General features: G+C 41.6%; 2 long non-coding RNA genes across 2 annotated transcripts; one reads left to right on the top strand and one right to left on the bottom strand.

The window, feature by feature from the left end:
- Positions 1-39526: 39526 nt before the first annotated feature.
- Positions 39527-60864, bottom strand: LOC139357225 (uncharacterized). The gene is made up of 3 exons (XR_011610149.1): positions 60753-60864; positions 57663-57805; positions 39527-41601 (listed from the first exon to the last, which is right to left on the bottom strand). It is a non-coding gene; the product is annotated as an uncharacterized lncRNA (long non-coding RNA).
- A 26-nt stretch (positions 60865-60890) lies between these two features.
- On the top strand, positions 60891-70060 carry LOC105479139 (uncharacterized). The gene is made up of 3 exons (XR_011610281.1): positions 60891-61092; positions 65744-65843; positions 67622-70060. It is a non-coding gene; the product is annotated as an uncharacterized lncRNA (long non-coding RNA).
- The last annotated feature ends 2029 nt before the right edge of the window (positions 70061-72089 follow it).

Here is a 72089-nt window from a genome sequence, read left to right as displayed (position 1 = left end):
TCTTCGTGGTTGCCCTAGGGTGTAATTCCCCAAGATGTTATTTCTAGAGAGTTTAGGACAGTCATAGTGAAGACTACCTCCTATGGGATCACTATATTTATGCTAAATCTGGCGCTGCTGCTCAGAGATGTGAAGAGACTTGCCTGGCATGGCTCCCTGTAGTCCCGCGGCTGAGTCAAGGGAGCGTAACTGCTGTGTGCCAAGTGGCTTGACCTGGAGAAGCTTGAGCCTGTTCCTGGGATGAGAGGCAGTGGTGACTGATCATGTAACTGAGTGTGCTTAGAGCTCCTTCAGATAAAAACAATCCTTGCAGAAGGCAGTGGGGGTCATGTAGATTCTTGTAAACAAAGTAAGAAAGGTCACTTTATGGTTTCTGAGTCTTGAAAAGAGGCACAAACTCAGCAGCAGCTGATTATGCTCTACATTATTCTGTATACTTTCTCTGTGTGCCCAGACCCTTCAGTTTGTTTTACTATTAAGTGGAGGAAGATGCAGGTTGTTTTTAAGAGCCTGCAGCTTATACAGTTTGAGGGGTATATTTTATTAAAAAGTACAAAATTGCCAATATACAATTAAAGTCTTGGTAAAACTGCCTCTGCTTTGGTGATGTTGTGAGGGAGAAGGAGGGGAAGGGGTATCTGTGAAGGTATTGCCAAGGCGCCCAGGCAGTGAGGAATATGGAGGACAGAAGTGAAGAAGCAGTTATTAGTCACACGTCAGGCCTGCACTAAGCTTAGGAGGTGACATGTTGGGAGGGTGCGTGTGTGTGGATGCACAAGAGAGAGAAAGGACGGTGGAGGAAAATCTGGCAGAGAGTGGTGTAAATGATAAGAAAAAATTAAACATTAAAGGCAAAGTCCTATGTGAGATGAAAGAAGGAGGGATGTTGGCACCTGTGAGTATCCTGTGATATCCACTCATTGGCTCCACTACTCCCTAGAACCAATACGACCAGTGGTATACAAAGACAGGCCGACGGTATACTAAAGTGCAGGGAGGAAATACAAAGGAGCGTAAGGACCCACTCTCCGACACCATTTCCATATGGGAGAATAAAGTCTACAATGACTGGAACAAGACACCATTTGGGTTCTCACCAGTGGTTCACGTATCTCTGTGGTTTATGGACAGTCTTGAAAAACTAGGTATTTGCACTAAAGAGATAGGCACATGTCAATATACAGACAACATTTCGTATAAAGAGTCAGGGGGAGCAATGATTGCCCCTCATTCCCAAGGAAAGAAACCCAAATCCATAAACTAGTTTGTGGGTGCTGGGAAGGGGAAGCGTAGGGTCTTTGTGGAAATCCTCAGTGCAGGGTAGGAGATGGTGTAGACATGTGCCAGAGGTTTTCTTTCTCTAGAAAGTATGCAACTTTGAGTAAAGGAGGGTCATATTTTCTAAATCAAAAGTGAGGAACATAGTCCAGTGAAGGAACAGAATATTTGAAACCCCGATTTTCCAGGTGCATTCTGGTCCCAGGAAAATACTTTTGGATGCCTGAACTTCCTTGGAGAACATTGGAGAGGGACAGAAGATGTTAGGTTTATAAAGAAGCTACACTGGGATGGGCACTTTCATAAAATCATCCCATTTAGTTTCCTCATTGAATCCATGCAATGACCCTAGGAAGTAATATAATTATTCTGAGGCCTGGAAAGTTTTAATAATTTTTCCAAAGTTACCCTTGTTTATACATGGTAGAACCTGGACTCTTCAGTAAGATCTGGTCTCCAGCTCTTAGAAAGGGGGGATGATCACAAGAGTCTACCCTTAGTCTGAGTCTGGGGTAGCAATGAAGAACTGCTTCTGGGTCCCTTCTATTACCTGTAACTTTGGAGGGAGAGGGAGAGGGGGAGGGGGAGGGGGAGGGGGAGGGGGAGGGGGAGGGGAGGGGAGGGGAGGGGGGAGAGGGAGGGGAGGGGGAGGGGGAGGGGGAGGGAGAACGCTTTTGCCTGTGATAGCTTGTAGTTTCCTTGGAGAGCCCTCTGGGAGAAGAAAGTCTGTTCTGTGTGCTCAGGGGTAAGAGCAGTGCTGAGAGAATAACAGTGGGAACTTTATTCTGAGTGCTTGTGGCATGCCAGGCACTATTTAATTAATTTATTTATTTTTAACTTTTTAAAAGAAGTTTAATACACACATAGAAAAAATATATATCACAGAAAATAAATGTGCTCAATAAATTAAAACAAGTATCTGCACAATCTCCACTAAGGTGAAGAAAGAAAACAGTCACCACCCCAGAAACCTCTCTCATGCCCAGTCCTCTATCTTCACACTAGAACTTTCCTCAGTGTCAACCATTACTTGACTTTTAATGCTACAGTTTAGTTTTGCCTGTTTTGAACTTCAACCAGAACCATACAGAATTTTTTTCTTTTGTGTCTGTTTTCAAGTCATTCATTCATGTTGTTAAATGTACTTGTAGTTTACACATTTTCATTGCTATATAATATCCCATCGTAGATATACATCATAATTTATACATTTTACTGTTGATGGGCACTTAGGTTGTTTTCAGTTTTTGCTATTACAAATGAAGCCACTATTGAATATTCTTGACCCTGTCTCTTGATACTCCTATGCATGCATTTCTGTTGGGTATGTGGCTTGGTTATAGGATATGAGTACTTTCATCTTTAACACTTAATGCCAAAGTATTTTCCAAAGTGGCTGTACCAATTTATGCAACAGTGTATGAGAAATTCTGTTGCTCCAAATCCTTGTCATTGCTAACTATGTGTAGTCTTTTTAATTTTGGCCATGCTGGTAGAAATGTAGAGCTACTATCTCATTGTGGCTTTATTTTGCATTTCCATAATGACTAATGAGGTTGAACAACTTTTCCTTTTTATTAGTCATTTGGGTATTATCCTTTGTGTCTTAATTCATTCTTGCTGCTATAACAGGAATATCTTAGACTGAATGATTTATAAATAATAGGAATTCATTTCTCATAATTGTGGAGGCCAGAAAGTCTAAGATCAAGACACTGGCAGATTTCATGTCTGGTAAAGGCTCATTCTTTGCTTCCAAAAATGGTGCCTTGTTGCTGTGTCCTCATATGGTGGAAGGCAGAGATGGGCAAAAGAGTCTAACTAGTTCCTTTGAATCTTCTGAGGGTACTAATCCCATTCATGAGGGCAGAGCCCTCATGATTTAATCACCTTCTAAGGTCCTGTCTCTTAGTACTATCACATTGTGCTTAGGTTCCGATATATGAATTTTAAGTGGGGGACATACCCTCAAACCATAAAAGTTTGTAAAGTGCCTGTTCAAATTTCATGCGCACTTTTCTATTGGGCTGTTTTTTAAATTATTGATTTGTAGGAGTTCTTTGTATATATTCTGAATGTAAGCCCTTTATCAGTTACATAAATTGCTAATATTTTCTTTTACTTTAAGTTTTTGATTTTAGTGGATTTTATTAATCTTTTTCTTTACAGTTGATGCTTGTTTTCCTCCTGTTCAAGAAATACATTCTTCCTCACAGTCATGAAAATATTATTATATTAATATTTAGGGTTTTTATTTTGTTATTCACGTTTAAAGTTATGTTCTTCTTGGAATTGATTTCTTTATATGGTGTGAGATAAGAGTTAAGTTTATTTTTTTCCATATGGGTATCCAGTCAACTCAGTACCAGTTATTAAAAATATCGTATTTTTTTCCAGTACATTGCACTGCCATCTTTGTCACAAATCAAGTGTTCCTAGATGTAGGGGTTTTGGAAGTGCCATTTATTCCATTTGTCTTGTTTGTTTATACTTGCACAAATACTACTCTTAATTTTTGTGGTTTTATAGTACATTTGATATTTGGGGAAAATATTTCCTCATTTGTTTGTCTTTGTCAAGCGTCTCTGTTATCCTTGGTTTTTGTATTTCCATACATGTTTTAAAATTAGCTTGTTAAATTCCACCAAAAAAATTCCTGCTGAGGCTGGGCGTGGTGGCTCATGCCTGTAATCCCAGCACTTTGGGAGGCTGAGGCCGGTGGATCACGAGGTCAGGAATTTAAGACCAGCCTGGCCAACATGGCGAAACCCCATCTCTACTAAAAATACAAAAATTAGCTGGGTGTGGTGAAAGGTGTCTGTAATCCCAGCTACTCGGGAGGCTGAGGCAGGAGAATCACTTGAACTCAGGAGACAGAGGTTGCAGTGAGCCGAGACTATGCCATTGCACTTCCGCCTGGGCGACAAGAGCAAGACTCCGTCTCACAAAAAAAAAAAAAACAAAAAACCAAAAAAAAACCCAAAACAACAACAACAACAACAAATTCCTACTGAAATTTTTATTGGAGCTATGTTGAATTTACAGATCAGTTGCAGAGATTGATAACTTTACAATATTTGTTTTTCCAAGCCATGAACATGGATGATTATTCCATTTGTTTAGGTCTTCTTCAATTGATCTCATTGATGATTTATATCTTTCTCTGTGAAAGGCTTGCTCATTTTTTATTAGAATAATTTCTGGGTGCCTAATATTTTAATGGTTTCATAAATGGCACCCCCTTTTAAATTGAGGTTTAATTTGTAAACAGTAAACTGCATAGATCATAAGTATACAGTTCGATGGGATTTTGACAATAGTATACATTTGTGCATACTAGATATGTATAAGATACATGAATTTTCATGACCTCTGAAAGATTTCTTTTCTTTCTTTGAGTCAATCCCTCCTCCCTCCCTCCTCAGATGTAACCACTGTTCTATGTTCTTATTTCTTTCACCATAGATTAGTTTTGCCATTCGAAATGTCATATAAGTGAAATCATGCAGTATGGACTCTGTTGTGTCTGGCTTCTTCAATTCAGCATATATCTTGAGGTTCACCTATATTATTGTGTGTATCAATAGTTCTATCTTGTATTTTGCTTAACAGTGTTCAATTGCATAGATGTTCTACAATTTGTTTTTACATTCTCCTATTGATGAAAATATGGATTGTTTCTAGTTTTTGGCTATTACAAATAAAGCTTCGCTGAACATTCTCATATAAGACTTTGTGTGGCCACATGTTTTCATTTCTTGTGGGAAGATACCTAGAAATGGAATAGCTCAGTCATAGGTAGGTGTATATGTAACTTTATCAGAAACTACCATATGTATTTCCAAAGTGAATATACAATTTGACATTCCCACCAGCAATATTTGAAGTTTTACTTGTTACATATCCTCACTAATATTTGGCATTGTAATTGTTTTCCATTTTAGTCATTCCAGTGGACGTGTTGATATCTTATTGTGGTTCTGATTTTGTTTCTCTGATGGCTAATGATCTTGAGTATCTTTTCATGTACTTACTAATCATTTACAGATCATCATTTGTCAAGTATATATTCAAATATTTTGTCCATTTAAAGAAAAATGGATTGCTTATATTTTTATTGTTGAGTTGCAAGTGTATCAAAAATATATTCTTAATATGTCCTTTGTCAGAAGTTGTGAATATTTTCTTTCAGTCTGTCTTGCATTTCATTTTTTTCATAGTGCCTTTTGATGAGCAGAAGTTTTTAAATTTTGCTACAATAATTTATCAAGTTTTGTCTTTTATAATTACTACTTTCTGAGTCCTATCTAAAAATCTGTTATCTAACCAAAGATTGCAAAGCTTTTCTCCTATGTTGTCTTCCAAAAGCTTTATAGTTTTCGCTTTTGCATTTAGTTATGCAATCCATCTATAATTCATTTTATGTACGGGTTGAGGTTCTTTTTTTCAGATATGGTAGGTGATTTTTCTAGCACCATTTGTTAAAAAGATTTCCCTTTCCTTATTCATCTGTTTTGGCACATTGGTAAAATATTAATTGGTCATATAGTGTGGGTCTATTTTTGGACTCTGCTTATTCTATTGATCTAGTTGACTATCTGTTTATCTTTATACTATAACACTGTCTTAATCACCGTGGGTTTATAATAAGTCTTGAAATAAGGTAGAGTAAGTTCTCAGAGTTTGTTTTTTTGAAGATTGTTTTGATTATTAATGTTTCCATATAGATTTTAGAATGAGCTTGTCAATTTCTACAAAAAGTGTCTGAGGATTTTCACTGAGATTGTGTTAAATATACAGGTCAATCTAAGGGAAACTGACAAAATACTGAGTCTTTTAAACCATGAACATGATATACTTTTGTATTTATTTAAAACTTCATTACTTTCTTTCAGCAATGTACAATAGTTTTTTATATGGAACTCTTCCACATGTGGCTTCAAATTTATCTTTGAATGTGTTATGTTTTTGATGCCATTATCAATAATACTTATAATTTCATTTTCCATTTGTTTTGCTAAAAATAAAAATACAACATATTTTAAAAATATTTGAGTTCATTTATTAATTTGTTATCTACTGCTGTGTAGCAAATTACCTCAAAACTTAGCAGCTTAAAAAAATACAGGTATTTATAATCTCACAGTTTCTGTGGGTCAGAAATCCAGGAATGACTTAGCTGGCTCAAAGTCTCTCATGAGTGGCAGTCAACTGTTGGCCAAGGCTGCAGTTGAATCACAGATTCAATAGGGGCTACAGAATATTCTTTCAAGGTCACTCACATGGCTGTTGGCAGAAGGCTGTAGTTCCTTATCATGTAGTCATCTGCATAAGACTACATGTGACATGGCAGCTGGACTTTCCTGGGGTAAATGATCTGAGAAAGAGAGAGTAAGATAGAGTACCCAAGGCAGAAGTTGCATAACCTAATCTCAGAAATGATATACTATCATATCTACCCTACATTTAGCCAGACAAACTTTGGTACAATATGGAAGAGGGCTACAAAAGGATGTGAATGCCTGGAAGTAGGAATCATCCTGGAGTATCTTGGAGTCTGGCTACCATAGTCTCTTCTCCAGCCCCCAATAACTCATATCTCTCCCACACGCAAAATGTACTCGTCCCATCCCCAGATGTACAAAAATTTTATCCCATTACAAAATCAGCTCAGAGTTCAGAATTTCATCTTCTAAGTCAGGTCCAGGTCCTCAGGTCCTCAGACATAGTTCCCTAAGCACAGCTCCATGAGTACAGTTCTTCTCAGTTTGTAGACCAATCAACTTAGGAAACAAGTTATCTGTCCCCTGCACACCCAACATACAATGGTGCCATAGGTAGAGGACAGCCAACATAGACACTCCTGTTTAAAAAGGGTGAAACTGAGGCACAAAAGAATCACTGGTTCATATCAATTCTGAAATCCAGTCAGATAAATGGTGTAAATTCTATTAGGACTCAATCCTACTTCTGCCTGAAAATTACTTTATAGTTTTTGAATTTGTTCTCTAGGTTCTTGGTTCACCTTTTGAATCATCCTTCCTTTCTCATGGAAAGTAGAATGTATTTGCAGCTGAGTGATTTTTTTTTTCAGACTATTTCTCGCTTATAGAAGTTTGAGGGTTCAAAGGTTTCTTTTCATTTTATACCATCTCTGTCACTTTCAGTCTGTGTCATAAGTATATCCGGTGATATAAATCTCTCAAAATCTCTGTGGTTCTCCTGTGAATCTCACTGGGGTTTGCTTCATTAAACAAATTTACACCTACAGATATCTTTGAGATAAATCCCTCCATGTAAATCTTCTGTTGAGAAGGGTGAGGAACTTAAGCTTTTTAGAACCCTTATTTTATATATAGGTGCCATGAAGCAAAACTTTAAACTCTTTGGTGGGTCTTTTCTCTGGCTTAACATATTCTGAAAAACCACCTTTTAACTTAAAAAAGCTTCTAAAAAAAGGATTTTGTATTTACACCCTTGGCTTCATCTCTAGAACATTGTTTCTAGAGGGTGTCCTGGATTTGACCTTTGCTTGGGAGCAATTTCTTAATTTTAGTATTGTCTGCCATCTGGAGTGCCTTTGAATCTTCACAACCAGCCAGATCCCATCTTCTTTTGGTTTAATAGTGCTTTCCTTAGCTTCTCTCTCTCCTCTCACATATTAATATAAGCAGCCACAAGAAACCAGATGGCACCCTCAACACTCTGGCTGGAAATCTTAGCTAAATTTTCTACCTTTCACATTACTGCAGGAGACAGTGCTGCTAAACTTTCTGCCATGGCATAACAAGGAGCTCCTGTCTTCAAATTTCCAACAAGATTTTCCTTTTTTTTAAGACCTCACAAACAACCTCTTTAAAGTCTAATCTTGCTAACCGCCTGTTTGAGGCAATTTAGGATTTCATTAACGTTTTCCTTAAAGTCCGTATAGCCATTCCATCTTCTGCTCACTGTCTGGTTCAAATGTCACTCCTGCATTTTAGATTTTTGTTATGCTAGCACCCCATTTCCAGGCACCGAAATTTGTATCGGTAGATATAGTAGAAATTAGACATTTTTAAGTTATAAAATGGTGAGTCACTTGACCCACCAAGAGAAAACAAATAAAGGAGAGGTGCCTTGGCATATACTGCTTCTTTCAATGAATGGTCATCTGGTTCCATCTAGAGTCCCTAAGGTAGTGTGAACCAGACCTGCAAAACTCTAGCGGCCTTGGGAGGAGTTGATGATAAACACATATGGAAAAATGTAGGTCAGTGCTAAGTGTTTAAGAACACACACATGCATACACACACACAGAAAAAGAGAGAGAGAGAAACCTAGACTGGTCTCATATTACAGATGAGGAAGCTGTGATTCAGAAGGGTAAAGTGACTTGTCCAAGGTCACCATGACCAATTAATAGTTGAGACAGGAATAAAACCAGTTCTTTAAATTTTCTCCAGTGTTCTTTCCAGGTACCATATGGCCTCAGGCTCCCATCATGTTGCATGCCTTCAACAAAACATCTCTGCCTGAGAGCTCTCAGTGGCAATGCATGGGAAGAAAACAAAGGGAAGAATGTTGGAGTTTCCTATTAGAATGTTTTACACTCTGAAGTAAGTCAGCTTACTAATGCTTGGACAACCAATTGTGCTTATGGGAACCTTTCCATTGAGAGTCTGAAGATCTGAGAAATTCACTATGACATCTTCAGATACAAAAGGGCAGAGGATGATCCCTGGCTCCTTCTCTTGTCTTTGTTTTGGTTTCAGCAGTGATGAAGCAGGAATCTTTAAAAACAGTTTTAATTTTCTTGTTTACTTTTTTCTTTGGAAATAAACTCTTCAGCCCTTGTTAACAACAGCAGCAACAACAACAACAACAACAACAACAAACTGGATTCTCAACAATTTGGTTCAACTGCCTCAATGAATGGTTGCAAGTGAAAATCAGCCAGTGAACTCTTAGCAGCTCCTGACTTAGAGTTCCAGCTGCCCACTAGACTTTAGGCCCCTGGCTAATGGACACCTCAAACTCAACATCTTCCTAACTCAACTCTTTATCTTCCTTTCTCTACCTGCTCCCACTCTTGCATTTTTAAATGCAAGAAAAAAGTGTTGAAAACTTTATTTTCAAAGAAAAAGTAATCAAGAAAATTAAAACTGTTTTTGAAGATCCATGCTTGCATTTTAGTTGCCCAATATAGAAACTTTGGAATTTTCCCTCTTACTTAGACCAAATTCTTTAGAATCTAATTCAGAAAATATTTCTTGAATCTACCCTTTCTTTGTATCCCTACTTCTACTCCCCCTTTTTATGTCTCAATTTGTGCACTCACCTATGAATGGTGTTTATTGCATGCCTATACTATGTAGCACAGGCAACCTGCTCTGTGCTAGGATACAGAGGTGAACAGGACATGATACTTGGTCACTGGAAACTTATCTCTGTGTGAGGGGTAAGGAAGGAGACAAAAACAAATAGTGATGGTAAAATATGATCTTTTTTACATATGCCATTTTTCTCTTGAGCCATTGCAATAGATCTTGACCTCTTTCTGCCTTCCTTCTCTCCCTCTTGATCCATTCTCTTCATTGCTATCAGCATTACCTTCCTAAAATACAGACTGGATCATGATCACAGTCATCTTTGCCTCCCTGTTGCCTAAAGAATGAAAGCTCTAGTCCTCAGTATGTTGGTTAAGGCCTTTACAAGCAGACCCAAATCTACCCGTCCACCTCTCAACTCCTCTCCCCTCTAGCATTGAACACTATGCTTTAGCCACACATAGACTGTTAGTAGGTCTCCAGTATACCTCATAAACTCTCACATATCTGCCTTTTATTTTCCTGTCCCTTTAGCCTTGAATGCCCTTCAAATCTCATTCACCCTTTGGCTAGTTCTTACTCGTCTTCCAACTCTTACTCATCATTTAAGACTCACCGTCCTCAACTTCCCTACCTTGAGGCAGAATTAATTACATCCTCCTTTGATATACCATAATTATATAATTTATTTCATATGTTATAGATAATTTATAGAGGCTGAATACCCTCTTACCACCTACCATAGTTCTCAATATATGTTGAATGATTTAAAAAATGTAAAATATTGAAAATATACAGTGCACCACTGTAGGAGGTGTTCTTATTTTTACTGGTAATGCCATTGTGAAAAAATAAAAATACTCAGAGTCCCCAAGTGCCTTTCCAGGGTAATAAAAATTCCTGCATTTGGAAATAAAAGGAAGTTTCCATGTGTTTTTTTATTCCGTCTCTTTCATGTAAAGTTTGGGGATACAGGTTGAGACATCTCTGTTAGGTTATATTGAGTTTACGAAGTATGAGATGAGACTAAATGACCTCAAGGATTCCCATCAGAGAAATACGCAGTGGTGAGAGAGGATTCCTCAGAGATGTGGGAGGTCAGGAGAAAGTCCCACTTTCACTTTATGGATGTGGTTGAAGTTCTTTCACAATCTATTTCATGGTGCTGGTGGTGAGGTATATGTGAATGTGTGTGTGGCAATACTTGGAGATAGTTTGAAACTTAGACATGACATGACCTCGACATGACTCACTAGTTGCTGTCAGCGCATCTTCCCTAATAACCTGATGAGTAAGTGGCAAAAATATCTGGCCTAAGCTCTTTTTCCTACCAAACCCTGCTTTGAGAATGCAAACAGGATGCTTCAGAAAAGAATATGCTCCACATTCAATTAGATAAAGATTTCTCATACATTTGGGAAAAATCACTCAGAAAATTTTCAACCCTCATTGTGGATTAATCCCCAGAATTTCGTTTCATAGACAATCCACTATTTCAAAACATTTCCCATAGGAAATTCTATCAATGGGTAGGAAGTCTCCAGAAGGTTACAGATAGTAGCTGGAATTCTCTCCTTTTTTGTTTTTTTCTTTAACAAAAAACTACATTTCCAAGAACTAGACCAGATGATCCCTAGACGTGGTTTAGTGTTTTGTGTTTTCAGGCTTTTAGAATGTTGGTGCTGGAAGAGACTTATGGGAACATCTGGTTCAGGCCCCTCGCTTTACAAACGGTATCAGGAAAGTTAATGGCTTTTTAAGGTCATCTAGTGTGTCAGGAGTGGAGCTGGGACTAGGACTCTCAGGCGCTCTAACCCTTAGCCAGTGGATCATCTTTCCTCCATGCCAAGTTAGACACAAGACAAATTACAAGATGAAGAGAAATTTTAAAGAAATGTAGGCCTTTAAACACCCCGAATATGGTGTGTACCACTGTTTTCCTGAGACCTGAACTTCACTGTAGGACCACCTCTCAAACGGAGACTTCTAAGAGACTTCTGCTGCCAGCCCTTGCCTTGCACATCACCTTAGAGGACCTGGAGATGTTGATGTGATAATGGATCAATATTTAACTTATTTAACTTAGATTTTAGGGGCTGGTTAATTCAACGAACTTAATTCGTATTTGCTCTGTCCTCCCATAACAGACAAGAATCTCTAGCGCATCTCCAACTTAGAGCCTCCTTTATCCCTTAATCATTAAAAACTGCTTCCTATTCCCCTGTGAGTGAGTCCCACTTCTCTCTCTTTCTATCCTGTTCAGGCCCACTCCCACCCTTGCTGCTCCTCAATGGGACGCTTCACCTGAACCCATGGAGTCCTGGTTCTATTAAGAACAAACTCCCCTTAACCTTTCCCTCAAGCCCTTTTTCTGCTTCCTTATCACAACAGCCTTGCCTTTTCCCTGGATGCTGTTTTTGCAATTTTCTTCCACGGAGATTTTCTTTCTTACATTCCCGGTGGAATAGGAGGGTGAGGAGAGTGGGTTTCTTCATTTCTTTCAAATTGTGCCCATCAGTCATCCGCAGGCAATCTCAATACCTCTACTTTTATTTTAAAGTTTATTAGTGGCTCACTAAGTCACCTCCAGGAGTCTATTTTTTCCTCTCTCTTTAAACCTTGAACAATACTTCCACTTCCTCAGGCTTTGTAGATAGCCTAAGTCCTTCTTTTGGAGAACACTGAAGCTTTTCCTTCTATTTCAAAGTTTCGATGTATTTTCACCCTTTAAAAATGTCTTTCCTCTTGTTTCAGACAAAAAAGTCAAAACTTTAAGGCCAACTTCCCCATGGTTCCTGGATTCTTGCCCCTTCCTGCTCTTGGACATCAAGACCCACATCTCTGAATTGCATATCTTTGTATTTTCTTTTCACTGCATGCAAACTTCCCACCCCCATGTGCAACGGAACTATCTAAGGTATTTCAAAATGCAGTATCTTTAGTCTCTTCCAAAAGAGTGCTGTCCAGCTAGTGCTGTATCCCCAGTGGCTAAATAAAATTCTTTGGATCTGGTTCCTTTATCCAGATTCAAAGATTTGGATTATACGTTTCAGGTTCCAAGGTAATTCTTAAGCACAATAAATGTGAGCCTACAATCATGTGCAGACTTCTCTTACAAAAAATACCCATTCCGTATTAGCTACCTATTGCTGTGTCATGAATTATCCCAAGATTTGGTGGCTTAAAACAACATTCATTATCTCAGTTTTCTATAGGTCAGGAGTCAGCATGTGGCTAAGCCAAGTCCTCTGCTCCCAGGTGTCTCACAGCAGCAGAGTGCTGGTTGGGGTGGCTGTCCTTGTCAAGGCTCAATGAGGGAAGGATCCGCTTCCAAGCACATTCATGTGGTTGTTGGCAGCACTCAGTTCCTTGTGGGCTGCTGGTCTGAGAGCCTTATTTCTTTGATGGTTGTTGGCTAAAGGTCATTCTCAATTCCTTGCCACATGGGCCTCTCCTTAGGGAGCTCATAACATGGCAGCTTGCTTCATCTGAGTGAGTAAAACTGAGAAAAACTAGAGAAATGGGGAAAGGAGAGTGCAATCAGACAAAAGTCATGGTCTTTCATAACCCAGTCTCCGACATGTCATCTCACTCCTTTTGCCATGTTCTATTTATTAGAAGTGAATCACTAGGTCTGGCCCATACACAAGGGGAGACGTGAGCACTGGGAGGAGGATTATTGGGATCCTTTTAGATGCTGACTGCCGTATACCTCAACCCCAAAATCTTTTCCTTAAATGCTGCCCATTTAAGGCATCAATCTAGTTTTCTCCTTATATTTAGCACTCAGCTTTCTCTGGAGAAGAATATGAACTGGTAGCCTTCACTCCTAACCACATGCTGCCTCCTTAACCTATCCCGTTGTGGCTTCCGTTCTCACCACTTTGCATCACTATTTTCTTGATTCCAAGTGAACTCCTGACTGCCAAGTTCTTCTTTCCTCCTCCTCTAGCTGGTCTCTTTCAGCATTGGATTGCCTCTTTCTTCTTAAGATTCTCTCCGCTTTGGCCTCCATGATATTCCCCTTTGTCTACTCCTCTCTTGATTCCTGCCCCACAATTTTGACCAGTTATTACACTATTCTGTACATATTATTTGTATCTGAATAGGACATATTATCTGAGGGACATCCAAAAAGTTTGGGACCAGCTCAATATTTCATGGCGACAGAGAAATGACAGGTCTACTAAGCCTGTTTGCAAAGATGGTATGAGAAAAATAAGATTGCTTTAAAAATGCGCACCTGTCAAGGAGACTTGATCAAATTCAGTGTGGTACTCTGGATGGGATTCTGGAAGAGGAAAAAGACACTAGGTAAAAACTAATGAAATATGAACAAAGTAGGCACTTAATAATTAATCAATATTGTTTCATTAATAACAAACGTACCATACTCATGTAAAATGTTAAAAATTGGAGAACTTGAGTGTGAGGTATACAAGAACTCTGTACTCCGTTCATAGTTTTTCTGTTAATCTAAAGCTGTTATAAAATTAAAAGTTTATTTTTTTAAAATGTGTCTTATCAGGTTCCCCTCTTTGTGTGGAAAGGTCACACTAATATTATGGGCATTTACATATATGTCTCATGTCTCTACAAGATCCTGCCTTCAGGTTTGTGGTCACCTTTGTAATCCTTAGAACCAAGCCCAGGGCATTGCATGGTCTGCAAGTAATTGTTGAATGAATGAGTGAAGGAGTGAATGATTGTGAAATACCAAAGTAAACTGTTGGACAGGACATTCTGTAAGGACATAATTAACCTGATTGAAGCCAAGGGTAATGGGAATGATTTACTGGCCTTTGTCTTCAGTTCATTCGGTTCAACCAAACCTCTAAAGTGGCCTGTTTCCACTTTCTTCTTCAAATTACATGTTCCTGCTCTGTTTTTATCTCTGTCACTTCCTTTTCTTTCTTTCCTTTTTTTTCTCTCTATTATTGTTTCTTTTACTGTGGTGCACTTTCCACCCATTTTGACCCAAACAGTAGCTATCCTTCCTAATGTGTTGTGGTCTAGTGGAAAGCTTCTTGAGCGTCAGTGATGAGCTCAGATTGAAGGACATGGAGAACAAAGACATTTGGCTGTGGATGCATGCCACCCAGGTAATCAAGATCCTGGATCCAGCTCCGTGCCACTTCCCATGGAATTACTCAAAATTTACTTGTCTTTACTAGCATTAGACAATTAGACTTAATCCCCAAATTTCATCATTTTGGAACAATTGTTTTGACTTCCGTTAGCTACAGTTTTAGTGTTTGCTCACGGATATTGTTGTCAAATAGAGAGGAAAGTCTCCTTTTTAATGATCACTCATGGAGCTCCCATTTCCACATGATACCTAACATTTGTGTATTTAGAAATATCTGTATGATTGGCCACATTTTTCTGCTTCTTTCTCCTCCTCTCTCTCCAAGCATATTCTCTTCTCTTTCTCTTCCATCCTCTCCTCCTCCTTCTCTCCTCCTCCTTCTCCTCTTTCTTTACCTCTAGATAAATGGCTTGCTTATTCATGGATTTGGGTTTTCCTGGACCTTGCTAAGTGTCCTCTTTCTGTTTCTTTCTTCATGTGTTAAACAAACAAACAAAACATACCGTCCTCTGTAAAGGAAGCTAGTGCTATTGGCTGATGCTCAAAAGGATGGATGGGGGTCAGCTGGTTTCCAGTGGCTTTAATCAGCTGTCCGGGGTTTAAGTCCAGTCTGTTAAATGAGAACAAATGCAGTTAATTGGACCACAAGGTTTTGACTTTGTCCATACTATTTTCTGATCCTCTGACTTAATTGGTTATGGATTAAAATTTTAAAATGCTTGTATTTTTATAGTGCTTCATGCTCTTCAAGAACTTTATCTGGGTTTCACAGTCTTTAGACATCATTCTTGTAGGAATTCTAGTTCTCAGGTTTTCAGTCCAGCATGGTGCTGGGTGGAAAGTGTCACTGTAGCATACTGGCTATTGGGAGGGAAGTAAGCTTGGAGTGGGCTTCCTTGGACTGTGTTTCAGAGTGATGAAGGCTCACTGTAAGGCCCAGGAAGGAATTTATGACCCTTCATGGAAGCAGGGACTGCATCTGCCCTTTGAATGCTCTATCCTGGTACCCAGAACAGTCCATGGCAGCAAGTATGCAACCAGAGAAAGTTGGCACAATATCTCTTATTCTTGTGGAAGTGAGAACAGGAAGCACAATATCTCTTATTCTTATGGAGGTGAGAACAGGAAGCTAAAATGAGCAAAAGGTATAGTTTACTGTCATCATCCATGTCCCAAAATAGAGGCTTTGATCAACAGTCTTGGGGAAATTGTTGTTCCCAAATTGCTCCTATTTGTGGGAGAGGGATGGGCTTGGCTCCATTCCCACATCCCTTCTTATGTTGACAAGGTGATGAGTTGTTAATTAGATTAGCCACAATCCTGGACATAGAGCCACATTTACCAGTGGACTATATATATATATATTTTTTTTTTTTTTGAGACGGAGTCTCGCTCTGTTGCCCAGGTTGGAGTGCAGTGGCCTGATCTTGGTTCACTGCAAGCTCTGCCTCCTGGGTTTACGCCATTCTCCTGCCTCAGCCTCCCAAATAGCTGGAACTACAGGTGCCCTCCACCACGCCTGGCTAATTTTTTGTATTTTTAATAGAGATGGGGTTTCACTGTGTTAGACAGGATGGTCTCGATCTCCTGACCTCATAATCCGCCTGTCTCGGCCTCCCAAAGTGCTGGGATTACAGGCATGAGCCACTGCGCCCGGCCCAGTGGACAGGATTTGAAGGACAACAGGCTGGTGTGTTTGCCAACCCACACATGTTTGTGGGGACTCAGCTTGTGGTTGTCCATGACTGGCCAGAAGGTGGTAAGACCCTTAATCCATTGGACTGGACCAGGAAGCTCTGCAGTGGAGTTTCAGGCCCAAACCCATTTAGATGGTTATGTAGTGGTCCGTTGGTTTTCCCTTTGCCATTTTTCCTCATGTTCACATCTTTCCTGGGAACTCACAAAAAGGAGGGGTGGCCAAGTCAAAGCAGGTCTTGGATACTCCTTGGACAGGACCCCCACAACTAAGAACTCTCAACCTCACCCAGGTTTCAAATGGAATCACTACTGAGGTGCTATTCTCCCACTGCTCTGTAGTATCGCTTTAATCTGAATGTGTGCTGAACAGATGCAAACATCAGTCACCAATGCATAGAAGATCTCACAGACTATTCGTCCACTTGATCTCTCCTTTTCCTCCCATCTCCAGGCTTGTCTACAGTAGCTTCTGGAAATAAGCAGTCTATTAGTTTCCTGTGGCTCCCGTAGGAAATTGCCACAAACTTGGTGACTTAAAAATAGCTTTTATTTCACAGTTCTGGAACCTGGAGGTCCAAAATCAAGGTGTTGGTAGGATTGTGCTCCCTCCAGAGGCTCTGAGGGGAACATCCCTGCATGCCTCCTGAGCTTCTGGTGGCTGCCAGCATTTCTTGGCTTGTGTTTGCATCACTCCAATCTTTGTCTCTGTCTTCACATGCCATCCCCTCTCCTGTGGGTGTCAAATCTTCTGTCTCCCTCTCAAATATATATATGTCACATCTTCAAAGATTAGTTTTCCAAATAAGGTGTGTATGTATATATATATATATATATATATATATATATGTATGTATATTTATAACCTATATAAATATTATAGGTTCTAGGGACCAGGACCTGATAACTTTGGGGCCCCCAATTCAGCCCACTACAGGAAGACTCTAGAATTTTGCTATCACTTCTTTTTCTGAATAAATGCCCTTATAAAAACAGAGCAGCATGTCCACAACTAAATTTATTCGAGCAGGCTAAACCCCCAGGTTTTTTCTTGGGTATGGTGCTGGAAATGCCTTGCTAAAGGACAAGTGGCCTCTCACTTCTTCCAGTTGTTGCAACTTATTCCGAATTGTAATAGAAAACACAACTTTTAGCTGTGACCGCAGGACTTCCATGCAGGGTCTGCATTACACCAACATCTGGATGAAAAGCAAAAAACAAACAAACAGAAAAACCCCAGCCAATTAACCAGATGCTTCTTTCCAAGCATCTAGATGTTTGGCTCTTGTATTTGGGGTGCGGGAAACTTCACAGGCAGTCCTGAGTAAAGAAGAGGCAAGTTTCCCTTCACCCAGATGGGACAGGACTGAGGGAGATGATGAGGCCAGTCTGCTGGGCAGGGGGCAGGGCTGTTGGTGGTCTGGAGTTTAGGGCCCACCTTCAGCAGTGGGTGAGATGAAAGAGAAGAAAGTGAAAGTCCTAAACTGTGTCCAGGAACTTGGAGTGGAGGTGGACTCTGTGGAGTATGAAGACAGAACCAGCTGCAAATGTGAGCTCCTGGCCCTGCTGAGCAGCCATATTGAAGAGCAAAGGGACAAGGCTGTGCATTCCAGATGGAATCAGGCAGCAAAGCACAACTATAAAAGCATTCTTGGCTGTCATACCCTCGAGTGCCATGAGCGGGCTCTTTGCTCAGCACTCTGTATTCTGCCTACTGAGTCAAGAAAGCTCCTGCACAGAGTCAGAGCTGTGGCAGGGAAGATTTTCAGTGCAATCAAAACAAGATGCTTCAGTGCAGTGGCTCCTCTCTGCTTCCGTGGGGACAATTGGGGGGCTTTGGGAATAGGAGAATGGGGTGGGGGAACTCGATCTCCTTGGTTTCTGGCCTTTTGAGAGCAATTTCACCAATTCATATTTAGGTCAAGTCTTTTTGAACAGTCACCTGGTTGACAGCCCACTTTCTCTTTCAGGCCTTTCTGAGCACTCAAGATTCCAGATTCCTGGTCAGAGTGTGCTTGACCAAAGGCGGAAAGAGAAGTTGCTTGGGTCTGAGCCTCTAGGCCTTTGTTTCTGGGATGATGGTGTGATTTCTCCTTGTCTCAAATGACAGCAACTTCTATTACCCGCCTCCCCTCCCATAGTGGCTAGCTTGGATGTTAGATTGGCTAGCATATGCAGGCCATGTCAACTTGGTAATAGCTCAGCCGAAACTAACATCCAGGTGGGCCACTGGCATCAGTGTAACTGGGTATTAAGAGATAAGCTCTGAACTTAGTGGCTCTGCCATTTACTAGCTGTGTGACCTTGGACCTTGGCTTCTTCCTCTGAAATGTGTGCTAATAATGCCCACATGTTAAACTGTTTGTGAGGACTACATGAGATAAATTTTGTAAATCACTAGCTCTGTGGCTGGACTATAAATATGATGCTCAATAAATGCTATTTTTATTGGTTGTAAAAGTACTTCTCAGAGAAAGCCCATTTTTTCCTCTTTTTTGTGCTTCCCTCCACTTGCTTTCCTTATAGGATTCTACATCTAGGAACCAAAAATTAGAGGAAGAGAAAAAGAGAGAGAGAGAGAGAGAGAGAGAGAGAGAGAGAGACCATGGATTCTTCCAGGGGCCTTCTCACCCCGGCTGGGAGCTTATTTGTAAAGCAGTTTTGGGTCACCCATGCTCTGAGGCAATTAATTATTTTTAGAAATTTCTAAATTCCAGCTAAAGAAAAAATTATGAACCACCATTATGGTTCCCAGGTAAAGTTAAATCCAATTGGTGCGTTAATATGTCTTTCCTACAAAAAGTCATGGTGCCAGATCTTTGGACCAAACTGCTGCGTATTCTCTTCGCTCTCCACCTTTATCTTACCCCATCTCCTTCCTGAGGCTCAAGTTTCCAGTTTTTCTGATATTTCAAACTTATTCTTCACATGTGGGTCATGCCTATCTGATTTTGGAAATCCTACTGAAGCAGAACCCCTTGTTCATAGTAGGTGTTCAGTGAAATTACGTTGAATAGTTGAGCTTGCTTTCAAGGCAGCCTATAAGTTTTGTTAGCAAGCTTCTTTCTTCATGAAAGGAAGGCTGTGCTCATGACTATCTGTAAAGTTAGTGCGTGATTGCCCAGGTGGGGTGGTTTAGAGGTGCAAGTAAAGGCCCCCCACATATATAGAGAGCCCACCTTCACCTGCCAGCTAGAATAGATGGTGTATGATCTTTAGAGTCCGCATCCTGGCTTCCAAAACCAGCTCCACCGTGCACTGTGTGGCCTTGAGCAGGCTTATACCCTGAGAACCTTGGTTACCCCATCTATAAAATAAAGATAGTAATATATATCTCAAGGGTGCTGATAAAGCTTAAATGGGACAAAGTAATGTATATGCCTGAACATAAGTGAGAATTTATCCAAACGATTCCAAGGAAGAAACCTTATATTTGAGACTGCACAAAGGCTGGACTATGATGGGGAACTCTCTCAAATAGGTTATTTTGAACAATAGGTTAGTGTTTGGGTAAGGCCCAGCCTGAAACAATCTTAATGCCCATTTGAGGGGCTTTGGAGGTTTTTAGATAGAATCTATGGGGAAAAAAGGGACAGTAATTATGACTGGAAATGAGGCTTCTCACTTGCAAGTGACAGATGTAATGGTAAATAAGCCCTTTGAAGATCATTCTTAGATCATAAATACCTACCGATGAGAAAATGAGGCCAGGTGTGGTAGCTCATGCCTGTAATCCCAGAATTTGGAAGGATTGTTTGAGGCTAGGAGTTAAAGATCAGTTACAGACCCTGCTTTTAAAAAAAAGTTAGCTGAGCCTGGTGGGGCATGCCGGTAGTCCCAGCTACTCAGGCAGGAGGATCACTTGCACTCAGGGGTCCGAGGCTGCAGTGAGCTATGACCTCTGGACTGCACTCCAGCCTGGGTGACAGAGCGAGACCTGGTCTCTAAGAAAGCAAACAAACAAAAAAAAGAAAAAAGTATGTATATAGTCGTTCTGATGTTATAAATTGTAAGTTGCTGATGTTATAAATTGTAAATTACTTTTCTCCTTCCTTCCTTCCTTCCTTCCTTCCTTCCTTCCTTCCTTCCTTCCTTCCTTCCTTCCTTCCTCCCTCCCTCCCTCCCTCCCTCCCTCCCTCCCTCCATCCCTCCATCCCTCCCTCCCTCCCTCTCTTCCTTCCTTCCTTCCTTCCTTCCTTCCTTCCTTCCTTCCTTCCTTCCTTCCTTCCTTCTTTCCTTCTTTCCTTCCTTTTTTCATTCTGTGGCTTGGGGTAAAATTTCCAGTGGCAGGCTTATGTATAATCTTGAAAAACATACATGGAAGAAGTTGAAATGCTCTAGAAAACAAAGTCTGATAATTCAGAAGGTGGCTTCAGGGAGGTCAGAACACTGGTATTAGAAATGAATATGAGAAGTTTGAATACAACTGTTTCATGAACTGTGGGTGTGGAAAATAGCATTTTAAAATATTGTATCAAGTTATATACTCTGTGATTTCAAATATTTTTCTAATTAAATGTTCGATTGTAAGTGGACATTTAGCTATTTCATCTACTGCCCTATATGTCTGTATATTAAAATTGGGGAAAGTTCTTTTGGGTCGTATGGGTCCCTGGGGACTGTAAGGGACTGGGGGATATTTTTTCTTCTGCATCCACTTCGCTGCACATGTCAGCTTCCTTCCTCCCTCACTGCGACTTGCCTTCTGAGCTTTCCTGGTCATGTCAAGGGAAAAATAGCTCCCACCATTCCTCAGTTTTTACATCTTACTTGTTGAAGGCTTTGGTCCACACCGAGACTGGAATTCCTGAGCCTCTATTCCCAGGTGAGATTCAGGCTGTCCTGGGTCAGGTCGGGGGCTCAGCCCTGGACCACTGAGCTGTGGCCAGGGCCACTTTGTACAGACATGGCTTCGGGAGCTTTCCCTCCCACCCTATGTTCAGCTGGCAACAAAGTGTCCAGTGTCGGGGACAAGACATTTCTAGGGGTCCTGAAGACATTTACAGGGACTGAATTTGGTATGAGATGGAAGTTTTTGAGCAGTGAACTACATCTGAGGAAGGCTGATCTGGTAATAATGTAAGGAATGATTTCAGGGGTGAATAACAATTTACTAGGAATTATTTTATGGGATTGGGGGAGGGGAATTGGGAAGGCTTTGGGGCATTCAAGAGTTTTCTAATAATAAATTGCAAAAGGTAGGGAGGGAAATGCCTTTTTTGCAGTTATCCCCTATGAGTTGATAAAAACATGGTGTCTGTGAGGGGAAAAAAGCCAGAGGAGGGAGGCTTTGTGAGGAGGACCTGTGGTAGGGCTTGGGGTAGGGCGTCCCGCTCAGCCTTGGTCCCGGGCCCCATCTCACCAGGGTGCTCCCGGTGAGGCGGAAGTGCAGTTGCTGATACCTGACAGGCCTGGCTAGCAAGCGGAGCTCTTGGCCTGACACACCAGGGGCAGGCTGGGTTTCACCTCTGTGGGCAAGGTGGCAAGCAGTGAGTCAGGGCAGCGTGACAGGACAGTGTGGTGATAGAGCATAGTGAAACGTGAGGGAAGCCCTGAGTCACCGCAGCTGGTGGAGTCCGCTGAGTGTGTGGTGTAGATAAAGACACCCACGAGCACACCCCACAGCCCTCACCCAGGAGAGCAGGTCCACCGGGGCCAGGCGGTGACTCAGAAAGCAGCCGTGTAGATAAACGCTGACTCAGTTATAAATTCCTCAACTCCCTCGGCAGGACTGGGTTTGAAGGATAGGTGACTCACAGACTGACCCTCTCTTTGCTCTGGTATTTCCAAGGGTTATCTTTAGATCTCCAGGTCATCCCAACCTCTGGGACACCCCTGGTCTGGAGGCCAAGCCAGCCATGTTGATGTTCTCAGCCTACACTTGGTTTACTCACTGGGATTTCTGTTCCAGCAGCCTCTGTTCTAGTTGTGTATCCACTACACACATTTTCAGTTGGCATCTACAATGCCTCGGCTCCATGCTGGGCACTGAAGACATAGCAATGCATCAGAAATGATCCCTGCCCTGGAGGAGCTGCAATCGCCTTTTGGTGACTGTTTCTGACTCACTTTATGTGGAAGTTGGTTCAATCAGGAAAGAGACACCTCTTTGGAACCCCATCTCTCACCCAGGGGTCCACACTCTGGTGGTGACTGGTTGGCTCCCTAGTTCCCTGGTCTGGCCTCAGCAGCCGGATCTTCTTCTATGTACCTGCTTCATTTTTCCTGTTGCTTGAAGAGAGTGAGTCTGCTTCCTTCCACTAATGGGTGGTAATGTGGGAGTGTTTTGATAGCTAAAGGGCTGCTTGTGTGTTAGTGCTGAGTTTCACACACATGCAGAGGCACCCAGCCCTGCACCGAGACTCCTGGAGATTGTCCATGGACTCACCCTGGAACAAGAGTCACCCCATTTAGTGAGCCTGTGTTTTATGTGCAATTTGATGATCATAGTAGCTGTGAGATAGAGTTTCATCAGATATTTAACATCAGACTGTATTAACATCATTATTACTTTACAGGTCAGGAAACTTAAGCTCAGAAAAGTTGCCTAAGATCCCACAGCTTTTAAGAGACAGTTCTGTTTCACCCTAAAACCTGTTGCTCTTAATGACTTGTACCTATTGTTCCAATCCTAGGGTGAGTTCTCTGCCCTCTTGGGAGCATCCTCATTTTGAGATCAGAGATTCTTCATCTTTTGACTTTCCGAGGTCCCAAACCTCATCGGGGCACAGCAGGTATAGGCTGGCAGCAGAAGGAAGGGAAAGATCTAGATAAGAGTGTGTGGGTGCACACTCAATAAAAGTAGAGAGCTCAGTATTGTGGGGGCTGGGTGACCAGGGCTTGTGATGACAGGATGAACTGCAGCAAGGCTGTGATATAGATATGATTTCTCATCAGGCTTCAAGCCCTTTAGTAATATCTCCTCATAGGCCTGGTTTGATGGGCTACTCTTTCAGATGAGCCCCACCTCTCCTGCCTATTCCAAGAATGTGATGAGAGAAGGGTGCTAGAATCATGATCACATGCTTTTGAGCTGGAGGGGTCTCAGAGGTCATTTAATCCAATTTCTTCATGTAATAGGCAAAGAAAGCGAGAGACAGAAGAGCTTCTGTGACTTTCCTGAAATGGTGGCAAGACCAAGACTTGAACCCAGGTCCCTGTTCTGCCTAGTGCTTTCTCTGACATCACCTCTTAATACTCTGAACAGGATTACAGGCAGCCTGAGAGTCTATACATTTGGCATAAAATACAATGACGCTTTCACCTTACAAGTCCACACAGATGGGCTACTCCTTCCCCATCCTCTGGCCTCCCCTCTCCAAGTAACCTATCTCATTATTCCATTCTAGGCCCCTTGGGGCCCATCCTCCCCTGTCCTTTATTTATATAGTCTTATGAATAATCCGCAGTGTAAGAATTACTTTCTAACAATGGCATCTAAGAGTGAAAAGTTTAACTGTAAATTTGGCGGGCAGAGCAAGCATCGCATTCATCTGCAGATGGCCTTTCTCTCTCTTTTGGCATTGATAACTGTCAGTTAGTTCCCCTCCATCCGACAAGAACCTGTATTTGGCAGAATAGATATGTCAGCACGCTTGTAAAGTACATTTTTTTCATTGTGAGAGGCCTTGCAAAGTGAGTCCTTAGCTTTCTTCCACTGGCTTCGAAGTGTCTCCTCCTGGGAACATGCATGATTCCCTTTAGACTGTGTTGTGATGAGGTGTGATGTTACGGAAAGATTTCATTCCTGAGGTCAGATGGCTCCTAGGCTGAGTCCTGGCTCCACCGCTTTCATAGTAGTGAGACCTTGGGAAAGATACTTAGCTCTAAATCTTGACTTCCCTGCTGATAATATGGGAACACTGGGGATCACACAAGAAAATGTATATGAAGGGGCCTCCCATGTGAGATGGTCTGGATGCCTCCTGGAAGAGACAGCTTTATCTTTAGGAAGTTGAGGAGATTTGACTGCCAATTGTTGCCTGAGAAGGGTAAAGACTTTAACTTCAGGTAAACTCCACAGTCATCGCTTTGGTACACACGTATTTGTGTACCAAAACTAATAAATAACAAATAATAATAATAAAATTTTAATAAAAACAATTTTAAGATAAAAAATATTTTTTAAAATAATCATTTTAAAAATAATGTATTTAAATAGATATTTTTTATTTTTAAAATAAAAAAATTTTAATAAAAAATTTTTTCTCTTGCTGTTGTTCATGTTATTTTCCTCGGTGGCATCATGGGGGGAGTGGTTACCATCTAGGAGAACAGCAGGGCACAGTGTGGGGAAGTGTGGCTCAGAGGGTCCTGGTCCTTCCCCCAGCTGCCATTTACCAACCATCTGAGACACTGGGCATGGTATTTAACTATAGTTTACTCATCTGGAAAGTAATAGGAACACTTACGTGTCATGGGGTGACTAGAGGATTGATGGGATGGTGCTTGGGGAGCACTTACTGTACAGGGCTTGGCATATGGCAAGTGTTGCTTATTGAGTTGGCATAATTTCTGAAATCCTTGTTTTGAGGGTATTTCTACATTATTAATGATAAGCAATAGATGCTTACAGGAACCTCCCCTAGGAGGTGATAATTTTCCTGGTTCCCCCTAAAACTTTTCTAATTGGCTAGGTTATGTTTCTGATTTTGGAACACAGGCCTTCCTTAGCAGGAGGGTCGCTGGTCTATGTGGTAAGTGTGGCTTATTCTCGGTTCCCTCCACTCTTTCTGGAGCTTGAAGCTTCATAATCTTGAGCCTTGACATGACTGTACAGAGGAGAGTCTGGTGGAGGGTGTGTTGCTCATCTTGGACCCTACTCGGGATAGGAGAGAGAATAGGGTTAATTTTCAAAGTGCCAAATTACCTTTGATATTGTTTTCTCTGCCTGGAATGGCCTCGCTGCTTCTGGTAGGTCCCTAGTCATCCTTTAAGAGGCTTTTTTTTTGGTCAAAGCCTTTTCCAGCCACCCTCAGTAAGTTCCATCACACCCTCATCTGTGCACCCCCTCTATTTAAACTCCTGCCATGTGTGGTCCAGGTGGCTCTGCTGGCTGTCCAGCTTTATCTCTGACCCCCTCAGCTGCTGAATTCTAAGCCCCTATGTTACTGTGTCCTCTTAGTTTCACAGGTGCACTAGGCCGTCCCTTCCCTCTGAGCTTCCATACCTAGTCCTTCCATGTGTAACACTGGCACCCTCCTCTGACCCCAATTTCCTTGGCCCCCCAGCCCCGTGTGGTGAACTGCGGCCCATCCTCAAAAAAGCCAGTTAAACATCCTTTTCCTGGTTAGAAGTCCCTGTGCTCCCAAGCCTGGGGTCTCGTTATGGGCTCCCGTGAAGCCTTCTCACAGACCCCATCACACTTTGTGTTTTATATCCATCTCCCCAGCTAGACTGTAAGTATCTTGTGGGGAAGAGGCTGTGTATCTTGCTCCTTATTGTATCCCTGAATCTAGTACAGGCCTGTAGTAGCTGTTCATCATATTCAAAACCAAAATCGATTTTCATGCTGTCTTTCCCCAAGATTGCTAGCCCCTTATCTGTGTTATCGTTGAGTCCAGTGGTTAGCACAGTGCCCGGGGCTTCTCATCAGGGCCAACTTATAGCATGAACTCCTAGGCCCTGTCACAACCTGCTCCAAAGTTACTTTTTCCCGAGCAATCAAATTTCTCTTTTTAGCATCAGAGGAGCAAGAAGCTGGAAGGAGTCCCAGAGCCCCGGCTCCTTTCAGAAGGCTTCAGATCCCTTCCCCTCCCTGGCGGGTGGTCCTGCACGCCTTCCCTCCCTCCTCTCTTCACTTCCACTTATCCCCCCCCCCCACCCCCTACCCAGTCAAGCTGTTATTGGCAATTAATGTAACGTTTCTGGGCTTTTCTTCAGGCTGAGACTCACTCTCGTTGTGCTTAAGATCATGAATCAGTTTTGTCCATGCTTGGGCCTGCCAATGTCAGTAAATGATCTTCTAAATCTGGTCATTGCAAACATGACTCTATCCTTTTCATTTGATCAATATGTTGAGCAACCAGGTCAATGGGAGTCTCCCCATGGGTTCCAGGCCCATTTATTAAAAATGTGGAACAATTTAAGCTCTTGCTGCTTTGACTGAAAAGTTGTAGAGCACATGTTGTTTCCAGCAGGCTCCAGGGCTGGAAGGTCAAGTTTCAGATGCGATTAATTCAGTGTAAAGGTGAGCCTGCCAGGCTTGGAAGAAAGAAAAACTGACAGCTGATTTATGATGTGGCTTTTAAACAAATCACCCTTAAAACCCAGCTCGTTTCATTATGGCAGAGGTTCAATTTGTATTGAAGTGTCATCCTTGGACATTGAGTGCTGTCCCTATAGTCAGCAGCTGGAAGAGAGAAATGGAATCTCAGCCGTTCCAGAAACCCTCTCCACAATGCTTGGCAAAAGAAATACTGGTGCCTTCAGGTCCCTCTCATATCTACTTAATGACAAAATGTACCATTGGCTGCTGGGCGTGTGTGTGACTGTACAAAAATAGCTCTGTGAGTCCTCATTCTTGGGGCCAAGGGTGACTGCCTATGTAGAAACACCTACTCACAAACTGCCCTTTGCTTCTGTGGCCTGGATGGATTTCTGGAGGTGAATGAGATTAGGAGTAGTGACAGGTATGGAGATGGAGCTGCTCTATGCTTTTGGGAAGTGACACTGGCCTGGAAATGTTGACGGTTCCTTTTTCTAATTAGCATGCTTCAGTTTACTGTGTGCCGTGCAGGAAAAAGAAAGCACACGTCAGTGCTGAGGAGAGGAGAGTGTGACTAAAGCCTTCTCTTAGGTTTTGGGGAGGGCCTGACTTCCAGGTATTTCAGTGCTTAATGACAGACTGCTTTTCTGTTCTAAATATGAAATGGAACATTTCGCCACCATCCAGGCACACTGGGGCCTGAGGTGGACCTCCCGCCCCACTTCTCCCAGTATGACAGTGTGAGGAGTGGCCCTCAGACACAGACTCGGTTCACTTTCATAGGTTTGGTCTTCCCATCTCTGTCCCAATAACAATGACTCAGTGGCAGAAAAAGTGGAGTCATTTCTGAATCCCAGACACACTGCCGCATGGGCTCCTAGTTAGTGGCCAATCCAGGCAGTAGCTGGCGGACTGTGAGGGAGCCATCTGTGTGGCTAACGTGGGAGGGCGATGCTGAGAGCCAGGGGCTCTGAAAAGCCATGGTGACAGGGGAAGAAAACTTCTCTGTGAGGGGCGCGTGCACACGCCCATGTAGGTTTTTGGCCAAATAATCCTGGGTTTCCAGGTTGTGCTCTGCTCTCTGCTTGGCTTCAGGTAGACATGTAACCGAAGATTGCTCCTAGGATGGGCAACCCTTACTCTGGGTGTCTGCAGACAAAATGCCTGTTAGCATCTGGAGCCCTGAGCCAGAGAAGCCAACATCTCTTGGCTGGGCAAGTGGCTTCCTGGACTGTGGAGCTGCAGTCCATAAAAAGAGAATTTGTGAACAAACAAGAAAACCTGTCTCTTTTCTGCAATGTTAAAAAATACATTTTCAACAGGATGTCTTCACTGCTGCTATTTTCTGGTAGTCAAATTTAACAAATATACTATCGTTCCATATACTATATATAGTATATATACTATATACTGTAGTATATAGCTATAGTATACAAACATAGTATATAGTATATAACTATAATATACAACTATACTGTAGCTCCCCACTGAGTCTGCAGTGGGCTCACCTACCATCCCCCCACCCCGACCGCCTCCAGTAGGCTGTTTGTATTTCTCATCTTACACATATCACACAAAACGCAGAGCTTGGGGGCATTTACATTTGTCTATGTCCTCAGTATGGCTTGATGAAGATAGTTTGAGCTTTAGAGCCAGACAGACTCAAATTTGAATCAAAATCCAACTTCTCAGTGGCCGTGTGAGCTTGAGAAATCTAGCTAAATTTTCCTAGTCTGGCTTTCCTTCTCTGTGAGATAGAGCCACTCTTATTTCAGGATGATAATGAAGATTAAGCGGGGCAATGCGTATACTGTAATTCTGCTGCAGTGAGAGGCCTGGCAGAGGGTAGGCCTCACACTCCATGTTAGTACCCGTCTCTTTCTCCACCTGCAACTAGATGGTCATTCCTTAAAAAGCAACATGGTATCGTATGCGTTTGTATATCTCTCTTCTTGCCCAAAACTTAATCCATTGCCTTGTATCTAGTAGGCACTCAAATAATGAAGGAACTCATTTTATTTTAACGTCAAAGTGGAGTGAGAAGTGAAGCAAAGGTCAGGTGAAAGAAATGTCTAATTGGACTAAAGCCTCCCTACTTGAAGTGAGGGTCAAAGATCAGCAGCATCAGCATCACTGGAGAACTAATTAAAAATGCAGAATCTCAGGCCCCACCCCCAGCTACTGAACCAGAATCTGCATTTTAACCAGAGGGCCAGGTGATCCATGTGCATGCTGAAGTTTGAGAAGCCCTGGCCTAGAATATTGTATCAATAACCAGGTACTATATAAATAAATGAAGGAGTAAGATTAGGAGGCTAGCAAAATAACTTATTAGAACTCTACCGGTTTTATTTAAAAGGAAAAAAAGATCTATTAAATTGAAATACAATACTAAGAATTTCAAGACCAATGACAATTTTATTTCAATTCTAACAGACGTTGTCTTTGGCTATGATTCTGCAGCTGCAAACGTGGACTCTCTGACTTATGTTTCCCTCTCCCTCTCTGAGCCCCTGTGAGCTCTTCCCTTGTGTTGCCTTCGGCAGAAGGCCATCTCCACTCCCTAGGTCTGGGAGCTACTTGGGGTCTCCCCGATGAGCCTGTGAGCCAGGATGCTCTCAGTTACTGCAACTGCCTGCAAGTGCCCAGTGGGGATCACGCTCTGCTTTCCACAGAACGCGTATTGTTCTTGTTTGGATCACTGCCCTAAATTCAAGCTCATTCAAAAGTGCCTTTGAGAACTTGGCTCTCTCTTGCATCTGCCCTTCAGAGTTGTGTGTACCTGGAGGGCAGCCTGGGGACCACTGCTTCCAGGAAGACGAAGCATCCCTTTGTGTCTGTCTGTCTTCCTTCTGGGTGGGGGTGTGTAGCGTTTCCTGCCCTCTTCCTTTGGATTTATGTTTGGCAAATCCTCTCATCAAGTCATCTGCTTGAGCTGTAAACTCTGTGGCTGCCTGTAAAACCTGTTTTCCAATGGTGGTAGAAACAGAGCTACGAGCACCTGTGGATTCTGTCTCTAAAATATCTCCCAAATGCCTCTGCTCTCTGCCTTGACCACCACCACCACCTCTCCGGGCCACCACCTTCTCCTGCCCGGATGACAGCAATACCCTCCTGGCTACATCCCTGCAAGCTGTTCTCCCCACAGTGAGTCAGAGATTTTTTCTTAAACATAAATTGGGGTGCCTTTTTCCCGCAGAAAGCCCCCGGTGTCTCTGCACTCCCCTTAGAATGAGATCCAAACTCCTTCTGGTGGCCTCCAGAGGCTTCTGTGTCCAGGCCTGCCTGGCTCTGGGGCCCTGTCACCTCTTCCCTGTCTAGTGTGCTCCTCTTCCAGAAGGATTTGCTGCTCTTACAGCGTCTCACACCCACTCAGCTCTTTCCTGCCTCACCTGAGACATTCCTTCCGCAGACAGGCCTTCCTATCACCCAGTCGTCACTCCTCAGCTCCTTCCTTCATTCAGCCATCACTTTTCTAGCTGTTTTATTCATTCATTGGCTTTCTCCTTGTCCGTCTCCCCTATTAGACTGTAAGCTCCACGAAGGCGGGGAGGTGACTGCTGATTCAACAATGTCTGGAATGGGGCCTGGCACATACTAGGTACTCAATAAACACCGGCTGCATTGAATACATGAGCCTATTGTGTGCTAAGTGTTTTCTCCTGAAATTCCTTTTCCCGTATTGATTTTCTTCACTCCTCTGGGTGCCCTCCATCAGGTGGATGGACTTCCTTCATGAGGACTTCCCAACCCACTGTAGCCTGGAATCATCCTCTGTCTTAGGATCTATTGTCGTCCTATTCACCAACAAATCTCTCACCTCACTGAAACAGCTTCCTGCTCCTCCTCCGTACACCCACACTCACATGCACACACACCTGTTCTTTCTGTGTTGGCGGGATGTTTTTATTCTAAGGGGGTGGTAAGGAACAGTGGTTAAGTACCCAGGCTCTGGAGCCAGACTGCCTGGGTTCAAATCTTGGCTCTGTCAATTACTTGTTGGACAGGTGATTTAACCTCTCTTTGCCTCAGTTTTCTCATCTATAAAGCACGGGCAATGCTAGAACCTTCCTCACATAGTTGTTGTGAGAATTAAGTGGATTAAAACATATCAAATGTATAGAAGAGTGCTGGGCACATTTGAGCAATATAGAAGTACTGGTATTATTGTCATTTAAATGAGGAAGAAATGATTTTGCACTGTGATATTCTCATGGAAATGGGTTTTCAATCTAGATTTCTCCTAGACTGCAGGCCTTTCTACCTTCATTACGGCTGCTAAAGGATTCCTTTGGAACATATTTCCCCTGGCATCTCTTAGGGCTTAGTCTGGTTGAAAGAGGATGGAGAATTTAGGCATGAGCAAAAACTTGATGTCATTTAGCAACTTGGGTCACTCTGCTGACCCCTGACTGCCAGGTGGAAACATGAGGCCAGGATTGGCTGTGGTTCCCAGGACGGACTGACAGGAGAGGGGGGACCGTCTCAGCAAGTGATGCCATGAAGGTGTCTGTCCACACATCTGCTTCATTCTCAGTGGCAGTGGGGAGCTGGCCTTCTCTTTCCTGGAACCTTCCCTCCCTCTAGCTGTCCTTCAGCCTGCTGAAGTCTTGATGGCCTTGCTGTTATTTTGGGATTAAATCTTTTGGGATTTGTCTTAGTTTAGTTGCACCTCTCTTGATCTCTCCCACCACATTTTTCTTCCCCTCCTCTCCCCCTCTAACAGCTGAAATGTCTCAGCCCCTGGAGCTGACTCATGGTGACCCCTGCCCTTCCTAAGATAAGAGTCAGTGGGGGCACAGGTTAAATACACTGTTTACCAGGTTTTTTTCCTGGAAATTCTAGAGGCCTGGATCAAACTTTGGGAATCCATACCTTTAAGTGCTCCTGGTGACTCTTATCTTCAGGGAAGCTTGGAAGTCACTGCCCAGGACTTGCTCATGTTTTTCATTCTCCACAAATTCTCATGGTTTCCTCCAGCCCAGAATGTGTCTCATGCCTTTGACAACAGACAGATCTTGTTTTGTTACCCTGTGTTGCTATCTAACTCTCAACAACCTATACCTTTTCTCTTCAAACAATAGAAACTTCTGGAGAGTAGGCATCAAGTTTTTTTCTTACGTAGTAGACCTTCAATAAATATCTGGTTGAAGTTTTACGTTTTCCTCTCATTATATTCATTTGAGGTGAACATTGAAATTGTTTTACTTAAGCACTATCAAAAGGCCATGAAGGAAAGGGCTTAGAAATATGTGAGGTGGGCCAGGCACAGTGGCTCATACCTGTAATCTCAACGTTTTCGGAGGCTGAGGTGGGTGGATCGCTTGAGCCCAGGAGTTCAAGACCAGCCTTGGCAACATTGTGAAACCTGGTCTCTACCAAAAATACAAAAATTTGCCAGTCTCATAACCCAGTCTCAAAATAAATAAATAAATAAATAAATAATCGATCAAAATTTAGAAATAAAATTTAAAAAAATTTAAAAGAAATACATTAGGTAAAAGAGGCATGTTAATTTGTGATTTCACATGCCTTCCATATTCAAGGTTTGACTAAGTAACTCAAATGAAAACATCTCTGGTGTCTGGAATAACTTGCTGCTGTCTAAAAGTGATGAGTCATGGACAGAGCGGGCAGGGATGTGTTACCTGAAGAACTTCTCCAGTTCTTGGCTCCACCATGAATTGTATGTGTGACCTTAAGTGAGATGTGTCTGCAAACTAAGCCTCAACGTCCTCATTCTAAAAAAGTTAAATTCCGACCTCATTGGGTGCTTGAAGTCAAATGAGATACTGGGTGCAGAATCGTTTTATAATTGGTACGGTGCTGTGCAGAGGGTAGGAATTACCCTTAGTCATCCTTACAGTTAGTTTTCCAGCTCACCTGCCTTTCTGCATTCCCTCATGGCTTTCCTATCTGAGTCATGTGACTAAATTTAAATGCTGTTCCAGGGAGCTAGGAAACCTACTTTCCAGCAAGAGCTGTAAAACCTCACATCCTAATTAACAGAGACAAGGAGGAACTGTGATTCAGAGGCAGCTCTAGGGGAGCAGCCAGCTCAGGCCTGAAAACGTCTCCTTGGATGGGTCTGCTGGGGAATGGGAACAGATCCATTCTAAGCTTTGGTTTGTTTCAGACAGGAATTTAGAAACCGGACTACGATTGGAGAAATGGTTAACATCCATGAAAATATACAAGATTTTCAGATGGCAATGCTTACAATCTCAGCAACAATAAAAAATCATAGCAGCATTACAGCGAAAGGGGGCTGTTGTCCTCTAAATGAACCCTTAGAAAGTCAGTTTTCTGAACTTGATAAGAATATATTACCAGAGGCAGTTTTCAGAGTTCTGTAAGCTTTGGCAGGGATGGGCTGGTACATGTGAGAAAAAAGCAACAGATTTAAAAAATCTGTAGAAACACTGATAGAAATAAACTTGCTTCTTGTTGCAACGTACCCATGCTGTTAGAGATTTTGCCCTTAACGTCTCTCTTTTAAATTTGACTCCAGGAAATAGATTTGGAACCTGATCAATCCCATCCTTGACTCTGCCATCCTTCTCCCAGAATTATAAACATAAGATTATTACAGCACATTTCCTGCATGTGCCTTCCATGTGGCTCCAGTCTCCACCTCATAAGTGTAGCAAGTAAACACTCCCCAAGTGTAATTCTGAAGTGTAGCCCATATGCTGTGGTCTTGATGAGAAGGGCTGGAGACCAAGGGTGCAGACAGTGTATATATTGTGAGAGGTTGCACTTTAGGGAGGGAAAAGGTCTCCTGGTGGCAGAAGAGGCATCCTTCCTTCATTTCTTTGCATGTTTGGTTGGTATGTGGGAGCTACGAAGGAGGGTTGAAAATGTTTTCTTTTCTTTCTTTCTTTTTCACAAATCTATTTCAATCCATCCCATTCCTGGAAAAACCACAATCCCCCAGCACTCTCTAAGTCCTTCACTTTTGAAAAGCACACAGCTTCCCTGCTACCCCTTGCTTCTGTGGGTCTGGCTGGAACAGCAATTAATTTCGGTGTAAATGAGTTTGGGGCTGAGGCTTTCATTCATGTGTTAGGGCTCCAGGGTCCTGTGGTTTGACACCATCTGAGTGCACAAACTGTTAGCTTTATACATTTTCAGCAATTTTCCTTCTTCTCCTGAATCTCATATGAAGCTCATTTCCCAAGGAACTGACCAAGGATCTCTGACCTCTTGCCTCAATCGCTTAAAGGCCACCAGTTCTTTTTCTTGACCTTTTACTCAATATTAAAAGGTGAATTGAACTTCAAAGGGCAGTAAGCCAGATGCCTTCTTTCCCCCATGAGGGGCTGGCTTCCTCTCATTTGTCTGCACTCTGTATGAATTCAGGTTGGTATCCATTTCCCCTGGGCCTCAAGCTGTTTCTACTGCTATACCCAGATGCCTGGGTACAAGGCTCTGATTTGTGTGATTTGCTGGTCCCGATGCTGATATTTGACAAAGTTCCTTAATTTGTGCTGGTCTGGTATGAACATGTGCATATGTGTGTGCACGCATGTGTATGTGTGGGTATGTGTGCACGTGTGCATGTGCATTGTGTACAGATGTTCATGTATCCATGTGGGCACGTGCGTGTGTCCTCCGTCAGCACCAGCAGCCCACTCTAGACCTGCGCTGTCCAATATGTGTGGCTATCAAACACTTGAAATGTGGCTGGTCCTTATTGAGATGTGCTGTGAATATGAAACACACACCAGATTTTAAAGACTTAATATGAAAAATAGAAATGTGATATACCTCAATAAGTTTTTATGTTGATTGCATGTTAAAATGATAGTATTTTGGATGTATTGGGTTAAACAAAATATACGATCAATATTAATTTCACTTATTTCTTTCACTTTTGAAAATGTGGCTACTGGAGAATGCGAAATCACATATATGGCCTGTATTATATTTGCACTAGACAGTGTTGATCTAGATTGCCAGTTGAGGCCCTAAATCACGTTGTTGCTGAGTCATAGGCTTTGACCTCACTTGCTCTGGTGTCCTCCAACCTTCAAGTTATGCAGCATGTGAGTAGCTGAGCTTCCATAAATCCCGTTTCATAACTTGGAGCTGCAGAGGACACTTTGTATGTGTCTTTATGATCCCACCTCATGTTTCCTCTGGTGTCCCTCTACCCTGACCAGGTTGGTCTCCTGTGCACATGCTCATGTACAGAATGAGAGACTAGTGCCCATGGGTTTGGGGGCCAGAAGGAGGCTGCTGGTGACTCATACCTGCTTGGTGGCCCATACTATACCATAGGTGTTGATATGGTTTGGCTGTGTCCCCACCCAAATCTCATCTTGAATTGTAGTTCCTGTAATCCCCATGTGCTGTGGGAGGGACCCAGTGGGAGGTAATTTAATCATGGGGGCAGTTCCCCCTTGCTCTTCTTGTGATAGTGAGTTCTCACAAGATCTGATGATTTTATAAGCGTCTGGCATTTCCCCTGCTGGCACTTATTCTCTCTTCTGCTGCCCTGTGAAGAGGTGCCTTCCACCATGATTGTAAATTTCCTGAGGCCTCCACATGCAAGTCAACTAAACCTCTTTTCTTATAAATTACGTTGGGTGTTTTTTCATAGCCATGTGAGAACAGACTAATACAGGTGTATTTGTCCTGCAGATTACCCATTCGCTTCTCACTATGTGTGGGTTGGACTGCTTCTCTTTGATATTGACGTACTTAGAATGTGGTTTAAGGGCTTTAAAGATTATCTAGTCTTATCTTTTCATTTTACAAAAAAGGACACTAAGACCCAGGAGTACAGTGTTAGAGGGAGATGATTGTAAGTTTGGACTTTGACAGAGGCAGCTTCAAGTTCAAATCCTAGCCTTGCTACTTCTTTGCCAATCTGTACTGCAATGATCTGCTCAATCATCTGTGTCCCTCTGAGTACTGTAGACTCCTTGAGGACCAGGTCTGTCTCTTACACATTATCATAGCTCTTTTGTTTTTTCAACAGTGTGTTAAAGATGTGCCATATGCCAAGCCTGTTGTAAACTCTTGGGATGCATCAGGAAGAAAAACAGGGAAAGCCTATGTGCAGCTTATATTCTAGCTGTGGGAGATGGATACCATGTCGGAAGGTTGTGTGGGTTTCAGTTTATGCACAGTCCAGATCCACACACTTACCTGGTCTTGCAGGAGCAGCCCTGGCAACAGCTTGCTCCACCCCTACAGTCCTGGGGCTGCTGGTGTCTCCTCTACCCACTGCTGCCATTCCTGCAGGCTCAAGGGCCACTGTGAAGATTACCCCATCCCTCCTGTTGCTCACATGCAGGGCCCATATCTCCTCACTGACTGCCTGAGCTGTATACCTCTCCACTCTCACCTTCTGCCCTGGGGCTTCCTGACTGACCCTTAGGTAAGGGATTGAGTACACCCTTGTTCTCATCACCTGGAAGTATGAGAAAACCAACACCCACAGGGCCAACTTTGACCAATGGGAGTAAGATACTGAAGATACATTGTCTTTTCTTCTTCCCCTAGGCAGACAGTGGAGACACATTAGCCCCTTTCTGAAGATGACCTGTGGAACCCAGCCAGTAGCTTGTTACAGAGCTGTGGTCAATTGGAAACAACTCCTTTAAGTTTGCTCTTTGTTTTTCCCTCCTTAATCCTCTATTCCCTCCTTTCTGCTTCCCTGGAATTCATCCTTTTGAGCCATGTTTTCTAGAGATCCTGGCCAAGGCAGTAGGTGCTAAGTGTGATGGAAAAAGCAAACCCAGAGCAGGCAGGCTCAGAATGGGGATCAGGAGTGCTGTGGGGGGTCTGCAGTTTTCAACAGCACTGTCAGTTTAAGCCTTGTTGAAAAGGTGATATTTGAGCAATGAATGAAGAAGCTGAGGGAGTTAGCCATTCTGGGGAAAAGGTGTTCTATCCAGTGCAAGGGCCCCCAAGGCCTGACTGTGGGAGAGTGGAGACTAGGAGTTTTGTAGAAGATGAGGTCAGGGAGGTGGGAGAGGGGGTCATCTTAGGTCTTCTAGGCCATTGTAAGGGTGAAATTGGAGCCTGGGAGGAGTTTTGAGCAGCTCTGGGACTTGGCATCTAGCAAGTGCATGATGCCTGGCACATAGAAGGCACTCATTCAGAGTTTGCTGATTTGAAAGAAGGCATGCCGTTGATCTTCCACAGATCTCCTGCCACCCCTTTCTTCAGGGCAGCACTTTGCAGAGGAGCCCCTCACCCTGCAGAGGGGTAGAGCGGGACTTGTACATTTCTAGCCAAGAGTTGAAAACAGATGGAAAGAAGATGCCAGCATTAATCCAAAAGGCATGTGGAAGAAAGATCAAATGGGAGAAGAGGATGAATGTGTTTTCAGCAGAGCTGTGTGCTTCCTATAGAACCCGATTGTGGGAAGCCAGCTGAGCTAGTCTTGTGCCTCTTGGCAGAAAATGGGTTTTGCCTGGAGCCTTAAGATTGGAAATGAGGAGTGGGCTCCCTGCTAAGAGCCAGACCAGTTCTGTAAGCTTTGACTTGTTGGGGATGCACACAACAAAGTTTGCCATATTTGCTTCTGTAAAATCCCCTTGGCTGAGTCCTTTCAAGTGTAAGTTCTGTAGATCACATGCTTTTTAGGTCCTTGGTGCAGTAGCTGGCTTTTTTTCCTGTCACGAAGGCCAGCTGAGAGCAGGAGGAGCCTCAGGGATAAGAACCTACAACATAATCCTTATTTTCCCGAAGGGCTTTTCTCCTTGGCCCCTTTCTTTTATACACACCTTTAAAAGATTATGAGTGTAAGAGGAGAAAGAGTCTGTGGTGCTGTCTGGGAATGCTTGGAGTATAGGTAAGGGAACAGGACAGTGGAAACATCCCAAACATTTTCTCTCATACGGGGGGATATTTGCTTCCAAAAAGCAGAAAACAGGGGAAGTGTAATTACATGAATCCTTCTATTTTAGGAGCAGTGGCTTGGGCGGAGGGAGGGATTTATAGGCCAGTGGTTTTACAGACTGAATTTGACATGATATTGATTATTTATTTTAAGGAAATCCAGAGACTTGTACTTAAGCCAAGGAAAACCATTGGGCTCTTTTTCAAGAATCAAGTTCGTCTTCCCAATGATCTTATTTTGATGCACAACTACCCCTTGGTTATGTTGTTAGAAGAAAAGACAAAACTCAAGGATTTTCAGATATTTTCCAAACAAGGTCACATAAATCTTTGGAAACTAGAAAAGATCATTTAGTATCCAGTGAGGGAAGGAGATAGAGGTTTGTGAGGGTAAATAAATATTGTGTTTCTGTGGAAGGTCTGAGAATCTCACAAGTAAGAGCAGCCAGTTGGCAAGAGCAGGTCCTAAGCATTTTAAGAGGTTCCGTCCATTTTTTCAGATGGACAACTGAGGCCTATGGCGAACTGAGAGGTCAAGCTGCTCATGGCCTGGCCCAGGTGTCACCTGGACTACTTTTAGTAGCCAGAAGAGCATATGATAGCCTGGATATGTATTTCTGTTTATTTTTTGTTTTGTTTTGTTTTGAGATGGAGTCTCACTTTGTCACCCAGGCTGGAGTGCAATGGCGAGATCTTGGCTCACTGCAACCTCTGCCTCCCAGGTTCAAGTGATTCTTCTGCCTCAGTCTCCCAAGTAGCTGGGATTATAGGTGCCTGCCACTAAAATTTGTCTACTAAAGTTTTTGTATTTTTAGTAGAGATGGGGTTTCACCATGTCGGCAAGGCTGATCTCCAACTCCTGACCTTAAGTGATCTGCCAGCCTTGGCCTCCCAAAGTGTTGGGATTACAAGCATGAGCCACCGTGCTCGGCCTGCTTTTGTTTAACTATTTAGTTTTTTTTTTTTTTTTTTTTTTTTTTTTTTTTTTAGGACTTTAAATACCCTGATATAATTTATAGAAATATAGGAAGCAGTATTTTAAAATTTAATTAATATAAAAACATGTAAAACCCCATCACTACATCCTTAATTGTGGGGGAAAGGGTGGCACAATCCATGACTAAACAACTTACTGTTAGTCAGAGAAGTACCTGTGAAATTCATAAAAGCATAGAGGGCAGTTCTTTTCTTCAAGTTCAGTCCAGTATTCCATCCCATACAGATTCCACAGGAGTGTAGGAGTGTAGAGAGTAGCTCCTCTATGCCAGCTGACCGATCCTGGCTCCCCATCTGTCATGAGATCCTTTTTCTAGGCCAGGGATGGCAAACCACACTCTGCACACTAAATCTAGCCTGCTGCCTATTTTTGTATATGATCTAAGAATAATTTTTACATTTTTAAATGGTTTTTAAAAATGTAAAGAGAATAGTATTTCGCAATGTGAACATTTTATGAAATTAAAATCTCAGTGTCCATAAATAAAGTTTTACTGAAAGAGGGATACTCATTTCTTTATGTGTTATGTGTGACTGCTTTTCTTCACAATGGTAGAGCTGTGTAGTTGAGGCAGAGTGAATTCACACGAAGCCCTTTACAGAAGAAGTAGGCTGACCCCAGCTCTAACCCTTGGGGAACCCCTATGATATCCAGGTTGTAAGGAAATCTCTCGCTTTTTGATAGTCTTTCCCCCTCTCCAGGGGTCCACCCTCCCCAATTGTGCTCCTTCTTCTTGGCACACTTCTCAGCCAGTCACTCCTGACAGCCCGTGGATGACAAGGAGTGGGGCTGGAGGCGAGGATGAGAAAGGAGCAGAGGAAAAGGGCTCTATCCTTGTCTGGTGGCAGCCTGAAGTCACCATACGACCACCAGCCCTTCCATGCCACTGGGGGCCACTCTGTCATATCTTTTCTGGATTTATAATCTAGAAGAATTTTTGAATCATCCTTTACCTTGAGCTTATTTTAGTCTCTCTTTATGCCTAGCCTCAGGAAAGGAGGGGATTTAGGGGAGAAAATATAATTTATCCTGCCGCAAATGCTTTCCCTATGATGGGGATGAGAATTCACAATGTAGAAGGCATGTTGAAGATCACACACTCTTACCGCCAACTGACCTACTTCTTCTGTAAACACCACCTAAATAATGCTGCTTCTTTGCTTTGTCAATTCCGTTTCCCTGCCTGAGATCTGCCCCTCTTCTCTACCTAGGTCCCGTTCTTCTTTAAAGGGCTACTCATGTCCCACCTCCTCCATGAAGCTTTCCCAGACTGTGTCTGTGACAAAGCCTCTCCCAACGTTTAAGTATTTCCTTTCTACTTCTCACTGGGCTCTTGGGATAATTAAAGTCAGTCCTACCAGTTGATTTCCATCCTTCTCGTCTCCATCCCTGTGATCACTGTCCCAATCCAAACGTATTTTCCTTCTGAACCCTTCAAGGTAACCCCTAACTGCAGCCAGGCTTGTCCCGTGCAAGTCTTCCCTCCAGAGGGAACCTGGAATCCCACAGGGCTGCAGAGGCTTTATCTGAAATGTCACTCTGGCTACCTTAATGCCTCTCTCCTCAGCTTCAAATCCTCTGTTGCTCTCTGGATACGGTGTACAGAACCTCATATGAGTTGGTTCCCACCCACCTCTCCAACCTCATCCCCTGCTTCAAATTCTATGCTCTGGCAAGACTGCACTGTTTGTGGTTCTCTAAAATGCTGTTGCATGTGTTTTCCTCTCGCCTAGGATCTTGACTACATTCCACCCTGTTCCTTTTTCCTAACTAACTCCCACTTACACACTAAGGTTCAGCTCAGGGGCCAACCCCCTTCAAAAATCCTTCCTGGACTTCCCCTCTTCCCACAGCAGATTGGATGAGGTGTTTATCAATCTGTGTTCTCATATGCCCAAGGCTACAATCGCCACACTATATTGTATTAGTCTGTTTCGATTATTGCTTCTCCCTCACTGAAGTACAGTAAAGACTGTGGCCTATTTATCTTCATACAGCTAGTTCTTCTTTTAGTCTCTGACTTAGAGGAGGTGCTAAGTGTTTATTGAGTAGATAAAGAGATTGAAAACAAATTCTTTTAAGACAAGGTAGTGTTTCATGCATTTTTACATCCTTAGGACTTGGCTCAATACCTGTTTTTGCTGTGGATAAGGATGATTCCAGGTTACTGTTGCTTGTTTGAAAGATGCTGCTGCAGACTCCTGGCCAAACCTGTGGCTCACAGCAGGCCTAGCAATGCCTGTCTGTTCTCCAGCACACTTCTTGGTTCACACTATGTAATGGTGACAAAATTAATTACAGACCGAGTGGTTGCTCTGTGTGTACTAGGTGTTTAACATATAATCTCTAATTCTAAACACAATCCTGCAAGGTTAACATTATTCTCTGCAGAGAAACTGAGACAGAGGGAAGTTAAAGAACTTTTCCAAGATCATACAACAAGTCATTGGCAAAAGTGGGATGTGAATCCAGGCTTGTCTGTCTATGAAAGCCTTAACATTTCTGTTATCCCTTTTCCTATCTATAGTTTATATTTTAGCAACATAAATGAAACTATAAAGTAATGGTTTATAGTTTAGAAAAAGAAGGAAAGAAAAAAAGGGGAAGTTTGGCCATGACCCTGCCACCTGAAAAAAATCCAGCTGTTTTAATTTGCCCGTATTTTCATCCTGTGTGTGTCCACATGTTTATCAAGTGAATATGGTAGACATGCCATTTGTGTTTTGCTATCTTTCTCTCTCTCTCTCTCTTTTAACCAAACGTTACATCAGAAGCATATTCCAATGTCTGGTCATAGTCTTTGTGATTGTAATTTTAACGACTTGCGCTTCATTTTGGATCTTGACCTTAATAAGACTCTTCCAACTCCAGTGGCTCCCCAGTCCCTTCTCCTTTCCAGTCACTGCTCTGTAAGTGCATTTGGCTTTTATTGGAGGCAGCTGTGAAGAGCGTGCTGAACTCGTTGCCAGAAAAGTTGGACTGAGTCCCAGATCTGACAGTTACTAGTTGTGTGACCTTGGGCGAGTCAGGTTCATTCAATGTCAAGCTCCTCCTTTGGTCTGTGAGCACCTTTAAGGCAGGGATTATTTTATTTCTCCTTTGTAGGCTTCGTTTCTGGCACAGAGTATGAGATGAATACATGCTTGATAAAGTCTCTCAACTTCCTTATCTGTAAAATGGGATCATTAAGCATATTCCATAAAGATACGGTAATTAAATAAGGCTTTCTATGCACACACATACACATACACAAACATACATTCTCTACAGTTGTAAATCATAATATAAATATAAGTTGGTATAACTATTATCATTGCTGGGTTTATACAATTCACATAAAAGTCCATTCAATTATCTGGAAGAGCGGCAAACTTCCTGACTGAAAGATTCATCTTTCAACCAGATGTTTGGTATGCTGTAGGCACAGTAGACCACAGACTTAGAGGAGTCAGTGCTTATGCTGACTTGTTTGTACTGCTTTGACACGATGTTGTCTGCCTTGACAATAGAGATTGCATATGTTTAACTTGCTGGGTACAACACCATGCTCAGCCAGGACCTAAATAAGTTCACTTTAGCGTGATTAAAGTGAGAGATGTGGAATGTTTTTTAAAAGTTCAGGTCCAAGTGACAGAGTAGTTTGCAAGAACTCATTCTAGTTGGTGCAGTCATTTGCTGGGGGGCATACTAGGATTAGTTGGGTTTATGCACGAGGAAACAGTCCAATAGTGTGGGAGCAGTTTTCCATTTTTTCCAGGTATAAAGACAATGGCCCTACAGAAACAAAAGGAAATAGTCCAAAGACTTGTGAAATAATTCTTATCTCATCTGTTCTTGTGATAATAATAATTCTTTTTCACAAAGTAAGTCCTAAGAGCCAAAGTTTTCCATCATCTACATAATATCAACATTGTAATTCTGAGTATTAGCAAAGATTAAGTTGTTTTCAAGGTTGGTTGACTCAAAAACCCCAGAAACATGCTGGCACATAACACTGGGAAATAAATACTTTTAAAAATTTTAACATTTTATTTAGAGTGTAGTATTGTTATCTGCAGGAAGGTTAATACAATGCAAGCTACTCTATCATTACTAGAAGCACACTTTTTCATACTGCTTTTAAACTACATTAATCAAATTAAACAATATTTTAAAAGTACACACCTGAAAAAATGACCACAAACAATATGTGTGATGACTGACAAACTAGAAAATCCAGAGGAAATTGATAAATTCTTGTAAACATACAATCCCCCTACTTTGAATCAGGAAAAAATAGAAATCATGAAGAAATCAATAACAAGTAGTGAGATTGGATCAGTAATGAAAAGTCTGCCAAGAACAACAAAAAACCTAGGACCAGACAGATTTACAGCTGAATTCTACCAGATATTTTAAAAATAATTGGTACCAATCTTAGTGAAACTATTCCAAAAGATTGAGAAGGAGGGAATCCTCCCTAATTCTTTTTACAAAGCCAGTATGACCTGGATACCAAAGCCAGGAAAGGACATAACAATAACAACAGCAACAGCAACAACAAAACAAAAAACTACAGACCGATATCCCTGATGAACACAGATGCAAAACTTCTCAACAAAATACTAACAAATCAAATCCAAGAGAATATAAAAAAATTCACTACAATCAAGTAGGTTTCATCCCAGGGAGCAGAGAAGGTTCAACATACACAAGTCCATAAATATGATACAGCACATAAACAGGATTAAAAACAAAAACCATATGATCATCTCAATAGATGCAGAAAAAGCACTTGATAAAATCCAGCATCCCTTTATGATAAAAACCCTCAACAAACTAGGCATAGAAGGAACATGCCTCAAAATAATGAAAACATATATGACAAATTCACAACCAACATCATACTGAGTGGGGAAAAGTTGAAAGCATTCCCCTAAGAACTGGAACTAGACAAAGATGACCACTTTCACCACTTCTGTTCAACATAGTACTGAAAGTCCTAGCCAGAGCAATAGGGCAAGAGAAAGAAATGCAATGTACCCATATGAGAAAAGAGGAAATCAAACTATCTCTGTTTGCCCATGATATGACCTTGTATCTAGAAAACCCTAAAGACTCCTCCAAAAGACTCCGAGATTTGATAAATGAATTCAGTAAAGTCTCAGCTTACAAAATCAGTGTACACAAATCAGTAGTACTGTTACACACCAACAATGACTGAGTTGAGAATCAAATCAAGAACTCAATCTCTTTTACAACGGCTGTAAAATTAAAATAGAATACTTAGGAATATACTTAACCAAGGAGATGAAAGAGCTCTACAAGGAGAACTACAAAGCAGTGCTGAAAAAAATCATAGGTAATACAAACAAATGGAAATACATCCCATGTTCATGTATGGGAAGAATTAGTGTCATAAAAATGACTATACTGCCCAAAACAATCTACAGAGTTAATGCAATTTCTTTCAAAATACCAACATAATTCTTCACAAAATTAGAAAAAAAGTCCTAAAATTCATATGGGACCAAAAAAGAGGCTGAATAGCCATACCAGTCCTAAGCAAGCAAAATGAATCTGGAGGCATCACATTACTTGACTTCAAATTATATACGACTATAGTAACTAAACCAACGTGGTACTGGTAAAAAAGTAGATATATAGACAAATGGAATAGTATAGAGAACCCAGAAATAAAGCCAAACACAACCAACTGATCTCCAACAAAGCATACAAAAACACAAACCAGGGAAAGGACACCCTTTTCAATAAATGGTGCTGGGAAATTTGGATAGCCACATGAAACTAGATCCCTATCTTTTACCATATATAAAAATTAGTTCAAGTTGAATTAAAGACTTAAATCTAAGACCTGAAACCATAAAAATTCTAGAAGAAAACCTAGGAAAAATTTTTCCGGACATTGTCCTAGGCAAAGAATTTTATGATGAAGACCTCCAAAGCAAATGCAACAAAAACAAAAGTAGACAATCAGGACTTAATTAAACGAAAAAGCTTCTGCACAGAAAAAAAAATAAGTATCAGAGTAAACAGCCAACAGAATGGGAGAAAATATTCGCAAACTATACATCTAACAAAGGAATAATATCCTGAACCTACAAGGAAATCAAAAAATCAGCAAGAAAAAAAAAAAACACCAAAAAATCCCATTAAAAACTGGGTAAATGACATAAACAGACATTTCTTAAAAGAAGATATACAGAAGCCATATGAAAAAACATGCTCAACACCATGAATCATCAGAGAAATACATTAAAACCCCAATGAGAGACCACCGTATTGCAGCCAGAATGGCCATTGATAAAAAGTCAAAAAATAATAGATATTGGCTGGATATGGTAAAAAGTGAACCTTTACATGCTGATGGTGGGAATGTAAATTAGTGCAACCTCTATGAAAAATAGTATGAAAATTTCTCAAAAAACTAAAAGTATATCTACAATTTGATCCAGCAATCCCACTACTGGGTATCTACCTCAAGCAAAATAAATCATTATATCAAAAAGACACCTGCATGCATATGTTTATTATGGTGCAATTCACAATTGCAAAGGTATGAAATCAACCTAAGTGCCCATCAATTGGAAAGTGGATAAGGAAATTGTGGCATAAATATATCATGGAGTACTACTCAGCCATAAAAAAAGAATGAAATAAAGTCCTTTGCAGCAACTCAGGTGAAATTGGAGGCCATTATTCTAAGTAAGGTAACTCAGGAATGGAAAATCCAAATACTGTATGTTCTCACTTATCAGTGGGAGCTAAGCTATGGGTATGCAAAGGCAGACAGAGTGGTATAATGGACACTGGAAACTGAGACAGAGGTGAGCAGGAAGGGGGTAAGGGATTTGAAAAAAACTACCTATTGGGGTACAATATACACTGTACTACATGTGATTTCACACACTAGAAAATATTTTTACTGTGTAATTTAAGGCTAATTCATTTTGCCACTTGAGCAGAAGAGATGACTTCAAAAATAACTATGATTTATCTGTATTTATTCTTTGATTCTTAAATTCAGTTTACCTGGGTATATGTTCACTCTGAATTTTCATCAAATTTATTTATAAACTAATGAAACAAATACATATTTTTAATAATCAGCAAACAAAATAAGACATGTAAGGAATAGTGGAGAATAAAAGATAAAGAACTAGTAGGTTGGTGCAAAAGTAATTGCGGGTTTTGACATTGAAACCCGCAATTACTTTTACACCACCTGAATAGTATCTTTAAAGTGCTGAAATTAAAACAAAACAAAACAAAGCCTGTCAACCTAGAATTCTATACCCAGCAAAAATTTACTTCAAAAGTGAAAGCAAAATTAAGATGTTTTTAGAGAAACAAAAGCAGACAGAAACCAATTCAAGCAGACATAATTATAACTGCTAAATAACTTCTTCAGACTAGAAATTTAGACCTATAAAAAAATGAAGAGAACCCAAAATTGTAAATATGTAAAAAAATATAAAACATGCTGTATTTTTCTTCTCTCAATTTCTTTAAAAGATAACTTAGTTATAGTCATGATGGAATAACAGAACTAGACTTACCCTCCCACTACAAACAACTAGAAAGCTTAACAAATATATGAAACAATGTTTTCAGCAAAGGACAACAGGCAGCATGAGCTTATAATTCCTGTAAGAATGAAAATATATGAAGTGAAAGCTATATAGCAGGCCTGTATTTCTGTTATTCTAGTAGAAGGCACATTCTAAATGAAAGTATAGGAGGAGTATCCAAAGCAGAATAAAAAGTAGTCTCATTAGGTATTATACAGAGCTCAGAGTTGAGGGAGGTTGAGATAACTGGAACTCATGGGGCAGAGTTCTGTAGAGGAGGAAGCTATACAGAAAAAGAGATCCAGAAATCTGTATCTTAAATGTCCAATTGAGTCTTTGCTGAGTACCAAGCTGCACATGTGTAGAGTGAAATTCCACAAGGTTGGGCAAAGAAAGTCTGTGGAGCTATAAGCTGAGCAATGACTAGATCTCACACAGGACTGGGACACGATTGTATTCCACCCAGCAAGAAGACAGAGTTCTCTATAATCACCCAATGGCACAAAATAGAGACTCCTGGTTGGGGTTGGGGAGTGTCATACTTTATTAGTAGGGTGAAAATATCTCTAGAAAAATGAGTTCTATTGTAGACTCACAACAACAAAAAGCTTAAAAACAACTTCTGAAAGGATGAAGATTATTGAACATTATTTACTTTCCTGAAGAAATGAAGCATAATTCTATTGTTTAAAATGGCAACAAATTGAGGCAATCAACAACATAAAATTCATAATATCCAGTGAGCAATTAAATATTTCTAGACATGACAAGAAGAAGAAAAATGTGACAAATAACAAGAAATCAGTCAATAGAAATGAACCTCAAAATAAAAATGATAATGGGAAAAGCAGGCAAACATGCTAAAATAGCTCTTACAAATATATTCAAGTATTTTAAGAAAAAACAAACATAATGATAAGAGAAATAGTACAAAAAGAACCAATTAGTACTTTGGGAATGGAAAAAGTCTAAACATTTCACAACATCTGAAATAAAAACTTACTGGATGGGATTAACAAAAGATAAGACACAACAGGAAGAAACATGAGTGAACTTGAAAACATGCAATAGAAAATATTCAGTTTGAAGCACAGAGAGAAAAAAGAATAAAAACCAGTGCCTTAGTGATGGGTAAAATAATATCAAGTATAGTCTAATGTAAAATAAATATCAAGGTGGTAGACTTATACCCAACCGTATCAATAATTACATTGAAGGTAAAAGGCATAAACCATCCAATTAAAAGGCAGAGATTGTGAGACTAGTTAAGAATGCAAGACCTGACTATATGCTGTTGAAAAGGAACCTACCCAAAAAATAGTTTAAAGGCAAAAGGATAGAAAAGGTAGGCTATTGATCACTTATACATTGCTAGTGAGAATGTAAAATTCTATCATCATTCTGGAAAGGATTATGGCAGTTTCTTGCAAAACCAAACAATCTAATAAATGTTAGTTACAAAAAACTTGACAGTGAGCACATACTGTTGGAAGGATACACTTGCTCAGTGAAGGATTGCCACAAATCTTTAATTTGTAAGAAATTCAGTATCTGTGGGAGCAAGATGGCCAAATAGGAACAGCTCCAGTCTCCAACTCCCAGCGCGAGCGACACAGAAGACCGGTGATTTCTGCATTTTCAACTGAGGTACTGGGTTCATCTCACTGGGGAGTGCCGGACGATCAGTGCTGGTCAGCTGCTGCAGCCCGACCAGCGAGAGCTGAAGCAGGGCGAGGCATTGCCTCACCTGGGAAGCGCAAGGGGGAAGGGAATCCCTTTTCCTAGCCAGGGGAACTGAGACACACAACACCTGGAAAATCGGGTAACTCCCACCCCAATACTGCGCTTTAAGCAAACAGGCACACCAGGAGATCATATCCCACACCTGGCTGGGAGGGTCCCACACCCACGGAGCCTCCCTCATTGCTAGCACAGCAGTCTGTGATCTACCGGCAAGGCAGCAGCGAGGCTGGGGGAGGGGCGCCTGCCATTGCTGAGGCTTAAGTAGGTAAACAAAGCTGCTGGGAAGCTCCAACTGGGTGGAGCTCACAGCAGCTCAAGGAAACCTGCCTGTCTCTGTAGACTCCACCTCTGGGGACAGGGCAATAACAAACTCAGCCGAAACCTCTGCAGACGCAAACGACTCTATCTGACAGCTTTGAAGAGAGCAGTGGATCTCCCAACACGGAGGTTGAGATCTGAGAAGGGACAGACTCCCTGCTCAAGTGGGTCCCTGACCCCTGAGTGGCCTAACTGGGAGACATCCCCCACTAGGGGCAGTCTGACACCCCACACCTCACAGGGTGGAGTACACCCCTGAGAGGAAGCTTCCAAAGCAAGAATCAGACAGGTACACTCGCTGTTCAGAAATATTCTATCTTCTGCAGCCTCTGCTGCTGATACCCAGGCAAACAGGGTCTGGAGTGGACCTCAAGCAATCTCCAACAGACCTACAGCTGAGGGTCCTGACTGTTAGAAGGAAAACTATCAAACAAGAAGGACACCTACACCAAAACCCCATCAGTACATCACCATCATCAAAGACCAGAGGCAGATAAAACCACAAAGATGGGGAAAAAGCAGGGCAGAAAAGCTGGAAATTCAAAAAATAAGAGCGCATCTCCCCCGGCAAAGGAGCGCAGCTCATCGCCAGCAACGGATCAAAGCTGGACGGAGAATGACTTTGACGAGATGAGAGAAGAAGGCTTCAGTCCATCAAATTTCTCAGAGCTAAAGGAGGAATTACGTACCCAGCGCAAAGAAACTAAAAATCTTGAAAAAAAAGTGGAAGAATTGATGGCTAGAGTAATTAATGCAGAGAAGGTCATAAACGAAATGAAAGAGATGAAAACCATGACACGAGAAATACGTGACAAATGCACAAGCTTCAGTAACCGACTCGATCAACTGGAAGAAAGAGTATCAGCGATTGAGGATCAAATGAATGAAATGAAGCGAAAAGAGAAACCAAAAGAAAAAATAAGAAAAAGAAATGAACAAAGCCTGCAAGAAGTATGGGATTATGTAAAAAGACCAAATCTACGTCTGATTGGGATGCCTGAAAGTGAGGGGGAAAATGGAACCAAGTTGGAAAACACTCTTCAGGATATCATCCAGGAGAACTTCCCCAACCTAGTAGGGCAGGCCAACATTCAAATCCAGGAAATACAGAGAACGCCACAAAGATACTCCTCGAGAAGAGCAACTCCAAGACACATAATTGCCAGATTCACCAAAGTTGAAATGAAGGAAAAAATCTTAAGGGCAGCCAGAGAGAAAGGTCGGGTTACCCACAAAGGGAAGCCCATCAGACTAACAGCAGATCTCTCGGCAGAAACTCTCCAAGCCAGAAGAGAGTGGGGGCCAATATTCAACATTCTTAAAGAAAAGAATTTTAAACCCAGAATTTCATATCCAGCCAAACTAAGTTTCATCAGTGAAGGAGAAATAAAATCCTTTACAGATAAGCAAATGCTTAGAGATTTTGTCACCACTAGGCCTGCCTTACAAGAGACCCTGAAGGAAGCACTAAACATGGAAAGGAACAACCGGTACCAGCCATTGCAAAAACATGCCAAAATGTAAAGACCATCGAGGCTAGGAAGAAACTGCATCAACTAACGAGCAAAATAACCAGTTAATATCATAATGGCAGGATCAAGTTCACACATAACAATCTTAACCTTAAATGTAAATGGACTAAATGCTCCAATTAAAAGACACAGACTGGCAAACTGGTTAAAGAGTCAAGACCCATCAGTCTGCTGTATTCAGGAGACCCATCTCACACGCAGAGACATACATAGGCTCAAAATAAAGGGATGGAGGAAGATTTACCAAGCAAATGGAGAACAAAAAAAAGCGGGGGTTGCAATACTAGTCTCTGATAAAACAGACTTTAAACCATCAAAGATCAAAAGAGACAAAGAAGGCCATTACATAATGGTAAAGGGATCAATTCAACAGGAAGAGCTAACTATCCTAAATATATATGCACCCAATACAGGAGCACCCAGATTCATCAAGCAAGTCCTTAGAGACTTACAAAGAGACTTAGACTCCCATACAATAATAATGGGAGACTTCAACACTCCACTGTCAACATTAGACAGATCAACGAGACAGAAAGTTAACAAGGATATCCAGGAATTGAACTCATCTCTGCAGCAAGCAGATCTAATAGACATCTATAGAACTCTCCACCCCAAATCAACAGAATATACATTCTTCTCAGCACCACATCGTACTTACTCCAAAATCGACCACGTAATTGGAAGTAAAGCACTCCTCAGCAAATGTACAAGAACAGAAATTATAACAAACTGTCTCTCAGACCACAGTGCAATCAAGCTAGAACTCAGGACTAAGAAACTCAATCAAAACCACTCAACTACATGGAAACTGAACAACCTGCTCCTGAATGACTACTGGGTACATAACGAAATGAAGGCAGAAATAAAGATGTTCTTTGAAACCAATGAGAACAAAGATACAACATACCAGAATCTCTGGGACACATTTAAAGCAGTGTGTAGAGGGAAATTTATAGCACTAAATGCCCACAAGAGAAAGCAGGAAAGATCTAAAATTGACACTCTAACATCGCAATTAAAAGAACTAGAGAAGCAAGAGCAAACACATTCGAAAGCTAGCAGAAGGCAAGAAATAACTAAGATCAGAGCAGAACTGAAGGAGATAGAGACACAAAAAACTCTCCAAAAAATCAATGAATCCAGGAGTTGGTTTTTTGAAAAGATCAACAAAATTGACAGACCACTAGCAAAACTAATAAAGAAGAAAAGAGAGAAGAATCAAATCGACGCAATTAAAAATGATAAAGGGGATATCACCACTGACCCCACAGAAATACAAACTACCATCAGAGAATACTATAAACACCTCTACGCAAATAAACTGGAAAATCTAGAAGAAATGGATAATTTCCTGGACACTTACACTCTTCCAAGACTAAACCAGGAAGAAGTTGAATCCCTGAATAGACCAATAGCAGGCTCTGAAATTGAGGCAATAATTAATAGCCTACCAACCAAAAAAAGTCCAGGACCAGATGGATTCACAGCTGAATTCTACCAGAGGTACAAGGAGGAGTTGGTACCATTCCTTCTGAAACTATTCCAATCAATAGAAAAAGAGGGAATCCTCCCTAACTCATTTTATGAGGCCAACATCATCCTGATACCAAAGCCTGGCAGAGACACAACAAAAAAAGAGAATTTTAGACCAATATCTCCGATGAACATCGATGCAAAAATCCTCAATAAAATACTGGCAAACCGGATCCAGCAACACATCAAAAAGCTTATCCACCATGATCAAGTGGGCTTCATCCCTGGGATGCAAGGCTGGTTCAACATTCGCAAATCAATAAACATAATCCAGCATATAAACAGAACCAAAGACAAGAACCACATGATTATCTCAATAGATGCAGAAAAGGCTTTTGACAAAATTCAACAGCCCTTCATGCTAAAAACGCTCAATAAATTCGGTATTGATGGAACGTACCTCAAAATAATAAGAGCTATTTATGACAAACCCACAGCCAATATCATACTGAATGGGCAAAAATTGGAAAAATTCTCTTTGAAAACTGGCACAAGACAGGGATGCCCTCTCTCACCACTCCTATTCAACATAGTGTTGGAAGTTCTGGCTAGGGCAATTAGGCAAGAGAAAGAAATCAAGGGTATTCAGTTAGGAAAAGAAGAAGTCAAATTGTCCCTGTTTGCAGATGACATGATTGTATATTTAGAAAACCCCATCGTCTCAGCCCAAAATCTCCTTAAGCTGATAAGCAACTTCAGCAAAGTCTCAGGATACAAAATTAATGTGCAAAAATCACAAGCATTCTTATACACCAGTAACAGACAAACAGAGAGCCAAATCAGGAATGAACTTCCATTCACAATTGCTTCAAAGAGAATAAAATACCTAGGAATCCAACTTACAAGGGATGTAAAGGACCTCTTCAAGGAGAACTACAAACCACTGCTCAGTGAAATAAAAGAGGACACAAACAAATGGAAGAACATACCATGCTCATGGATAGGAAGAATCAATATCGTGAAAATGGCCATACTGCCCAAGGTAATTTATAGATTCAATGCCATCCCCATCAAGCTACCAATGAGTTTCTTCACAGAATAGGAAAAAACTGCTTTAAAGTTCATATGGAATCAAAAAAGAGCCCGCATCTCCAAGGCAATCCTAAGTCAAAAGAACAAAGCTGGAGGCATCACGCTACCTGACTTCAAACTATACTACAAGGCTACAGTAACCAAAACAGCATGGTACTGGTACCAAAACAGAGATATAGACCAATGGAACAGAACAGAGTCCTCAGAAATAATACCACAGATCTACAGCCATCTGATCTTTGACAAACCTGAGAGAAACAAGAAATGGGGAAAGGATTCCCTATTTAATAAATGGTGCTGGGAAAATTGGCTAGCCATAAGTAGAAAGCTGAAACTGGATCCTTTCCTTACTCCTTATACGAAAATTAATTCAAGATGGATTAGAGACTTAAATGTTAGACCTAATACCATAAAAATCCTATAGGAAAACCTAGGTAGTACCATTCAGGACATAGGCATGGGCAAAGACTTCATGTCTAAAACACCAAAAGCAACGGCAGCAAAAGCCAAAATTGACAAATGGGATCTCATTAAACTAAAGAGCTTCTGCACAGCAAAAGAAACTACCATCAGAGTGAACAGGAAACCTACAGAATGGGAGAAAATTTTTGCAATCTACTCATCTGACAAAGGGCTAATATCCAGAACCTACAAAGAACTCAAACAAATGTACAAGAAAAAAACAAACAACCCCATCAAAAAGTGGGCAAAGGATATGAACAGACATTTCTCAAAAGAAGACATTCATACAGCCAACAGACACCTGAAAAAATGCTCATCATCACTGGCCATCAGAGAAATGCAAATCAAAACCACAATGAGATACCATCTCACACCAGTTAGAATGGCGATCATGAAAAAGTCAGGAAACAACAGGTGCTGGAGAGGATGTGGAGAAATAGGAACACTTTTACACTGTTGGTGGGATTGTAAACTAGTTCAACCATTATGGAAAACAGTATGGCGATTCCTCAAGGATCTAGAACTTGATGTACCATATGACCCAGCCATCCCATTACTGGGTATATACCCAAAGGATTATAAATTATGCTGCTATAAAGACACATGCACACGTATGTTTATTGCGGCACTATTCACAATAGCAAAGACTTGGAATCAACCCAAATGTCCATCAGTGACAGATTGGATTAAGAAAATGTGGCACATATACACCATGGAATACTATGCAGCCATAAAAAAGGATGAGTTTGTGTCCTTTGTAGGGACATGGATGCAGCTGGAAACCATCATTCTTAGCAAACTATCACAAGAACAGAAAACCAAACACCGCATGTTCTTACTCATAGGTGGGAACTGAACAATGAGATCACTTGGACTCAGGAAGGGGAACATCACACACCGGGTCCTATCATGGGGAGGGGGGAGGGGGGAGGGATTGCATTGGGAGTTATACCTGAGGTAAATGATGAATTGATGGGTGCAGCACACCAACATGGCACAAGTATACATATGTAACAAACCTGCACGTTATGAACATGTACCCTACAACTTAAAGTATAATAATAATAATAATAAATAAATTAAAAAAAAAAGAAATTCAGTATCTGTGAAGCACAATAAAGCAAAATGCAATAAAAAAAAAACAAAACTTGTAGCTAACATAGTGCTCAATGAAAGAAAGACAGAGTTTGCCTGCCACACCTACCCCCAATATCATAATCAAGGCAAAAATATTAATACTCACTACCTCTTTTCAATATTTTACTATAGGCTTCAAATGATACAATCCTGTATATATTATTTATTTTCTTATAAAAATAAAGCATAGTGCTATTTTCCATTAAATTCCATAAAATCCTAAGGAATCTACAAAAAAGTTGCCAAAAGTAACGTGAGGGTAGTAAGATCACAGGTTAAAAAGACAATATCAAAAAATTAATAGCAATTCCATATACTAGTAATGAGATTAGAAAATGAAGTTGAAAAACATTACCATTTACAGTAACATCAAATTTGGAATTCTTCAAGATAAATTTAACAATTATAGGCCAGACTGTACAATGCAAACTACAAAACATTGCTGAGGGAAATTAAAGAAGACCTAAGTAAAACGAGGTATAAACCAATGTTCCCAGATGAGACGACTCAATATTGTTAAAATGGCAGTTCTCCCCAAATGGTCCATAGATGCAATGCAATCCTACCAGCAATCCCAGAATGTTTTCCATTGCAAACTATACAATCTAGTTCTAATATTTTATAGAACAGCAAAGGACTGACGATACCCCAGGCTGGAGTGTTGCTCCGCCTCCCGGGTTCACACCATTCTCCTGCTTCAGCCTCCCATATAGCTGGGACTACAGGCACCCGCCACCAAGCCCGGCTAATTTTTTTGTATTTTTAGTAGAGACGGGGTTTCACCGTGTTAGCCAGGATGGTCTTGCCTGACCTCGTGATCCGCCCGCCTTGGCCTCCCAAAGTGCTGGGATTACAGGCATGAGTCACCACACCCGGCCATAATTTTTAAAAGAGAAAGAAATTCAGAGGATTAAACTACTTGATTTTAATACTGTGAAGCTATAGTAAACTGTGAAGCTATAGTAAACAAGACAGTGTGATATTCATGTAAGGATAGATAAATATGCTAATGAGACAAAACAGAAAATTCAGAAACAGACCCACACATTCATGGTTGATTGATTTTTACCAAAGGCATCAAGATAATTCAATGAGAATAGGATAGTCTTTTCAATAATGGTGTTGGAACAATTGGCTATCCATTTTGAAAAAATAAACCTCAGCATTAAACTTATTCCTTATATAAGTATTATCTTGAAATTAATCTTAGATCTAAAAGTAACAGCTAAAACCATAAAACTTCTACAAGAGAACATTGAGGAAAATCTTTGCAAACTCAAGATAAGCAAAAAATTTTACAGATAAAATTAAAATAACTGTGAACCATGTAAGTTGTTAAACATTGTTTAGTTTTCATGAACATTAAAAGCTTTTGCTCTTTGTCATTGTTAAGAAAATGAAAAAGGCAAGCCACAAACTGGAAGGAAATATTTGTCTCACATGTATCTGACAAAAAACGTCTATCTGAAATATATAAAGAATTCTTACAGTTCTGTAATAAAAAGACAAATGATCCAATAAAGATTTTAACAGGCACTTCACAAAGGAAGATACACAAATAGACTCTAAGGGAGAGCATGTGATCAAAGAAAAGAGAGGCATTTCATAATAATAAAATGAGGGCATCATAATGAATTCATTAGGAAGACATAACAATCATAAATGAGTATTCACTTAATAGTAAAGCCTTTACATTTATTATTATTATTATTATTATTTTTGAGATGGAGTCTCACTCTGTTGCTCAGGCTGGAGTGCAGTGGTGAGATCTCAGCTCACTGCAAGCTGCGCCTCCCAGGTTCACCCCTTTCTCCTGCCTCAGCCTCCTGAGTAGCTGGGACTACAGGTGTCCGTCACCACGACCGGCTAATTTTTTGTATTTTTAGTAGAGACGGGGTTTCACCGTGTTAGCCAGAATGGTCTCAATCTCATGACCTCGTGATCTGCCCGCCTCGGCCTCCCAAAGTGCTGAGATTACAGGCATGAGCCACTATGCCTGGCCAGCTTTTATATTTATGAAATGAAAACTGACAGAACTAAAGGAAGACAGACAATCCATGTAATAGATGAAATTTTTAACAGTTCACATTCCAAATTTCCCACCTTACAACTTTTCTATAATGTATGTTACCCTGGATGAGCCATCTTGGCTTCAGAAATGTCAGGCAGTTGGGTAGAATGAAAATGAGGAGACCTGTGTTCTGGGACTGGATCTGACCCTAAGGATCTTTGAGCAAACTTCATTTAGTCATTCAACAAATACGTATCAAGCTTCATCCGTGGGTCCCAGATTCCCTAGAAGCAGCAATCCAGAGACAATCTGTTCTCTGGGTTTGTGGTTTAATGGCACACACAGGTGAGTACCTCTCTGAGACTCCGATTTTCTGTTTCTGAAATGTGGGCCACAGCAACAATATGGAAATATCATAAATGGCCAGCCACATACGGATGCACAAATACACTGTGGTATAATCATGATAATCTATATAGCAGTGAAATGGATCAACTGGAACTACATTTATCAATGTGAATAAATAAATAAAGTGAACCAGAGAATGATACATTAGTAGATTATTCATATAAGGTTTTAAAATGTGCAAAACAATAATGGGTTATAGGCACGTATCTACAGTAAAGGCAAAAAAAATCATGCATGGGAATAATATATCAAATGTGGAAAAAGATCTTTGGACTTGTATGGTAAGAAAAAGAGCTCTTGAAAGTTATTAACATAACAAGTTAAAATTTGGTAGAAGGATTGAAAGATAAAATGGAAGACATATTTCAGAAACTATAGCAAAAAGAAATGAAAATTAGCAGGAAAAGATATAAAATTAGAGGAATAATCCAGGAGGTCTGGTAACTGAATAATAGGAGCTCAAAAAAGAAACCAGAGAAAACAAAGGGGAGGAAAATATCAATGAAATAAAATTTTCCAGAACTAAAGGCTATGAGTCTTCAGGGCCCACTGAGTATCTAGCACAATGGTTAAAAATAGATCCACATCCAAGCACATGCATGTGAAGTCCCAGAATATTGGTGTATTTGTCAGGATTATTAATGCCAGCTCCTGAAGCAGACAATTCTCAAAAATCTCAGCGGCTTAACAAAACCGTTTGTTTTTCATTTATACAAAATCTAGTGCAGGAGTGTCCAATCTTTTGGCTTTCCTGGGCCACATTGGAAGAAGAAGAATGATGGTCTTGGGCCACACATAAAATCCAGTAGCACTAATGATAGCTGATGAGCTAAAAAAAAAAAAAAATTGCAAAAAGTCTCATACTGTTTTGAAAAAGTTTACAAATTTGTGTTGGGCTGCATTCAAAGCTGTCATGGGCTGCATGCGGCCCATGGGCTGTGAGTTGGATGGGCTTGGTCTAATATGTTTCAGGTGGTTCCACTTCACCTTGTAAACATATCACTTGAATCATGTGTCCCTTGAAGTACCTGTGGCAGGAGAAAACAGGGTTGAAGGAGGCACACCGGCTTTTAGCTTCCTTAGCTTGGAGTTGACATCTGTCACTTCTGCTCCCAGGCCACTTGCAAGAACATGGCTCCAACCTAACTATGGGAGAGGCTGGAAAACCCAGAGGGGCACATGCAATACTTGATGTTTTGCATGCCAATATGGGTTATAAAAGGAAGATCCTATACATTTTCAGAAAAAACCAAACTGTTCATACATAAAAGATCACGAAGCAAAAAGGCTTTGGATTTCTCAATAGCAACACTGGAAATGAGAAAAAATGGAGTAATGCTTTAAACATTTTCAATGTAATCAACTTATACCTGGAAGTCTATACCCAGCCAAACTATCAATCAAGGGTCAGTGCAGAGTAAACCCCTTTTCAGACATTGAAGGTCTCAACTTGCCTTCCATGTACTTTTTCTCAGGAACCTACCACAGAATGTGTTCCATTAAGTGAGACAGAAAATCAAGCAAGAGGAAGACAAAGGATCCAGGAAGTAAGAGACCCAATACAGGAGAGAAGTGAGGATTCTCAGGATGATGGTTAAGGGAGATCCTGTGATGAGAGCTGTGCACCTGGAGGAAGAAAAAAAAAAAAATCAGATAGTAGCAGGTGAGAAAACTCCAGGACAGGCGTCTTCTAGAAGATATAGTTAACAGATTACGTGGAGTATCGGAATATGTTGAGAGAAAATGCAAACAATTGGTACTGAGTTTGTTGAATTAATCACAGTTAGGAAAAGAAGAAAATGGGAGAAAAATAATTATTAAATCTAGAGAAAGCAAAAAGTTCTGCAGGGAAGGAATTAATTAGAGCTTACTGTAAAGCTCAGCTGTGAGTTGCATAATAGTCATCATATGAAATATTGTTCTAATCAAAGTTGTGATCTACGTATATTGAGAGGTTGAAGGGATGGGAAGAATGTATGTGGCAGAGTTGGCAGGGGGTGGGGGGAAGGGAAGAGCCAAACTTTACCTTTTACTGTGAAAACTTAGTTGATAATTCCTAAAACTGGAGAAAAACGTAGCAAATATTTTAAGAGGTAGGAAGTAAATACCTAAAGAACCCAAAGAACCAGCAAGAGGAAATGCAAGGGGTTGACGCAGGGAGAAAGAAATGCAGGGGGCAGGGAGGCTGGGGACGGCCATTTGACTTCATAAACTTTGATCTAGTTGACTATTTGCTTGTATAACTTTGATAAAAAAACAGTTAAAAAAAGGCAAACCAAGTTCTAGCATGATATAGTATAATACAACTTTTATAAATTTCTCCACACTATATTTTATAGACACATACATGGATGTGTGAGTGACTGGAGAAAGACTAGAATATGCACCAAACAGAAAACAGTGTTACCTCTGGAGAGGTTAGCCTGGCATAGTGTTTAGTGGAAAATTTAGTTTTATTGTCATAAAAATGTATTCACGTGTTACTTGTTAAATTAAGCATAAATAAAAGACAAACAGTAAAAGAAAAAAATGTATTTTAGATCAGGAATCTAATGGCCTAATTAAGAAGCCATTTTTGAACTTACCCCACTTTCGCAGAGTTGACAGTGGAAGTGTCAACAGGGAGGGTGAAACTGAGTAAAGAGGTGACCATGAGAGGAAGTAGCAGGGGGTGGCACCAAGGGAGGGACAATGCATGGGACCTTTACTTTGTCTCACTGTACACAACTGTATGTGACTCGTCTGGTCCAAGGCCTACAGAGAGATTTGCACATTTTCAACTAGAAAGTCCTTTCAGGTGGTAGCTGATTATTACTGTCTCCATAATCCAGCCTTGAGAGAAAGCCCAGATACAGGGTGGGGGTGGACGGGGACTTGCTCAGCGTCAAGCAGTGAATTAGGATTGGTGCTGAGTTGCCCAGGAGTTTTACCCATGCTTAGAGCTTCTTACTGCTGACCACTCAGGCAAATGGATCTGGATGTGAATTCCAAGTTCTGTACTTACTGGTCATGTAAGGTTGGCAAGTTCCTTAACTTCTCTGAGCTTTAGCATCCTCACTTACAATGATAATAATGCATGGAACATCCTTAGTGACTATGTACTATATGCCTGGCACACAGCGAGCACTCAATATGTGTTGATAACAATAAATATAATAATCAGAAAGTCGGCTAGGCACGGTGGCTCATGCCCGTAATCCCAGCACATTGGAAGACCGAGGTGGGTGGATCACCTCAGGTCAGGAATTTGAGACCAGCCTGGCCAACATGGAGGAACCCTGTCTCTACCAAAAATATAAAAATGAGCTTGTAATCACAGCTATTCAGGAGGCTGAGGCAGGAGAATCACAGCCAAGATTGCACCACTGCACTCCAGCCTGGGTGACAGAGCAAGACTCAGTCTCGAAAAAAAAAAAAAAAAAAGAAAAAGCAAGTCGAATCTTTTACTTTCCCTTCCTCTTCCCTTTGAAATCAAATGGCATGTTCCAGATCCAAGCAGATATGCTCAGGGTTATCTGTTGTTTTGGGTTATTCATAGACATTAAACATAGTATTAAACTTTTTTATTGTGATATATTATCGGTAAACCAAAAGTATAAATAATAATATAACAAACTCCTGTGTACCTAGTAGCTCACACAAAAGATAAAATATTTCAGGTTCAATCGAAAACTTCTGAGTGCATCTTCCAATTCCTCTCCTCCCCAAAGATAATAATTTTTCTAAATTTGGTATCTTGTTCCCATGCCTGTTTTACTACAAAGACATGTGTCCATAATCTATTAGTGAAGACCATTGTGCTAATGGTATTATGCATTCATAACGATTGACACATGTATACAACTGAGTCATCTGTGTTGTATACAATGACTGACACATATATACAACTGAGTCATTTGTGTTGTATACATGCTTCATCCTGATAAAGCAGATCCTCCTCAACTTCCCCTTGCTTTCACCAATATCCTGTCAAAAGTGCAGTCTTACTGCATGTGCAGTCCTGTGAATGGTGATTGGTCCTGACCTAATCACATGCCAGAAGGAAAAGAAATTCCTCACTTGGAATTCCTCACCTTACCTTTCTACAATGTATGTTGCCCTGGAAGAGCCTCTTTGACCTCAGGGAATGTCAAGAAGTTGGGTAAAATGAAAGGAAGAGATCTGTCATCTGACACTAAGTTTCTTTGAGGAGTCTTCATTCAGTCATTCAACAAATATGTATTGAGCTTCATGTACGTGCCCCAAATTCCCTAGAGGCAGCAATCCAGATGCAATCTGCTCTCTGGATTTATGATTTAATGGAGCACACAGGTGAGTACACATCTCTGAGACTCAGCTCCCCTCGGCTTTGATTTGGTTCCTGGATTTCTGCCTATTCCTCATTATTCTACTTGCTGCCACAGCGAGATGCACCTTCCAGCCTAACGAACTATTTTTAAAGTCTCCAGGGGAAGCTCTCATCATTCAGACAGAAGCTCCAGGGAGATTTTAGTGTTCCCAACAACTTCAGGATGAGGGTTTGTACTGCCAGGCAGAGCCAGTCCTGTGACATATGAAGGCTTAATTTACCCACCCAGAATTTAGTGCCCACTCGGAGCTGGCCAATTCATAGTCTTCTGTTTACAGGTTGCTCCAGCCCTGCTGGCCCCTGCTTCCACCTCAGCATGGGGGACCCCAGTGGCTCACTGCAGGCCCTGTGCCCTCTTTATGACACACCATGCTGGGATGATGTCCTCTGTGGAAACCTCTTGAGTGCAAATGGCCCCTTTATGACAGAAGCACCACAAGTACATTCCCCAAGGGTACTGTTTGCTGTGGTAGTCCGTCTACAGATTTTCCCACCAGGATCCTGGAGCAGGTCCAGTTTGGAATTGCCACTGACATGAGAAAGGAACAGATGACCATGGAATGAAGTAATAGCCCTTCCCCCTTCCCTCTTCAACCCTTTGATTTTGGAGGATCTGCACTCACTATTAGTGGTCAGGAGTCCTGCAGCTTCCTTTTGAATTAGGAAGATATGGGAATAAGAGGTCTTTTAGGCACTTAAAAGTGGCAACAAATAACCCACAAAACTACTATCTGCAGATTGAGCAACCCTTACTATGAACCTCCCTGGATCTTAGCCATGAAAACAACTCAAGCCAACCCCCAAAATAGGCTCCTTGCAGACACTTCCTTAAAAAAAAAAAAAAGCAAAATCTAAAAAACAAAACAAAACAAAAAATTCATTCAGAAGGAATAATAATATTTGTAGAATGCATTTCTACTTTTGCTCACTTGGCTCAAGTTTAAATGTGAAAAATATGTTATCGGCTGACTAATAGCACGGCTGTCAAGAAATTTATCACCATTTTCCCCTGCAAAGCAGCTGGTTTCAGATTCAAATGAAGCTCTGCACTGTGATTTTGCCTTTACCAAAGCTGCCAAGGAAAGGTCCATGAGGCATGGAGAAGACTGCTGCTGAGGGTGGTCCCCACATTATTCTTTGCATTTTCTAGAAGCCTTTTGGATTGAATACTCTACCATTTATTGAAAAAGGCCTGCTAGGCCCAGTGGCTCACACCTGTAATCCCAGCACTTTGGGAGGCCAAGTTGGGCAGATCACGAGGTCAGGAGTTCAAGATCAGCCTGGCCAACATAGTGAAACCCTGTCTCGACTAAAAATACAAAAATTAGCTGGGTGTGGTGGCGTGCACCTGTAGTCCCAGCTACTCAGGACCTTCAGGCAGGAGAATCGCTTGAACCCAGGAGGTGGAGGTTGCAGTGAGCTGAGACTGCACCACTGCATTTCAGCTTGGGCGACAGAGCGAGACTGCCTCAAAAAAAAAAAAAAAAAAAAAGAAAAGAAAAAGGTCTACATTGTGTTAGATACCTCCCTATGTAGGCACTTTTGCAAATTTTGGCTCCTTTGAGCTTCAGGACAATGATTCTTGGTAGATAATACCAAGAACTCCATTTCACAGATAAACAAAATGAAGATCAGAGAGGGGGAAGCAGCTTGCTCAGAAAGTGGCAGATTATTCTGGTTTTATGAAGCTGAGTTAGTGTTCCTTACTGTTCTTATAACCACTTATTCTTTTTTTACGGCAACTTAATGAGAGGAGTTAATAAGTGATCACACTGAATCACGGCCGTGTCCTACCATCTTAGAACTGTGCCTTGCAAACCTAACCTCTACCTGAAATTATGGACTAATTTCCAACTGTCTACTCAACATCTCCCTTGGATAGCTAGTATGCTTCTCCAAGTTGACAAAGACAAAACAAATATTTTGAGGTTTACTTCCAAGTCAGCGACTCCCATAGTTTTCTCTATTTCTGTAAATCACCCTGTTATCTACCCACTAGCCCAAGCCAAAGTCTCATCCATGAGAAATCCTACTGAAAAATACAACAAAATCAGTGCACTTCTTTCTTCTCTACCATCCTGCTCTAACCCTTCTTCTGTCTCTTACCAAGATCACTATAGAAGAGCAGTAGTAGCCTGTTCTCTGATTCTTCTATTTTTACTCTTCCCTTCAATCCCGTCTCCATTTTCCATGCACAAATCAAATAACAATGCAAATTCTTACTTAAAGCTCTTCAATGGCTTGACCCTTCAATGGCTTTTACGTTAAAATCATAACTCCTGCATGACTTCCTTATCTAACCCTCATCTCACACCAATCTCACATTCCCCAACATGCCAGCTCGCTGGTATCCTCTCTGTTTCTTGAACATGCCAAGCCAATATCATTCCTGCCTCAAGACTGGTGTTACTCCCCTTGTCTCTGATTGTTGCTTGCCTGGCTCCTGCTTGGCATTAGATCTTAAGTGTCACTTCCTCAGAGAAGGCTTTCCTGATCACCCAACTTAAAGGAAAACTCAGTTATTTTCTATGACATCATCAGCATTTTCCTAATTTTTCTTTATAGTACATACTGATACCTGGTTGTATTCATGCACTTATATATTTACTTCCCCCTGTAGAATGTGGATTTGGACTGACTTTTCTTATTTATCTCCAGCACCAAGAATAGTTTTCCCCAATACCTAGATCAATGCATGACACATAATAGGCATATCATATGAATGCTTTTGTGGGTAGCTGCAAAGAATGGTTTCTGGGAGATTTTTCTAGGTGTCTTCTATGACCCAGTCCTCAGAGGTAGAGATGTACACTGTTCTGTGTTATATGTACAGAAAAAAGGTGACAATTTCAGAGATTAATATTGCGTTCAAAGACACAAACCTAGTTCATGAGAGAGTTACAGTTAGACCTCAGGTTTCTTTTCACGAGACCGCTATCATCTGTCTCTCTCTGTCTCCATAATATCAAGGGCTTGCTGTGTGACTAGTGAAGCCTTCTTCACCTCCCTTAAATAAAAGTGTTTCTTTAATTAATTCAAATAATTTACTCATTTATTTAATCTTCATGCATTTATTCGACATATACTCAATGTTCAGTGTTTCCAAACACTTTGATATGATTGTAGAAGAGGTTCTGTATTCGTGGTTTGAGCTTTCTGAAAAAGAAAAGGAACTGATTGCAGCTGCTGGGGGATTTCTGGCCAATCAGAAGGAACATTTGACTAAAGAGCTGAGTCTACTCCTAGGAGACTGAGAGTTGGCCTATGGGAAAAATTATCAAAATCCCTACTGCCCCCACAACATCTCCCTCACTGTTTGTCATCTGGAGTCATATGGGTACCACTGTCTGTGTACCTCTGGGGCTAGTAATGTAGGAGCTCTCCCACACAGACCCTTGGCTTGACAGCCTGAGGTCTGGCTAAAACTTTACAGGCGTGTACAGGTGAAGGCAAATAGTATGACTCATGGAAGAACAATGACAGAGATGTGTTGGACTCTGGCCTTTCTGGTCACATTTTGAGTGCTTTGCCCCACTGGTCCTGCCCTTCCCTAATGTTACATACCCTGAAGAAAGAAACTGAACATATATTTTAAGCAAATGTCATGTGAGTGAGCCTATCCTGGCAACCTTAGTTACATTTGTAGTTCTCCCCCTACTTGGTCCTCCACATCTGCATTCCCTATTTGCTTTCCCCCATAGCATTTATTAGTCTCAAACCCACTAGATAATATATTACTTCTTTGCTTATTGCAGCCTCCCTTTACTGAAGGGAGCTGAATGTAAGCTCCTCTATGAGGGTGGGATTTTTTTTTTTGTCTGCTTTTTTCACTTCTGCATCCCTAGCACCTTTAAGAGGGTCTGGACATTATAGATGATTAGTAACTATTTGTTGAATGAGAAAATGAATCTGACACCATGAAGTATGCAATATTTTTGACCTAGAAATTCTATTTCTAGAAATCCATTCTTCACAAATAGGCATGAATGAATGGAAAATACGTGAACTAGTATTGTTCATTTCCTTATTACTTAGAAGTGTGAAAAATGAGAAACAGTCATTCAGCAATAGGGGATTATTTAAATAAACTGTGGTACATTTATACAATAGAATGTTATAAACTTAAAATTCATGTCTGAGAAGAATTTTTAATAACATGGAGACATGTTAGGATATGTTGTAAAATGCAAATAGTGAGTATTGTATAATTTGATTGCAAATTTGTAAAATGCCTATGTATGCATGTACAGAAAAAATAGTGGAGAGATAACCAAAAGTTGACAGTAGTTATCTCTCAGAGATGGAGTTAACAGATTATTTCAATTTTCCTTTTCTGTGTTTTTCTCTGTTTTGAACTTTGCTATGATGGAGAGAGGAGGGGATTGGTGATGGTGGGTGTTTCCCCCGGCCCTGGGGGACCGGGAGAAATGACCTTCTCTTTGTTACCTCCAGGTAACCACAGCCTCAGGGAGATCCCTCTCACACAGATGCTGGGGCTTGGTCATGTGACTTGCTTTGGCCAATGGAGCTTTAGCAAACATGAAACAGACTTAAAAAGCACTTTTGCATTGGGACTATCTTGCTGCTGGGAGTTCTTCTCCCACCATGTGAACAAACCTGCACTGATAAAAGCTTGATGGGAGAACAAACCTGCAGGATAAGAGGCTGTATGACAAGAAGCTTCAGCCATCCCAGCCGTGCCAGTCATCCCAACTGAGAGACCTCAGACACGAGTGAGGTCACTCAGGACCTCACTCACAATATGGTGGCTACTAAACATTTAAAACATGGGTAGTCCACATGCAGATGTACTGTATGTATTTTTTAAAATTTGCACTGGATTTTGAAAATGTGTATGATAAAACAAATGCCAAATATTTCATTAATAATTTTTCTGTAAATTATACACTGAAATAATAATATTGTGAGTACATCAGGTTAAATTTTAAAATATTAAAATTAACTTTACTAGTTTCTTTTGATTTAAAAATCTTGAAAATTTTTAAATTTTGAACACATACATGGTCTGTATCATATTTCTATTGGACAGCTCTATCCTAGACCATGTAGCCACAGCCAAGTCATCCCAGACCAGAACCACCTAAGTGACTCAGAATTGAAGCAAATAAAATAGTTGCTGCTATAAATCACTGATTTGAGATATTTCATTCTGTAGCAAAAACTCTCTAATATCAGAAGTATACTGTGTTTTACAGATCCTACCAACTTCACTTCTTGGCCTTATAGGAAGGAGCCAGCGTCCCAAAGAAGTCTGGAGAGAGTAGGATGTGGCAGAGAACAGTGATCGGTGCCTTGGTGCGGAACGGGGAGCACTGGTGAAAGGGTGCAGAGTTTGGGGGAGGGGAAAGCTGAGGGTTCTTGGCCTTCTCAGATTCCCAGTCTGGAAGGCACACTTGCTCAGCCTGTGGCCTGGAGAGCAGGGGCTTGGGAAATGCTGGAAAGGCCCTTTCTCCCCTTTCCCGCTCACACCCTCCTTTCCTATCTGCCCTGTCTGTGCTCTGCTGTCCTATCCCACAGAGTTCTGTGGGAAAAACGCACTACATCAACAACAACAAGATAATAAAGGGCATGTCCATGAGAGAGTAGGACAGGGGAGGGGGAAAGGGTGATTTTGGCAGCAATACCCCATCATCTAGTGCCTCTGCACTTCCCTCACCTCCCTCCTCCCTGAACCAGATGGGATTGGAAGTCAGAGCTGAAGGAAGCCACAAAGATTGCCCACCTAACCCCTTTCTCTTACAGATGAGGAAACTAAGCCCCAAAGACATTAACTGATTTGCCTAGGGTCACACAAGAAATTTGTGATGGTCAGATCAAGAATTCAGTTTTCAGACTCTCAGCCCAGTGCTCTTTCTGCCACTCCCCATGATACTGACTTGTCAGGTATCAGTCATGTTACACTCAGCCTTGACTTTTGGAGACCCATTTCCAAGAGTAGTGTGAATCCAAGGGTTTCTTTTTGCCTGAGCACTGTTTCTCTCTCTGAGCTGATTCCTCCACTGCTACTTAACTTTGGCTCCAAGATGTCAGAGGTTCAGAGTCCATTTCCGTGGGGGCCAATCTCTCCTCCTGTGGCGCTCTCCTTGGGTGGACTCTCACTTCTGTCTCCTCTCACTTTCTGCTGTATGCTGATTAAACAGAGCTATAGGCCCTGGAATGTTTCTGCAGCCAGCACACGGAGACTGATCCTGTAGCACAAGGACAAGGATTGACAGTCTTGCCAGAACTTCTCAGGCAATGGGATGAGGGAGCAGGATTGGCTGGGAATAATGTGGAGGAGGGTGAGGAAGTCCTGGGGGCACCACTTCTCTCCCTGTGCATGCCCAAATGATGAGCTGGGCTGGGATAATCCTTGTATCTACTCTGCTTCTGAGCACAGCCTACTTTGGAAGCCAACTCTTTCATACTTGCACCATTTATTGCCTCACTGCATTTATCACGTGACTCCAGTGTGGACAATCTGTGGCTGTTCTCCATGATTTGAGCACATGCCGAGATGCTGTGATCATCTCAGGGATGTTGGCGTCCACTCGGACCCATTCCTACACTCCCAGCTCAATTTCTTGACGGAGTCAGCTCCACTGACTTATCTCTATTTCTCTTTAGCTGTTGTTGTCAAATCTTGGGTCTAATTGCTGGGCCATCGCCAAACACAGACTTGCTTATCTTCAGGATTCCACAATCTCTGGCTCTACTCTCCTGTGCATTCAGTCTTTTCACTCCTCTACGTCTGTGAAGTGTTCTTTTCCTCTTAGTTCTCCTTGCTGACTCAGTCCCCTATCTGGGTGAAGGCACGCAGTGCTTCCCTTCTAGAAGCTTGCTTCCTTTCCTTGGGACAGAAGAATTCATGCCTAAAAGGCTGCTTGATGTCAACAAAACAACATGCAAAGAGGCATTGAAACCAACAACCTAAAACGGATCTGATTTAAAAAATTCTGTCCAGTATCTAGAACTTTGTCACCATGATGTTGAGCATCTTAATTTTTTAAAAGTATTTTCCACTTTTCAGCCAGATGTTTGAAGTCAGGCAGATGTGCTTAATATTGCATAATTACAAAGCCACTCACTCTCAGTTTCAGGAGGCAAATGCGGCCCAATGCAGGGAAATCAACTGACAGCATGTCATGGCCATCACAGATCTGAGGAGCTGGCCTTTGGGTGATTTCTGGTCCACATGACAAACATTCAAGATGAATCAGAGGAGAAAAGCTACATGAAGTGATGTGCAAGTTGAAAACAGAAAAGGGTGTGGTGCTATCCAGGAACCGTCTAATGAAAAACCTCTTGCAAGGCTGATTGAGAATTTTAAAACAACACTCTCCGACCCAACTGCCCCATGACATCTGTTAATACAAAAGGCAGAGCTATTTCCAGGAAAGGCTCTCAGTGTTTGCAAGGCTGAGACCCTCCTGATGTTTTTGCAACTTTAATTAAAGAGTCAAGGGATGGATTCACATCCTCAGCATTTCCCGCGGGGGAACTCACAGGCTGGTTGTACACAATGGTGTACATTCAAATGAAAAGAGAAAAAGTCAATCAGTTATCCAGATGTTCTTGAATTGTACCTGGACATAGTCACAGTGGGGATTTGGTCCATGGTAATAATGTATTATTCTTGCAAGATGGTGAGAGAAAAATGTTCTGAAAGGAAGAAGAGTGTGTTTTCTTCATACCCTTTTATATTTTCTTCTCCTTTTTGGGTTTATGTTTAACAACATCCAGCAAAACAGAACTTGGAAACTGAGGAGAGAAAACAGAAAGGAGCATAGGGCAAGACCCCTCCTCCAAATTGCAGGTGGGTGCTCCTGGTTGGATAGAAATAGCCTTGGAGCAGGGTAGGAGTTATGGAAACAAGAGCCTGGCAGCTCCAGGGTGAAGGAGCAGATACACAGTAGGTGAGCACTCAGAAAGTGTGAATGGCATTGAACACGACAGTTTGTTTCTCACATAGATTTTACTATTTCTTTCTTCGAAGTCTAAAATTTCATCGTTAGAAATCTAGTTCTTTGACTTAAGGAAAAGGTTCTCAGACATAAGTGTGCATAGGAATCATCCTAGAAATATGTTAATTTGCAGCTTTCTGGGCGGAGGCCACTCTCAGAGATTCAGATTCGGTAGGTCTGGGGTGGTTCCCATGAATGTGCACTATGAACAAGTATCGCAAATGGTTCTAGCACGTCTCTACTTTGTGAGACAATTAAGGCATTGCCTATTCCAGCTATTCTCTTTCAAAAGAAGACACACAGGCTGCAAAGAGTAACCATCCAGCCGCAGTATGGGAACCAGGCTCCAGAAAAGCTAGGGTCTGATCTCAGCTCTCCACCCTTCTTGCTCTGTGATTTTGCGCCATACAAATACACTCTAAGAAATTTAGTTTCCTCACCCACAAAATGGAGAAGAAAATTGTAGCCTAAGTACCTGTCTGACTGATGGGTCAATGTAATAACATTATTAAATAAAATGATTAATGTAAAAGCCTTGAAGAGGCTTTGAAAAGTATTTCATTCAATACATGTAGAAATTGTTCTTATTATTTCCCATTATCACCCATTAACACATGGGTTTGAACTAGTTTGCGAGATTAAGCATTAGGGTAAGAGGTGAACTTAGAGTGTAAGGGATAGCTCAGAAAGGGAAGGTGTGGGTAGTGCCTCTGTGGCTTGCCCAAGGCTGCCAGGAAGCCTCAGGAGGACGCCGAGATGGGGAGATAGACAGGCGAAGTATGAGGATGACGGGTGGGGTGAGTGTTGGAGAAAATCTGAACTTCACAGTTTTGTTTCAGGATTCAGGTTATTGGGCACTAATAGTGTGCTTGGGGGTGAGTTCTGTGTTTTTTACTCTCAAAGTGTTTTAATAAGCCTTGAGAGACCCAAACGGTGAGGTGTAGGAGGACAGTGTTTTGTGGAAAAATAAAGAAGACAAACATTATGGAAATTGTATGGGAAAAGAATCAGCTTCAATGTAAAACTTAAAGAATGTATTCAAACCAACCACAGATGGCCTCTCACCTTCTAGATAATCTTGCTCTCTTTTTGGATAACAAGAATGGTCGGCTATCTCTATATCCCCTAAGCTGGTTTTGAAATAGCCACTTCCTTTGGGAAGTGGAAATAAAGAACCCTGCCTTCCAAGGGTAGAGAACCGAGCTATGTGTGTGTGCATTCATCTCCCACAAACAGGGGCGTAACATCTCCATCTCCCCTGCTGCTTGCGATTAGCAAATTTGGGAACAGGGGAATGATGCCTGTCCCTTCCTTAGCACAGAACATCAGAGGCCTGAAGATATGATTCCCAAGGGAAGGGAGGAAATAGGTGCAAGGGTGGACTGGGGTGTAGGGCTAGTTGCACAAGGAGCCTCCAGTGGAAAGCTCAACATGAGCCTGGATCCAGCAGATTACATCTTGGCCAGCTAGACCACTCTGAATCATACAGATCCTGAAGCTCTCTGCCCGTGTTGTCAGCTCAGGACACCAACTAGAGTTCATGCAGCCACTTGGCATGGCACTGTTGGGGCACTGAAGGACATCTGCTTCCGGGGTTGGGGGGGTGGGGGAAGTGGCAGACTTTAAAAACCGGTGGAGAGGGTGAGACAGGAAATGAAGAGCAACACATTTCTCATTTAAAATTTTGTGGAGAGGGGAAACAAATGGAGACTGGATTATCAACTGGGAATTTGGCCTGGAACTGTGGAGTCAGGAATGCTGAAGGGATGGGGTCCAATCTGCCTGCAGAAGGCCAGGGAGGCCTTTGTGGTCAGGAGGAGTCGGTCAGGCACAGAGGCCTGGCTGATGGGCTGGATGAGACCCTGTCTTGCTAGTGAGTCCCCCACTGAAAAGTCTCTTGCTCATCCTGAGCTCGGAGAAAGGAAGGCGCCATGCAAATGTGGAGCTGTTTTCACGTCTCTAACACGTCCCAGATTTGCACCGCTGAGAGTCTGGTCCGATCCTGTGAAATTCCTGCTGTTTTTCTGTTTCTAACAAAACCACAGAGTGAGATGTCAAGACTGCTGCTTCCTTGATCAAGATAACAGAATGGGCCACAGTGAAGGCTCTAGAGGAACAGGAATATGGATAACCCCTAGCTCTGGAAAAAACCCCAAATCATGAAGAATTCACTTTGGAATTGTATGTGCATGTGTGCTCCTGTGTGCCTGTGTGTATGTGAGGAGGAGGCATAAAAAGAGAGAGTGGGGGTGGGCAGGTGAGGAGAGTAGCAGGCTTACTCGTATTGTGCTTGTTTTGGCTGATATTAAAATGCATCAGCATTTCCTGAATCTTCATGGACTATTGACAGGTTCTGAGCTACCTTGAAACATTTGTGGGCAGAGAGGTGGGGGGAATGTCATCCTGTGATGCCAAATTGGGTGGAAAACTTGTTAAATAGTGAAGTCATATATGTGTAATGGAGTGTTTCCTGCACTTGAGGATTCTTTTTAAATGGAATGTGTTGTAACTTCTTGGTAATGTTTCTATTCCTTTTCATTAGTTTCTTATCAGTCTGGGAGTGGAAGAGAATTTTTTCTTCCTTAGGCAAAGTAGGTTTTAAAGCATCCCTGTGGGCCAGCTCGGCCCTCTGAGGTGGCTGGTGACTCCAGTGCACCTGGGGAGTCTGATATGGATATATTTCTGGGAGGAAAACAGAGAGGAAAAGCACAGATAGGCTCCTGAGAACCTGGGCTATCATTCTGGGACAGGAGCATGTGGTTTTTGACACCCTGCTTGAGGACACTGCCTTTATATCCCCAGTGGCAGCAAACTTGCTGCTTACTACCTAGAACACAGACGCATTTTTTGTTGCTGCAGTTTTGCTAGACTCCTGAAGGGGAAAATGCCTTCATTTTTACATGCTTTGGGTGTTAACCCTTCTGAGTTAGGTGTGAGGTTGAGATCTTTGGCCTGTTGGGATGGAGAGCTTGCTTTCTTGGGCTGTTTTGAAATGTAGCTTCATGGTTCTCTCCCCCTTCTCTTCACGCAGTCCTTTAGGAATTTCTGGAGAGGTAACCTGGAGTCTCCCCAAGCTTCCTGCAGCCCAACCCACCAACCCACCAACCTGGCTGATGCATATGTGGAATATCAGCTTCCTGTTCTTTGAAGGGCAAAAAGGACACCGAAGTATAGCCTACAGGCTCTGCGGCCCAAAGCTCATTAAGAAGATAGTAGATTTAGGCCAGGCGCAGTGGCTCACGCCTGTAATCCTAGCATTTTAGGAGGCCTAGGCGGGTGGATTGCCTGAGCTCAGGAGTTCGAGACCAGACTGGGCAACACGGTGAAACCTCGTCTCTACTAAAATACAAAAATTAGCCGGGCGTGGTGGCGTATACCTGTAGCTCCAGCTGAGGCTGAGGCAGGAGAATTGCTTGAACCAGGGAGACGGAGGTTGCAGTGAGCTGAGACTATACCACAGCACTCCAGCCTGGGCGACAGAGCAAGACTCTGTCTTAAAAAAAAAAAAAGAAGAAGAAGAAGATAATACATTTTGAAGACACACAAATAATTGTTTAAAAGAATGGCTCTAATGTGCTGCAGTCTGAGGTGGAAGGTT

This window comes from Macaca nemestrina, chromosome 1 (assembly GCF_043159975.1).
Source record: "Macaca nemestrina isolate mMacNem1 chromosome 1, mMacNem.hap1, whole genome shotgun sequence".
Classification (NCBI taxonomy): domain Eukaryota; kingdom Metazoa; phylum Chordata; class Mammalia; order Primates; family Cercopithecidae; genus Macaca; species Macaca nemestrina.
The sequence above is the reverse complement of the archived record's forward strand: the minus strand, read 5'-3'. Positions and strand labels throughout refer to the sequence as shown.